This window comes from Oryzias melastigma, linkage group LG20 (genome assembly GCF_002922805.2).
Source record: "Oryzias melastigma strain HK-1 linkage group LG20, ASM292280v2, whole genome shotgun sequence".
NCBI lineage: Eukaryota > Metazoa > Chordata > Actinopteri > Beloniformes > Adrianichthyidae > Oryzias > Oryzias melastigma.
In genome coordinates this window covers 7,379,573-7,451,661 of record NC_050531.1, presented here as the reverse complement: position 1 = coordinate 7,451,661, position 72,089 = coordinate 7,379,573, and the positions used below count along the sequence as shown (strand labels likewise).

The window sequence follows — 72,089 nt, the reverse complement described above, 5'->3', positions numbered from 1 at the left end:
CAGGCCCTTGGTCAGAGGGGGCAGGGTCGGGAGATGAACCCTGCGATTCTGTAATCTAGACGTGTCCAGACCAATTGTCTTCTTTCACGGACCAAAATGGACCCTTCCGGTGATGCTGATTACATTAAGGAGAACAACCTCCTTTCACAGGGGCACCCACACAAAAGAGGTGCTTCCGTGCCCCTCGCCATCTGGTCCAAAAATAATAGGAAAGGTCCCAGGGAAGAAGAAGAAGAAAAAGAAAGGCTCAGCCAGCGCACAGCCTTAAAAGAAAGGGACGCTGTGTGAATAAATGTCTGGACAGATAAGCAAACATACAGTAAACCCTCACATTTGCGCAGAGATTGGAATCTACATCTGCAAACAAAGCAGTGTCCTCATGAGGAGGGCCACACATACATAAAACATCATTATTGCAACTCATCAATGCTCCCAGACTCTTCATCAGCTCAAAACAATCACCCACTAAAAGATCTGTGATAGAAATTGGATTAAAAACATACATTTTTCAAACAATGGTCAATAGAAACTCAGCTAAATAATTCAAGCCAGAGTACATTAGGCACAACTGTGACTAAAAAGCCAATATGTGGACTAGACTGAAGGATTTTCAACACATTATGCTGATTGAAATATAATTGATTCGCAACCTCAGAACCTGCATGGCACTGTATGGCAGCCATATTTTGCAGATCACGCATGTTTAAGACTAGGGATGAAGGTGCCTTATCTTTACGAATTTATTGTATCAAATGTTCAACAAAACAGGTACTTTAGTGCTCAAAAAGATTTGGTTTTGGCAAAAGCAGTAACAAAAACTGTATTCTTATGTGTAGTTTTGAGGTGTAACTGGATTCCATCTCCGCACACAGACAAACCTGACCATCATTATGCAGAACAATACACAGAAAGTCTTTTTTTGCTCAGATTTTAATGTCTGACTTAAAGTGGTCCAAAAGTACCTTCAAAGCTACCTTTTAATTATAGAAAATGACAAACTGAAGACTCCTCTTTTGAAGATGATGTTCAATTAAACCTTTTTTTTAAAGTGTAATTTTGTGATGTTCTCATTTGAGTGACCTCAGCGAGGTCTGCACGCTCAAAGCCTCACCTACCTTACTCTCCCTCTCGAAAAACATCCTGGGACCCGGGTTAATGCTGATGATGTGATCTGCTATGCACGGCCTGTTCTCCACTCACTTTCGGTGCGCAAGAAAAAATTTGGCAAATAAACAGCCTCATTAGTGGCAAAGGTGACGGTGCCCTTGATCTTAAGTGGTTCTGTCAGGATAAATGGAGTTGGATTGAGCAGCCTCTAAGGCTTTTTTAGTAGACAAAAAATTATGAAACCAACTAGAATTTGGGTTTTAACTGATATTAAAGGTTAAGGTTTTAGATTGACCATGTTTTTTTTTTATTCAAGAAAATATTTTTAGGTTTCTTGTTTCATATAGTCAAAATCAAAAAATATTTTTCTTTTTCTCATTTTTTGGCCTTACAGTACCATACAGTAGCTCTACACTCAGGAAGAATTGTATTAACCCAACACAGAACTCGCTGCTGCTTTATAAATAAACTGAATTCTGTGTCCTACTTTACCATCTTTTCATTTTTATCTCCAACAAACAACACATTTAAACAAAATACTAAAAAGTCACACTTATAACACACTAAATATTCCACATCTAGCCCATAATTGTCAGATTGTACACAAGTGGGTTCATAAAAATGAGTGTAATGAGTGAATTTCTGCTGCTAGGACTCATGACAGCTCCCATACACCTTGAGTGCAGTGGAAATTAGCGCGCGTGTCTTGAAAGACCTACTTCAACACATGACAACAAGCGCCTCTTTTCCTTGCTGTGATGTGGGAACATCCTGCAAGCACCTCAAATGTGATAAGTTCATCTGTGTCACTTCTACAGGAAGTCATTCAAATCTAAGAAAGTCTGATCTGAAGCAGGTCAGCTTTTGAGACTTAAAGTGCTAAGTAAAAAATAACACAAAATATATATTTTTTAAAAATATGCATTCTATTGACAGTCGGTAATCAAAAAGTCGATCTTTTATTGCATTTTTTTTGGTATAATCTTGCACCTTTTGTGGTTTCTTTGAGTTTATTCCATCAAACTTGCATCACAGACTCAAGGATTTTTTTTTGCACCTTATTTAACTAGAGTACTCTTTGGCCTTGTCATTATTGATAAAAAGAACCAAAAATGCAGCAAAGAAGAAGAGAATTAAAGATTGCAGGCTTGTGGTTTTGTTTTGGGGCAAAGTTGCTCCAAGATGTCAGATAGTGGTATAAACAAACAGCTGAAAATAAAACATAATAATTAAATATGTGCTATTTGGACAGTTTTGGTGAGTACTACAAGTACTTTTTTGTGCAATACTGGCACGTTGGAACTCTGTTTTCTATAAACTCAAATGGCTCCAGTGTTCTCATATTCATGAACTGCTTTGCATGTTTTTTTTCCTGCTAGAAAATACTGGCAGAGTAAAAATATTCACATGCAGCCACAGCTAGATGTGAAACAAACCACTCATACCGTACATGCACGAGCTCAATTTTGCTTTCTATTTGCCACAAAAATATCTAGTTTTTCTTTTTTTAAAGAAAAGAAGCAGGAAAACCAAATGCTGTTCCACCTGCCGATCAAAACAAAAAACACTCGACGAGCACCTTCAGGTTAATCACACATGTAGAAACCTTCTACAGCATAAAGGAACAAAGATAGTTTTCCAAAACTTTTTCTCCAGTGCTTTCTCCTTTTTTTTTTTTTTAACTTTCCTGCAGTTTCGGCAAAGATGGGAACAACAAAGAAAGCTCCCCTGCGTTTCCCGTCACTGAATCTTCCCTCAACCAAAATCCTAAAACCTCCTCAGCTGATTATCTAGTTTAAGGTAAAGTAATTTAAACAACAGCATTAAATTCATCACAGATTTCTGTTGGGAGTTGCTCAGGACTGGCAGACACCAGCTCCATTCACAGTAGAGGGATATGTGAAGCAAGTGTGACATATAAAGAGGGCAGGTGGTGCCAGTCAAGTGGAGCACACGAGAGCCGTCCCAATCTGGAGTGTCTGAACTCCATAATAAGTTTTTTTTTTCATCTATCTCCAAATTATGTTATCAGCCCTTACAGAGTACTCATTATTCACTGCAACAAACAAACTGGAAATAGCACTCAATCCTATGGAGACATGAGGCATGCATTCCACTGAGGGACGTGGATCGCTGTGTGAAACCAACAAGAACCGACATGACACCTGGCACTTTACAGCTAAAGTGGCTTTTTTGCACACTGTTGAGCACAGTAGCTAGGAAGGTTTTTAATTGTGCAGGTTTAGGCATACTGGGATATTAGGCAAAATCCCATAAGGTTATTCATAAAAGCCTTTCTTTCTGATAACAGATTTATACACTTAAAAAGAAATGGGATTTACAGCACATTATTCACTTAAAAGTACCTAAAACTTGACAGAAAAAACTAACCAAGATGTCACCATTTTTGCTTTACAGACTTCCACAATATAAATTAAAGGGGGTATATTTATGTTTGTGCAACCCACTAAATAACTGCTCTTTTTGTGTTGTCAGTTGTGCTTTGTTGCTAGGATGGTTGTGGTGAAAAGTATTTACAACAATCTGTTCAGAAACTTCAGGCATTTAGGTCCAAAGGCATTCGCTGTGATGTGAAAGGTGTGGAAATAATCAAAAACTCTTTAAAGTGAGCTGATGAAAGACTGGTCTTGACTTGAAAATGTGTCCTTTTTTTCCCTTAAATAAGCTGAGTATATTGCTTATTTACTCATTAAACCTGCGGTGAAACAAAAAGTGCTGTTGGACCTGAGTAATGTTCGTATTTATGTGAAAAGTGTGACTTAAAATGGGTCGTTCTCAAAAACGTTTACATCTAAAGAACGTCTACACATGTTAAAAAGATCAGGGGGATTTCTAAATAAAGATACTGCTTCTAGTTACTATGAGGCACATTTCTTAATAAGTAGAGCTACAATGATTTTGTACTAAGGATGTAGGGGAAATTGATTTGGCAATATATCGCGATATTTCACTGGCAATACTTGTATCGCTTTAAAATGTTGACTAATTAATTAATTATATATGAGCAAACGTAGTTCCGCGTCTGACTTTTGTTTTCCACCTAAAACCTTGAACTCCAGTTGGCAGCACAGAAATTTACCAAAAGAAAAGGTCCATGAACTTGTGGGTAAAGAAATGTTGAATTATCATTAAATAAAATACATTTTACAATTTTATTAACTTGAGAGGTTTATTAATATTCAGGGTTTTTTTTATAAGTCATACTCTTAGAAAAAAATTGAAAAATTGTCTTGGTACAGTCTTGTATTATCTTGTTGCAATGGTAATGAATATTGTAATGTGCAAGCTTGCTTGGTTTTAATTTTATTTATGTATTTTCTTTTTTTAAGTATATTTATACTAGGGGTGTAGGTAAAAAATCAATTTGGCGATTTATTGCAATATTTCATTGCTGATACTTGTATTGATTTAAAGTGTTGACAAAATTACATTTAATTAATTATTTATGAGCAAACGTAGTTCCGCGTCTGACTTTTGTTTTCCACCTTAACACTCCACCTCTAGTTGGCAGCACAGAGATTTACCAAAAGAAAACCTCTGTGAATTTTTGGGTAAAAGCAACTTGTAAATGAGATAAAGTTGCAGGGTGTATCATTACATTATCATTATATAAAATAAATTTTAACAATTTTTTAACATGTACAGTGTATTAATATTCAGAGTTTTTTTCTAAGTCATACTCTTTAAAAAAAAATAATGAAAAATTGTTCTGGAACAGTTTTGGGATATATCACGATAAGTATCTTATTGTGAGATGCATATCGCGATATATATCACCAGACTTTTGCCAATACCCAAACCTACTTTATACTCAACTATGTTTATCATGTAAAGATGTTCACACAACAGAGCTGTTGATAACCTATATTATAATTGTTTGAATTTTTTTTTTTACTACATTAATTATTGTGCAACATGCATCTACGCTATTATAAGCTGGCTTGATTTTATTTTATTTATATATTTTCTTTGTATTAAATATATGACTATTTTTGACAGATAAGAGATGTGTTCTTATAAAAAAAAACTGCTCATCTTCTCTGTGGTACAGAAAAAGATTTCTTTCAAACACTTTAATCAAACAAAGCAAATAGTCCCCCCTAAAACGTATATTTTTTTAATATAAATAAATCAATAGTTGGCGTATAAAAAAAAACTCAATTAAAAAAAGAAATTCATACATTTTGACCAGTGTAGAGATCTTTTGTGCCTTGAAATCGGTGCGTTTGGATGAGCACAGAAACATCTTGTTTCCTGTCAAGCATCAGAGAACTGAAGCCAAAGTTGATGCTGACAAACGACTACAACTAATTGATTAATAGAAAAGATAATCAATTGATTAGTCGAAAATAATTATCAGTTGTTGCCCTAATGTATCGGCTATCTCAAGCAAAGCTTGTAAATGTTCCCTGTTAAAGTTAGTTGATGCCTGACAGGCTTCACACCATGACGAGTAACATTTTACGGATTGTAATCTATGAGTCAAAAGTTAAGTGTGGAGAAGCTCCAAGGAGCTGGTATTAACAGCTGGACTGTGGAAGTCACACCTTGTCTAGACTTACATAAAAGTGAGAAACTGGGACTTTAAACATTTTTACTGGGCAATTAGCTCATATTTAAAGGTAGTAATCTGGTGATGAAGATCAGGGGACCCAAAGGAAAACAATCTGAAAATGAGCTGACACCATTCACATCACAGTCGGATACCAGAGGTTAGTCCTGGTTTGAGCCTCAAAGGGCAAACGCTGAACACTGAGCACTTCTGTCTGACTGTTTAGAAACACAGGCAGAGTTTAAGCACACAAACATGAAAAATATCAATTTCACATTTGGTTTAACGCTTTCACACTTTGTGTCACTGACACCCAGAGAGAAGGGCTGTGGAAGACAAAACACAGCTCCTGGATAAGGATCATGTTAATGCCTATCAATTAGGATCAAAAAGGGATTAACCGGCATGGTTGCAGCAGTGGGATGGGAGTCCATGCATAGTCACTGAATACTGAGGGTCGCACCCCCGACTTCATTAGGCCTGACCTTTCCACGCCATTGTGTGACAGGAGAGACCCTGCAGTCTGTGGATGCAGCCTTAACCACCTTAGCAGGCTTCCAAAGAGTCAAATATAAGGCATCCCGAAAACCTGTTAGAGATCAGTGAAATATGAAATATTCACTTTTCAAAGTCCAGGGAGACTTATTAGGTTAGTGCAACTTGGTGCAGGTGGGTATTTACTCATCAAGCCCTATGCTCCCTGCAAAGGAAATCATTTTCTTTTTTCACCTTAGAGAGAAGTGAGATTTACTAATTAGTCATGGTGCAGCCTCCGCTCACTATGATGTACTGCGGGGTTGACGAGCTCCAACCCTGCCTTGCTATCTTAATTCACAAAAAGGTCAAATGGCAAAAGGAAAGCAGGTATTCAAGGTGTGTTAGAATAAGCCCCAATTAGGGAAAAATGCAAGCACACCCTCGAGTCTCACATATCCCACTTTGAAGTGAAGTTTCTGCAAAGCCCCTGCACTGGGGACATTTTATGCAGCAACATGTTTCTGAAATACTTATTTTATTAAAAGGAAAATACGACGACTTAAGAGTCAAACTTTGAAGACGAAAATACAACGGGGATTTGAAATTTTGGTCAAACTGGTGGTTTAAATGTGGAAATTTAAAGTGGACCGGTGGACTTTTATTAGCATTTATAACTAGAGTTAAGTTTAAATATAAAGTTTGAGCAAAAGTTACAATGTGCTTCCAGCATCTCAATGCAAATCAATATTTAACACTAACCAGAGCTATTATTTAGGACAGCATTGCATAAAAGTCTGTTTAAATCCCGGGAGAAGCTGTTACTTTTAATTGAACCGTTTTTATTTTTTAATAATTAAAAAATAAATCATATATGAAACTTTTGTAACATCTACCGGCAATGAGATAAGGAATTATTAGTGTTAGATAGTTGGACCTTAGATAAATTAGAGAAGCTAAATGGATTCATTTTGAACCAAAATGACACACAGTTTATTCATTTGTTAGGAGCTTTTATTGTATATTGTTAAGTTGTCATTTTGTCACTTTTAAGTGGATAACACAAATTAATATGCATCAATTCTGTGTAAATTTTAATTTAAAAAGTTTTTTTTAAAGACTGTTTTAGTAAACAACGAAAAAAAATGTTTTGCTAAAAAAAATCTGTCGTTATTTAGCGTTTTACTGACTTCCAAAGTGCAGAGAAGTGGTAGAAACCTGGGGAGTTAAGTCAATAAGCAGAAGTTCTTTTCAGCCACAGAAGTTTCTTTCCAGAAGGTAAGTACTTGTTTAAGCTGGTGTTCAGATTAAGCAAGCATGGAGCCTTGTGCTTCCGTCAGACAGTGCTCACTCTGACCCACAGCCTCCTTTTGTGGCGCTCATGAGGGTGTAATAGATGAGCACACTCCATGTAAAATTTAGTGCAGGATTTGCAGTCAAATGAAAACAGGAAGTACAGCTGAAGCCGTCACTGCTACGCTGCTGACTGGGAACGGACATGCAGCATGTGCACAAGTGAGGACTGGCTGGATCTCAAACTGCTGTAACAAAAGCAGGCAAGTCGACAACTTCCACACTCCAGTCAGAAAAAAGGTCTCACCTTTCATAAAACTAAAAAATAGCAACAGACATTTACATTACAGTTACAGTGGATTCTCAGTCAGGGGTCCCCACTTTAACAAGGATGTAAAATCGATGTGATATTGTAGTTTCAGTCTAAAATTTAAAAACTGCTTCTGCAAGGAGGTGTGACAAAAAAAATAAATAGACACTTTACAAGAGGTTTTATATTTTCTTTAAAAACAAAATATAGTAAGAAATGTAAAATCAAAGGGATGAAAAATGCAATTATTTTGTATAATATACGCATCGAATAATTTTAAAAAATTGACGAAAACGGATCAAAATATTGAAAATTGTCTACTAAAAAAGAAAGACATTATTGCAGATGTTAAGCAAATAAATTAATCCAACTCAATAGTAGATATAAAATTGTCACTACTTTGAGCTTACTTGCTTGCTCTATGAAATCAACAGGTCAAAAGAGTAAAATAATATAATAAAAGTTAGAAATAGTACATAGTTACGATAATTTAGTGTCACCATAATTTTTAATGACACCGACACTCATGTGAAAAGAAAGAAAAAATGTTTTTTCTATTTTTCTGTTGCAACTCAAAGGCTCTGAACTATCCTACGAAATTTAAAAAATAAAAAAATCTGTTTCTTCGATGATTTTAGATTAAAGTAGAAAAACATTAGATGAGCAACAAGTCATTTCAGCCATTCGAAATTCATTAACGATGAAATTTAAATTTTTTTATCACTGCAACAAATTGTGAATTTACACACAGATACCGTTTTATTTTAACTGTGTATTTTATTCCGCGATTATAATCTTAATACTTAATTGATGCATATTATTTGCAGTTTACAACGAAAATATGCAAAAGCTAAATTTAATAATTTTGCGTTTTAAAAACTGGCGTAAAAATGTAATGAATTTATTTGTTTTAGCAATTCCAAAATAAAACGACAATCAATTTAATTGAAAGCAATAATTAAAAGCAAGAAAACATTATTATAGGTTTTTTAATAATAAAATAAAGTTGCGATTTAATAAATGAAAACTTAAAAATATATATATTTAGAAAAAAACATTCCGGTGTTTATTTTATATTTATTTTATTAAAATCTAGGAATATCCTTTCATTGTGATTTACTATACGAAGGTTCTCAGAATATAAATATTCAATTGGAAAAAATATGAAAATGTAATTAAAAATAAATATGCATTTTTTAAAAACATATTATAAGTTTATTTATTGCAATTTCTTTTTATTTATTTATTTTTTTCTTATGACTGAGAATACGGATACTAACTTAATTCATATATTACTTTTTTTTTACGCTGGATCTAAATAATTTTATACAAAAATTAAAAATTAAATACAAAGAAAATATATTTATCAAAATTACATTATTTTTAATACTATTGAAATAAATATTAGAATAAATTCGACACGACCAAAATAGAATAAAATGTTTTCTTAAAAGCAACGAAGTTGGATTCTAAAACCCTCGAAACTATTCTGTTTTTTTTAACTCTGATCTGCAGTATTCTTCATTTCCTTGCAGGAATTATGCCGTGATCACATTCTCCTCCCCAAAAGCTACAGTGCAGCTCGTCTCTTTCACATAAACCTAAAATGGACGCTAGTGGCTCCGAATTCTTGATGGTTAAGACCAACAGTTGTAGATCACAGCTGCAAAGTTGTTCTCGGAGAGGACAAACAAATGGTTTCATGCTCTTTCACCAAGCCCTAAGACCGGTAAAAAAAAAAAAAAAAAAAAACAGCAGCCTGGGCTTTGACTTTCAATATGCCTCACCAATGTCAAAGGAAAGTGTGTCATTACACAGCAAAGACTGTGAGATAAACAACCCACCATTTACTGCGGAAAATGACAGGTGCTGCTTTTGTACGGAGCGAAGCTTTGAAACTTTCTCAGGTTTTACTCGGTACATGCACAGAAACAGACCCAGAAATGCATTAAAGCCCAGGAAGCGCTAGAGCCTGGATGAAAGCTTGTTTTCACCAGTCATCATCATCAAGTCAGACCTCGTGACTAAACTGTGGGCGGAGACTATGAACCAACAGAAAAACATGATGGAGACGGAGAGCGTCTCTTGCATCAGCATATTCCACCAAAGCCTTCAGTGAAAGTTCCACATCCAGGATTAAATAAAACAATCGTATAAGGAGTATTGATTAAAAAATGATACAAGTAAATACCAGCAGTGAATCTGATTGGCTGAATGTCAGCATCACATAATGCAAGACTGGCACTGCAGGCCACAGTTCAAGCTTTCCAAATACTACTGTTTGCAGAGAAGGGATATCTCCCCCAGGCAACTGCATTCATAACTACAGAACTGTGAGGCATTCCTGCTTTTCTCTTTCCTTTTTTTTAATTAAACCTTCTCAAGTGTACTGTAATGAATAAGTAAACACAGACCTTACCAATTTGGTGGGAAAACTTATGGACTGAAGGCATGAAGGGATGACAAACTATACGAAACTATAAATCCCCTGTAACAGCAATAGACAAAACCATTAGAAAAAAGTACTTTTCAACTTAAAGGCCAAGAAACTTTTGTTGCGAAAAAGGTAGATACACTTTTTATGCAATAAAATAAAAATTTAAAAACAAAATATTAGTTTAACTCTAGCTTACAATTCTAATAAAAGTCTTTTGCTAAAATATAAATGTTCAATTTTCGTTAGAAATAAGTAATTTAATTAAGCACGTTTTATACATTTGTGTCGCTCAAATTTAAACTATTTTTAAAGTGCTGCCATTATTCGTCAATTTAGCGCTGTAAATACAACATTAATTAACGATTATAAAATTCTTCCTTACCTTCCTAATTGCAATTCGTCATTTTTGTTGCACACAGGATGAGACTTAGGACAGGTCTGCAAAATATTGCATGTTTTTGGTGTGGCGACACACCCCAGTAAAAACACAACAATCACTCAAACACCATTAGGCAATGAGAGGAGATAAGATTAAAGAAGGTGTCTGACAGTAGGCAAGTATGCACAAAGACGGGGGAAATGAAGAGATCTTTTCAGGCTTCAGAAAACAGATAAACATCACAGACTTGGTGAGTGAAAGTAACTTTTGTTGTCAGAATGAAGCCTGGAGCAATTTTAAAGCCGTAGTTCGTATTTTCTATTATCTCACTTAAGCTAGATTGAGAAACATCAAGTCAGTCCTAAATCTGCTACATGAATAATACGAAAATTACAAAAAATATAATCTAAGTGGTTGTAAAGTGTTCTTTATTTAAAAAATGTAAGTTTAGAAAATATGTTGAGCAGGTGGACGAACAAATGGGTTGCACATTCTTCACAGGAGAACCAAACTTGGCGGAAAGCGGAGAGATCTTACACTCAAACAACTCGCAAACCACTGAACCAGAAACATTTCACTGCCTTCTGAAAAAGTAGTGAACTCAAAAAAAAGGGAAACCACAAAAAAAACCTGACTTAAATTTTTTTTAAATGCTTTTTTCCCAGAAAAATCAAACTACTTAACTAAAAAAAATGTAATTTTTGCAAAAAACATTAACTTTCTGCTTTCTAAAATAAACATTTTAGGTGCGTTAAAAGTTCAAAAATTATTTATTTACCATTTAAGGGATTTCCACAGAGCATTGATGAGAATATTTATTAAATATATTTAACAAACATCCTTGATCATCAGGAAATGAAAACATGAAGCACACAAAAATGTTTAGAAACTAATAATCTTCTTAAACATTAATATGTTAATGTTACACATGTTATATAAAGTCACATTTTATATATATACAATATATATTTGATGCCTTGCAGTACCAAATGTGGGAAGAACAATCTCAAGAAATAGAAATGGAAGAGCCAATTCAAATGACCTGCAAAGAGTCACATAAAAATCTAATCTCGTCTATAACAGGGTAGAACTGACCGAGTGAATTTTACTGATGAGTAAAAAAAATCTTCCAACTAACAGCTAGGATAGATTTAGGTTAAAAAAATACCGTATCTCTAGCACTACTATCGACTTTCCTATGATTTGACACTTCATTGTGTTGCAAGTTAGTCATACTACCATTCTACCCAAGTGCTTGATCTTGCGTATAGAAAGCTGTATCGCGTTAGCAGCCATCTTGGCACAAAAGAGCATACATAGGCAGCAATGGAAGGAAGGAGGAAGCCTCACCAGGTCATATGACTGCACTGTCTGCAGACAACTGCAGTGACAGAGCAAAGGAGTCTAGACTTAGTCTGCTGCTGCAGCAGATCAGGTACACTGATGCTATCCGAAGCATTTTAGTTGTGTGATCGTAAGACAAATCACTATGTCTAGATATAGTTATTTCATTTTCTACGCCTAAAATGTGGAATTATTTTTTAATTTTTGCATTGAATGACGAAAGCAATAACTATATATATGTATATATATATATAAACAGAAAGTGTATTCAGTATATTGCTAAAGCCATAAAACCTCTTTGTGCCATCAGTTGAACTCAATGGATAAATATTTCCCAGCATTCAATTGGTACGAGGAGAAAAAAAAGAAGAAAACATGGACATTTTTTAGATATATATGCTATAAATTATAAATTGGTCATTTTTAATTTTAATATCCGAGTTTTGAATATATTAGCATAACTTTGTAATACTGAAAAATGTTTTTAAAAAATATTAACAATAACCATGAGTTGTACTGAATCGATTTACTTCTTTAAAATTTTGCTAAGCTAACACTGAAGAAAACATTAGAAGTCTCGCGTCAACAGAGGTACGTCACCTGCGTAGAAGTGGGGTGACTGAGGTCAAGTCACCAAAACAAAACTCTCTAGCATCACAAAGCTTACAAAAACGCAAACTATAGAATATTTTTGCTATTATTAGCAAACATTTAAGCATATATCCCGCTTGAATGGTCTTATTTGGATCGCTAAATACAAATATATGAAGAAAAAAATGTCTAATATATTTTAAATTTTCCAAATAAACACACATAAAATACAGGAGAAATGATGCGACTTCGTGTTAAACACTCCCCTCTCCGGCTGTTGGTTTCACCTACCTGAGCATAAAGACATGTCTGCTGCCAGACTGCAGAAGAAAAACTTTCAGAGCCTTTATCTAAAATAAATAAATAAGATAAATATTCGGCTAAGCGGGGTGACTCGTCGGCGAAAATTTGATAAGAAAAGGACAGCAAAATAAAATAAATTACACTTCCCACCTAACGGCGTCTGCGTCAATTCACGGAAATCGCAAAACTCCATTTTCCAAAATTATCGATTTCAGACAGACTCCAGACAGTCTCCCAACGGTTACGTGCCTCTTTCCGTCGCGCGTGCACGCTGAATGGCGCGGGAAGCGTCAGTAATGGATCGGGAGCGACAGCGCCAGTGGCCAATCAGGAACCGGAATGGGTTCCAGCATCGAATCAGAGCTGCCGGAGCGGTTTTGATCCCGCCTCCCATCCTCCTCCTCACCCGTCTGCTAACAGAGAGAGCCGTGGATAAAACAGGTCTGAGTTAAGCAGTTCATTGAACTGAGATGTGGGTCACTGATTCCTGCTTATTCTGTCTCAGAAAATAGCAGAGGCGGCTGGGATCATAAGGGACGATATTACATGTAATTGACCCAGTTCTTTATGCTTGTTTTAGCGTAGTTCAAAGACGCTTCAATCTACATTGTGTTTTTAGTGGTTTGAACATGTTAATGTGGCATTTTTTCAAGATGCAGGATATTTCTATGAAGAAAATCAAGTTCAAATTTCATTCCTGAGTATGTCTTTACTCATATTGTTGTGAATCAGGAGTAGAGTTCCCTACTTTGCTCTATTCCGATGCATCCACTTGCAGACTCATTGATCCATCTACATCTTTGTTAAGCATCTGGCTCTAAACTGTTTGGCTGCATAGCTGCAGTATCGCTCATCATCTTAGTTGTGGGAGGTTGGTGTGTGACCGGGACAGCATGTAAACAAAAGAATGTTGGGAAATGAGGGTAGGCGTACTACTCACCAACAGTCACATCCTTAAAGTCAAAGCTAAATTTCTGATGAACTCCTGCCACTCTGCAGAAACTATGTCCTGATAAATTTTATTTTTTACTGAAAACTACAGAATTATAATTAAAAGACTACAAGGGATGGATGGTCACACACATTCACACACTGGTGGTGGCTCCGCTGCCGAACACTGGTGCCAACCTCCCACCAGAGGCAATTGTCTTGCCCAAGGACACTTCGACACATGGGCGGGCAAGGCAGAGTCGAACCCGCTCATTTCTGATCAGGAGTCAACCGCCCTACCACTGCACCACGGCCGCCCCACAAGTCAAAAGTCCATCTCACCAGCATACATTTGCACATTCTCAAGTTAAACATGTCAAACATCAGTTTAATAGATGGTAATAGAAGATAAAAAAAAAAGTTTTATTACATTACAGAGAAAACCAACAGAAATGTTTTTCTTCGTTGTTACTTGCTTATTAGCATTTTCAAAATCACATTTTCAGGATTTTTCTTCTTTTTCTTTTGTAATACATAAATAATATATGAAACCAAAGCAAAACCATGACCCAAAAGTTGTGGTTTGAACCGAATCATGGAGAAAATGAATTGTTGCATCGCTAGATTTGAACTTTTATCTTCTAATTTCTAACTTTTACATTCAGTGTTTAGTCAAGCACTTTCTGCTTTAATTGGTTTCCACTTAAAATGTCTTTTTTTCAGCTCCTGTGTGTAATTATTTCAGTTATTTAGCATTAAGTAAGCTGAAAATGAAAGTACAATAAATTATATCAGCTTTTTAAAATAATTCATTTAATGCAATCAGCAGAATGTGTCACAATTTTCCACTATAATGTAGTTTTTTTAATTATAATTTACAATTTCTCTTTTTTTGGCCCCCAAACCCATATAATACTTTTAGCTATTACAAACATATTTAGATTGTCTGCTCTTTTTTAAAAATTCCTCCTCAAACTTTTGGTTTGTTAACCTCTAATATATTTGAATTAACTTTATTAAGTACTGAAGCTTATCAAACAGTGATGTACTTAAAAATCCCACTCCAACTATATATATATATATTTTCAATTATAAAATTATTCCTAATTTATTTTAATTATGGTTATGCAGTTTTAGAAAATGAGGACGTTAATGGATGTATTTGTCTGCAAGCGGATGTATCAGAATGGAGAGGAGCAGGGAGACTTTGGCCCGCCTATGTCAGTTTCTGTGTCATAAACCCAAGCCTTTTCAAACATCTGGTTTCCATCTGCTCCTGACCCAATGCAATTTGAATAAAGAAATACTCAGAAATTGAGTTTTAATCTTAAATTCTTTATACATTGTGATAAAATACCACGAAGATATGTTAAAAACATGATTTTCATTATAGTGGGTATTTAACCACCCTCAGCAGCTTAACAATGAAACCCAAGTTTAAGACCAGTTTTCACTAATAACATTCATATTTGCAGTGGTAATGCCATTTTTCTAGTTTTTATTTTTAATCATGGATAAAACTTGGGGATCAAACAGCTATTTCACTGTTAATTGGCTCTAATAATTAACTTTAGAATATAATTTAACTTTTTATAAACTTCATAGCTTTAGTATCTATGTCTCAATGCAGCTGCTCATCCTTGCAAAATGACATCAAAAACTTTTTTTTGCTATTGCACATAAAAAAACTCCCATTTCATCATTTCATTTTCTGTAAAATCCACAGTGGACATGCAGACCACTTTGTTGTTAGAATCTACTGTCCTTTGGATGGGAAATAACAAGTCTGGTCTGCTCCAGTTTTGCACCCTTTAATTTGCATTGTTATGGAAAACCACTGGATTTGGATAGAGCTCAGAAACACTGAGGTTGCCATAATAGAGTGTGACAGCTCCCCTTTTCAAATCTATTGGGAAGTGACATCAAAATTCCTGGGAAAGTGAGTCCAAGCAGGGTGGAAACATTTGAACTGCTTTGAAAACAGATGTTTTAGAGATTTTTTTTTTTTATATATAAATTAGATGAATTGTCAAAGTAATAATTTGTGATACAAAAGGCTTTGATAATGGATTTTATTTATGAAAATTGGATTGATACTCTTTAGTTCAGCACTGAAAAATGTACAAAGGTAAAAACAGGCTAAATTTGAAAGTGATGGAGAAAATATTATTGAGCTCTTTTTGTCCCTAAAGTCTATTAGAATTCAGACGATTTCCTTTTCCAACAAAGTCTCTTTACGCATTTCCAAATTAAAAATCTCATGGCTGATCCCTTCCCCTCGCCCTGCCTTTCTGATATTGACCTTGTGGTGCTACAAAATAGCCTCTTCCTCACAGTGGGACCCCATAATGAGCCAGCACAATGAGGCTTCAGTTCAAGTTCACTGCTCACCTCTCTTTGGTGTCTCTTTGGGTCTTTGTTGACGTTTGTCAGCCCAGGAGGAATTTGGGGTTGGTGGGGGGTGAGTTCTGCTGTACCCTAACAACCCTGACAGTGAACGCAGACTTTGACTCCAGGATTTCATCTCTAAAATGTCTGCTTGATGACTTTAAGATGAAAAGTGACCAAAAGTCTTGAATGAGACAAAATGTAAATTTTTGATTTCTTAATCTTTTACTTTCACTTACTAAGCTTATAACATCCACAAGGGCATTTTTTTTTAATATATTAGCACAAAAAAGACATAAATTAATAATAAAAAAGGTTTTTATTTAAAGTTTTGTTATACATGTTCACATAACCATTTTTTTCCGTTTAATTTCCTAAAATTCCACCTATAAAAGCTCAATTTCTGCATTCTCTGTGCTATCTTCTGTCCAAAAATCACAAAACATTAACACTCAAAAGTCAGATTCACATCTTAAAATAAATTCAAACGGCCTCACTTAAGTGAAAATTGTTCCTGATTTATAATTTTGGACAAGTTTTCCATTTTGCATACTACAAGACAACCCATGCAAGTTTTGCATACTAATCGTTTTCCTGTTTCAGTTGTCACTTCCTTTTTCAGTTTTTCTTCAAGGAAATTTCTTTTCCACCTACCTTTATAACACTATGGTTGAGGTTATGCTTTGAAAATCTTTTCCTGAAGCTCACAAGACGAGATCTCTAATAGGTCAAATATATGAACACGTGGACTCCTAAAATTAATGTTTCAATGAAAAAAATCTACTATTTAGCTCATGTTGAGCTTTTAAATTTGTATTTTCTTTTCCAGTCAGAGTAGTTTTGTTCTTAAACTGTAGCTTATCATTTGACCCCATAGCTGTGATATTCTTTTGACAGATTATTTGGTTTTTGTTTTCTACAAAAACATAGAAAGATTGCTTTTTTTTCCTTTTCCCAGAGCAGAAAGCTTAATCCATTGATTTTCTGATTGTGCAGTCACTTCTGATCTGCCTATTGTGCTGCAGATGCAGCTGCAGCTTCACAAAGCATTCTAGTGTAGCACGTTTTGCCTTTTCGTAAACCTCTGAATGATTTGACTCTGACAAAGATCTTGTTTGCTGAAATAATCTGACCTTTCCCTCTTATGTTATGTTTTCCAAATTACAGTTTAGGAAAAAAAATGTTTTATCTATTTTCGAAAGGATGTTTTTTTTTTCCTTGCTTGTCTGCTCCTCTGATTGCCTGCTCAGCTGCGTGGGTTAATTACATGGAAATGCATTGGTCCTTGTCCTTGAAATTTGTGATAACAACATAACGACAAAAGTATTTAACCTCAAATTTTAAACAAACTCTTTGTATTTTTCAAGTGTGCAAAAATTGCCAAGTTTAAATAGTCACATAAATAAAATCCTGTTAGTTTTAAAGCCTAAAATAGTTAAAAATCAAAGTTTTAATGGTTGCCAGTTGTCTTAAATCCTTGAATTAAGTCTAATCTCTCCCTCTTTCTTTGTTGTTGAGTTGAAGAATGTGCTGTTGTATACAATCCTCCCCAGCTTTTTTATTACCTGGCTTGGAATTGGCCATAAGCCCCTCTCTGTCTATACCAGACAAAGCATATCATCAACCTAAGGGTTAAAGCTTATATTATTTATGTAGCAGGTCTCTCTGGACTTTATGAGAGAATGCACACATGTGCTTGATGCTTTAGTCTAAGTCTTGGTTTTATCAAAGCTCTTTAGGTGGCAGAACTCTGGCTGTGGAGGGGCACTGTGCCATTTTGGGTGAACTTTTATTCAAGGCGCGGGTACCTGCTCCACCTTTTTTCCACAGTTCTCCTGCCTTTCCCATTGCACAGCTTATTGATCTTTTAGTTTGCCAACTCGCTAGCTTTACCACAGGTCAGCTAATGCTTAGGAAGTCTGTTTGGAGTCTTGCAGCAGCCGCCTGACTGCACAGGTAAATCTGTGGGGCTCCCTGTGGAAAAGCAGTGAGCTGAAATGCAGTGAGATGCACACAGGTGCTAACCGGCAACGTTGGAGGAGTGAGAGAATGGTGGTTACTTTATTGACATACTTTGATGTATCTATATATATATATATACAGACACAAACATATGGGAGATTGTGTATCCCTAAAATTAACCCTTAAACAAGAGTCTTTTTTCTACTTTAAAATTGCCAAATTAATGAACTGATTTTGTGGTAGTTCCTGACATCCATTTTTTTGTACAATTGCAGCTTTTTTCCAAAAATATTTTAGAATATTTTATACAATTATTCCAAAATAAATCTAAAACTATCCAAAAAAACTTTTTTCAGAACGGTAAATTTAGTCTTTTTTTACTGCAAAAATCAAAAAAAATTAGATCAAATGTTTTTTCTGTTTTATAACAAAAGATCAAACTTTTAGAGACTCAATGAAATCTTAAAGCAAAGCAGAAAAAGGCATAACAATGTGAAAAATGTTTTTTTTTTTAAAACCTGAACCATATATAAAGTTTCAAGGATTTTTTTTAAAAGGGGTAACACAATTATGTGTCATAAATCTGGTTGTTTGCTTTAAATTAATAAAATTACTAAATAACTAAAGACATATGTTTTAATTAAAACAAGGCTGTTTGGGGGTTGGTTTCATTCCAGCGTCATTGTAAACAGCTGATGTGATTGGCAAACACTGGTGAGTCCTGATGTTTAAATACATTTAAATTGATTATTCAATAATATATATTAAATTTAGTATATTTCAAACTTTAAAAAAATTAACCAGTTTTCCTATATCAAATAAAGAATAAGAAAAGTATTTCAAAAGGTAAAGATTGGCAACAACTTCCAATTGGTAAACAAAGGATCTATTTTTTTAGCTTAACAAATTCAATTATTATATACGATTCTTAAATTATAGCTTTTGTAGAGACTACATTGAACAGATAGGCTAATATGCCGTGTAACCCAGAATTGGCTGGATGTTAGTCTGCCTCGCCTTTGCGGTGCAGTAAAGCGGTCGAAGGACCTGCTTGTGTTTCTCCACCCACAATGTTTCACCCCCGGCGGACGGACTCCACCACTGCCATGTTTGAGACCTGGTCGTGGATGGAAAGTCGTTCCGCACTTGCTAGCATTTGGGGGTTTTAACCGAAACGATGGACTGAATTTTAGATGAGGATTTCTGATTTTTCTAATCAAACGTTAGGCGGGACGGAGATTGCACCATGTCAGCTAACGCACAAGGTAGGTAGCGGGTTTTCTCGCCCAATGCTTGGAGCTAATTTAAGCTAGTGCTAGCAAACAGCGAACGGGCTCCTGCCACGGTAGGCCTCAATTTTACATTAGCTGAAACACCTAAATCCATTCAACACCTTTTTGGTTGCTTATGTTAATATATTTATGAGTATAACTAAGTAAACATATCATTATACGAGCACATGAACATTTTATTACATCGTTGGATCCACTCAATCGCAGATACCGTAAAAGGCGGTTAGCATGTATGCTAACAGCAAAAGAAAATGTTGCTTGGCAAACTGCAAAATGTCCAATGGTGTGGAAATAAGCGCGCATTGCTAATGTAACTGCAATTAAAATGTGGTTTTATTTAGCATCGAAGCTATTTAAATTCAGTTTTAAGTCTGAAAATATAGTAGTGTCGTGGTTTTGTTTAAATTACGGCCGCGAAAACACTGGTAATAATAGCATAGATACTGTAACATTGGCGTAGTTGGTTATAAGTAAACGTATTTGGGGGGGCGCAATCATTGTTCACGAGGCAGTCGGGTTTTTTTGTCATACTGTTCAATTTCTGGATGATAATCAATCGATGGCCTCGTCGCCATTGCGCAATGAGTTCAGATCGAATGGATTTGTTAAGCCAACCCTATGAATGCAGCATTTTATGCTTTGTGATCAGCGTTCATGTGTCGATTTGGTTGTTAAAGGATGATTTGTACAAACGTGTGCTGAAAAATAATAACCTTATCCCCAAATTGTATTACTTGGTCAACGTAAAATGTAGTTATTGATCTAGTCTGAACAAAATCTGGTTTATAGATTTAAATGAGAGTTCCAATGAAGATTTATTTTACAAGTTCAGAGTTTGTTTAAGATTCAGTTTCATAGTATTACAGATAAATTGTATGTACTTAGGAAAGCTACACCCATTAAATCTTAAGTTGGATAAACTTTCAAACTGGGCTGGTAAGCAGGAAGATGAAGGAATTACTCAATGTTCATGTTCTGAGTGGTGGATTTTGGTCTCTTGCTTCAAGAGAGACACCATAGTAACCAAATCAGTACCTTTCAGATCTTGAAGATTTGCATGGGACTGTTTATTAATGTTTTATTGATGTGGGCGTCTGGTTGAAAGATGCACACTTGAGAGTAGATTGCTGAATAGGACAGGGTGATCGTGACCTGAGGAGAACAAAAACCACAAATGCTTTTGCAAGTTATTTTATGTTCAGATACCACAATACTTTTTACACTTAATTTTTAAAGAGCATGTGGTGTCTGAATCTGATATTTAAGGGCTTGTTTTCATTTCCCAAAGATTTAACACAAATTTTCTCATTTTATGAATTCATTATACATTTTTGGTGTTTTTTTGGTGTTTTTTTTTTAACAATTTTGTTTTGTTTCACTACTTACAGCAAATCTCAACTCTTCTCTGACATTTCACAGTAATGTTGCAGGCTAATTTACAAGTCTCAAGGCTTTGGCTGCTGTTGCGTTGAGCAGCCATGGCGTTCTCACAAACTGAACTCCTACCAGTGTTAAAAATTTCATTAACATTTTGTCTACACTATGTTATGCTTGTGCATTGTAGTTTGGATGCCTTTGCTTCAGTACTGTCAAATTTTCAATAGAAATACATGGACATGCGTTCAGCTTATATAACCTATTAGCTAGGTGAGTGGCTGGATGGCTCTGTTGGCTGGGTGTAGAAGTGGTGTGCAGGAAACCTGCGTTTGCATTGTGGGTCCTTAGGCAGGACCCTTCACACTACTGGCCAACTATGTAGCCACAAGGTGGCCTAACCCCAGGTTCACACTACAACCGTTACGGCTCCCGTGCGGCCACCAGAGTCTTTATGTTGCTTGAAAAGTGTGAGAGGCACTCGTGCTGCATCCAATCAAGTCCGACCTCTGCAGTATGGCCTCTGTGGCCCTCTGTTTTGTTGGATTCAAATTTTTGCCAAATCACTTTTTGTGAAGTTGGGACTATCAACGACCTAAACCTAAATCGACCTAAATCATGCTAGTAAATGCAAAGTGCATTCGGTACATTTTTCAAAATAAAATCTTTTTTTCTTTTTTTGCCGTACTCTGTTTTCACCTTGTTGTAAACATTACGTCAACCCTGGTCTACCCTATTTGTCACTAGGGATGTCCCAATCCGATCACGTGATCGGAAATCAGGCCTGATCACGTGGTTGATGACTCTATAGAAAAAGGACATATTCCCCCGATCAGAATCGGATATTTCATTTGTTCTTTGTATTATAATCAACGATTTATATTTCAGGCTTATTATTCTGGATAAATACTCCACTAGAAGTCTGCATGTCATGAACAGATCACCAAATGTAATTGCCATAAAACGCAGCAGAAAACGGCAGGAGTTTAAACGGGTCGCTAACAAAAATAATTCAATCAAGCTAATAAGATGATCGCAGATTCAAACTTCTGGGATCAATAACTATTTTAAAAAGGCTTTAAACTGACAGCAAGTGTCTTTATTGGTTTTTTTAACGTAAACATAGGCATTTTAACAGAAAAATGACAGTTTCTGTTTCTTTTTAATGTGAAGTCTTTGTGCTTCCGACAGACGGCTACACAGGAGCTGCTAACTGCTAAATGCTAGCTCCGTGATTTAACTCCTTAGGACCCGAGCTGTCCTTTAATATGCTTGTTCGATTTATCTGAGAGAGAAATAGAAGTTAAGAAAATTCCTACTGTGGTAATAAAACCGAAAATGTGATGTCTTAAGAACTTAAAAAATAATAATAAAATAGTCTTAAAAAAAGAGAAACTAATAAATGGTTCTTTTTTTCCCCCTTCTAAATGGTTCTAATGATATCAGCTAGTCATGAACACTCATCAAATTCATGCTAAAACAGAGTCATCATTCATTTTTGAGAATTTTAAATGAAGACAGAAATCACATTTGGTTAAAATGTTCAATAGCTCTAAAGATATTAAAGCTAAAGTTACTTAACTTTCTCACATGACTAATTATCACTTGTATAACAAGAAAATAGTTGCTCTACTACTACACTCTGGTACTTCACAGAAGTTTTCTATTTAAATTTTTAATGATAAAACAATGTTAATGAAATATGTATAAGGGACAACACAAATCTGTTTATTCTGTTTGTTCAGGTTTTAAATGTGTTTACAAAAGTATTGGATCGGGACTCGGTATCGGCAAATACACAAAATTAAATGACTCGGAATTGGATCGGGCCCCAAAAAACCTGATTTGGACATCTCCATTTGTTTCACAATGCTTCCGAGAGGGTGGGTTATTGTGCCTACTATATAAGTGGCGAGTTATCTCATGAATATCTGTGAGTTTGGAGTTTCACAAGGTCTGCAGCAGAGCCTGTGGCTGCAGCTATCCCAGACATTTGCTCACTATAAATATAGGGGCGTAGCACTTGGATGTAAAACAACGATGTTTTCATGAAGAAAAAAACTTTTTTTTTTGCTCTCTGTCCGTAGCATATTTGATTAAGCCCAGAAATGCATTTCCAGAAAAAACTATAACTCAAATCCATCAAGCTACGTTGTAAAAGAAGAACCATAATTCATTAACTTGATTTGACAGATGTCCGATCAAACTTTACCCAGAGTATCCATATCCAAGTCCATCAAATGCAATGACTGAATTATTGTCAAGTCTTAACATAATAAAGATCTTATCAGTATAATTTAAAAGTACAAAGTGACTTTTATTAATTTTCTTAAACTCTTGTATTTTAAGTAAATAAAATATATTTTGCACAGTATAGTCTTGAATGTTTTACTGTTCTTTACTGTGTTAGCGTGCTTTTATGCTCAATTGTACATCATTGTATCTATATCTCATAATGATGTTTTCTAACAAATAGTAACGATACTTCAGTTGGCAACAAACTCATCTGATGCTGTGAGATTCCGTATTTTGTAAAGTACGGATATAGGAGTGGTTGTCACTGCCAATTACTGAAGTGATTTGATTTCCTATTCAACATGCTTTAAATAAATATTGATTTGTTTGTCAAATTTCCATTCTAAAGCCGATTTAGTTTGGCTATGAAAAGATGCATTTATAAAACTAGTAATTTAAACTAAACAAAGGTGGAATTTTATTTGATAAATTTATAAGTTCTCTCATGACACAAAACCAATAGAAACAGTTTTTAAAGTGAAGTTCCATTTGAAATATCACTATAATATTTTATTATATACTACGCAGATGATGGATATGGGACTTTTCACACCAAGCATGGCTGTGCTCTCCTGACACATCAAAAACAAGGAAGAACAACATGGTTATCACCAGTTGGGGAGCTCTGTTATAAACTGGCTACAAAAATATGAATTTGTGTCTTTATTTTTTAAGGTTAAAATGGCCACAGCTTTCTGCTGGTAAAATTAAAGTTGGTGTTTTTATTTATCCGTTAAATGAAGTGTCTAGAAAAATTCAAATTTTTAAGGTTCGAAGGAAGTTCTTAGATGGATCATGTCCAAACCTGTAAAGAACATCGGTCTGTTTCTTTCATAATTTTGTTGATTAATTGGGCTTTAGTTTGTAAGTAGTTCTTCTTTTAAACTTGTCTCATTGGACTGGCTTACATTGCCTCATAGTATTGTTAGACATTCTTTAACCCTTGTGTTATCTTATGGGGTCCAGATGACCCAAGCCTTACATTCTCCATCCTAAGACGAATTTAGATGAAGGTGGAGAGGATTTCATGTCTGCCCCAGACATCAGTGAGGATCAAAAATCATTTGGGTGGGGGGGTTGTTCAGCGCACTGTCTTGTGGGGTCCAGATGACCTCACTCCCAACATCAACCGATAGAGCAAGGGTTAATAGAAAGGCAAAGATGTTTTGTTAGGTTTTTATGTAGGATGACTTTATAGTTTAACAATCACAGGTGAATAAAGGCTTGTTACTAATCTCCCATTTAATATTAGGCAAAAACATTGTCAAACTTTATTTCTTGCTAATTTTATGCAGCAACTTTGTAAACAGACTCCTAAAAAAGCAAACTTAGACAGAATTGAAACAAGCTGTTTGTGGAACAAAACTCAAGTCATGTTAAATCGGACAAAAACAAAGGGAAGATGTAAGCAAAAAAGTACAACCAGATAAAATATACTTGTATTTATGAGGACTGCCTCAGTGAACATTGCAGCTAAATGCATATTTACATGTTGGTTTGTATTAACTGTCTCACCTTCAAAGCGTTTGTGTCAGACTTGAGGGGAATTTAGTATTGCTCTTTGCCTTTGGCTATTTACTCACACAGGCTCCCTTTCCTGGAGCAAGAGTGATAATTTATGTATAGAGGCAACGTTGGGGAAACCTGTTAAAACTCAGTGAATATGTTCAGATGGGCCATGAGATAAGCCATTGATCTTTGTAACTTGGTGGTCCTAAAAAGTGTGCACCAAAGCAAGAACATGATGCCATCTAGAAGTGTTAAGTAAGGAAATGGCAATATTTAAGAACAGGAAACGGGTTTTTATAATTAAACTGCATTATAAACAGATACATTATGAGTTATATTAGGGTATTGTTTTTTTTTTTTTTCTTTTCCCTGTGTCCTACAAGTTTGTAAACTACACATACTCTTCTTTTTGTTGTCTTGAGTACTAATTATTGATTGTAAGATTTTGGATGATTGAAGAGTTCAAAGTTTACATTTATAATAAATCAAAAACAGTACTTGTTATTTTTTATACTGTCAAATGCAAGTAAAACAATTTAATTTTTTTTCTGTTAACAGATTTTGACTTTGAATACGACAAACCTGGTGCAGAGCGTTCGCGCAGAAGAAGAGGCGAAGATGATACTATAGAAAGGTAAAACTTTGTGGTCCCTCTTCTGTTGCATATTGGCTCCAAAGTTCAGGAAATAAGCTTTTTCATTTTAAAATGGTTCAAACTTTGTATGTTTTGTGTTGCATTTGCAATATAATTTTCTACAGTGTGTAGAATTCATTTCTCCAGGATTAAAGTATTTGTTGTAAATTAACATTTTATCAGTTACAACCAAATAGGCAAAGTGGAAATGCGTTGCCAAGAAATGAGTATAAAAGCCAGCCTATAAAAGCCAGCTTTTTTGCTGGTTTAGTGTTATTCTTTCTTCCTAAGCTCATCTGTTCTGTTGCACCTTTGTACCGTCTTTGAACTTGGTCATTGCAAATGTCTAATTATTATTATTATTTTTTTGTTTTGCTTCTTCACAATAGCGATTTGGAAGAAGAACTGTTGGAAGAGGATTGGTTATCTAGTAAAAAGGTAAATTTGTTCAAATGCACTCTATATTGCATTGTAGTGAATGTTTGTGTACGTGTCTGACACAAAATGTACCCAATTAGTTTTTTTTTTTTTTCACGTGAGTTTTCTTAGTAGAATAACATTCAAAACATTAAGTACTAGAGCTAAAACAGCATTTAGAGAATGGTCACATTGACTGCATTTAAAAGCAGATGGCTCCTCCACAGGGGGAATAGTTGATGTGGACAAAAAGGAAGTGCAGTGGACAAAAAAACACTGTGCTGACTTGGCCAGATTGCCTTCACCACATGAAGTTGAAGCATCCCTTGGGGCTGGAGATGGCCTTCTGCCCCAATGCGTTTTCTACATACCCCAACACAAGCTTACACGTGACTTAGAAATTACCCTAATTTTAAAACTATTTTTTTTTGTCTTAGAATCCCTCAGAAATCTCAGATGAAGAGCTGAATGATGACCTTCTTCAAAGTGATGATGAGGATGCAAACATAGAGTAAGTTGCATTAGAACTTTCCTTGTTTTGCTTTTTAGTTCCGTCTTTCTTTAAATACTTACAATGAGTTTTAATGGTGATTTTTCCAAATGTTTTGTTTTAGTGAAAGGGACGTCAGTGCCACATACGACATAGGTGCATCATATGATGAACACGGCAACCTTCAAGATGTAAACTACACAGATGATGTTATGAACCTGGGTGTAGAAGGCTGTGAAGAAGGGGATGAGGAGGGGTACCAGCAGGAGGAAGGAGAGGCATATGCTGAAGAATACAGCCAGGAAGAAAACCCGGAGATCTCTGAGGACCAGACTGATTACACGAGAGACCTATGTGACGATGACAATGGGTTCCAAGATGAAGTGCTGGACATCCAAATCAATGAGCCTATAGATGGTGAATTTCAAGTGAGTTCTCACTTTTGCTTACTCTTATATAAAGACCCCTGTACACACATTCTTACACACACACGAATTCTCCAATCCCTTTCCTGTCCATCTCTATTGTGTGGTTGAGATAATGTCACTTCTTTCGTCCGGCTGAAGAGGCACTCAGGATAGAAAATCTATTCAGTGGAAGGAGATGTTGGTCGGCATTTTTGGGCAGGGGGGTGATTAGATTCATTATCACATCCTGCCAGCAAATTTCTCCATCTTGCTGACAAAGTTTTGTTGACAGCTTGTTTGGCGTGGGGTAATTCTCTGTTGTCGCCTCCAAATCCCTGTGCCATTGTGACCTTGGGTCTTGTATCTTTCGGGGTGTAAAAAGCTGCTTTGTGTTGGAGATGTGCTGCCAATCGGGAGAGGTTAATGTGTGGGGCTTTTTTTCTCTGGCTTCAGACTGGATCTGATAAAGTCTCATGCAGGTGAAAAGATTATTGACCTTCCTAAGGACACTCCATACAGTTTTCTAATGATTGATGGGAGTTTCTTTTTTATTCTTTTCCCTTTCCTCTTAGCCTGGGCTAAGAGGATCAAAGATAAGGCCGGATCCATGTGCAAATGTCTGTTACGCTCCATTTGCCATCATGTGATTGTGTTTGGCACCTGACAGATATATTGGCCTACCTCTTTTCTCCTAACAGAGATAAGATGTTGACCTTCTTAGCCAAAGTGGCTGCCTATTTTGGATCTTAAAGATGTCTGCTAGTGTGAATGTCTATTTGAATTCTGTGCAAAAGCTGTTTACCGGGTCACTTAACTGTTTGGCCGTGACATTGTCCTTACGATTGTATTCAACGGGCTCTATGTGGAGCAGTTTATCTGATTAAGTTTTTCTTTTCTAGGAAGGTGCTTGTTTTTCTGGCTTTCTAAGTGTTTTTATTTTTGTATTTTAGTAATGTAAGTTGCCTTTTTTTTACTTAGTTTCGCTTGGAATGCAACTTAAACTCAAGTCCGATTTAAATGTGTTTATTTTTTTAAGAGTTAAATAGTATCAACCGCTAAGTTGTAGATGTGTGTATCAATATTTGCTATGGATAGCAACACAGAAAAAGAAGTGTCACTCAATCTTACGCTGGGCTTGGTGGAATTGATCTAAAAGGGACAAAAAGGATGAAAAATTCAACAGATTTAGTCATTTGAAGTGATATAAAGAGTTTAGTTAACTTGTTAGCGTGTTCTTTATTCTACAGTTATCAGAATAATTGTTCATATATTGTACTAATATACTAGATTCCTCCTATGTTTCATGGAGCAAAATAAGCATTAATGTTCAACAGTTATGAAACCTGCATATATTCACTCTATTATTATTATACATGATTTGCCTTTCAAGATTAAATGTTCCTGTATTTTGTTAAATCAATTTCTCCCAATAGTGCAACTTGTATTTGTAATTTTTTATCTTCATTTTGCATTTTTTTGAATTGCTACGACAAATAAGTCCTAAAAATTCTATAGTTTTTTGAGTGGGCTAAGTATATTTAATGCCTTTAGCTGAAAACCTGATTGAATTTTTATTGTTTTTCTTAAACAAACCTAATTGGAATAAATCTTATTGGTAAATATCTTAACCGTTTCGAGAAAATAAACAAAGTTGTTGTGGAATAAAAAGGATTTGTCACCTCAGAGCATTCCAGCATCTTTTCCGACATGGAGTCATGAACTTACAGTGCGACCAATAACTGAGTGATTTGTGAGGAGTCAGTCAATGATATTTTCACCATCACTGAAGCAGGGAGGAGTGTTTTTATCCCTGCCTGCATTTCTGTATATCATGTCAAACATTTACATCTCATTGAATTTCAAATGCCGTCAGGAATAGTAATGAAGCCTTGCTCCCACTGTTATGGAAATTTTTGGCTTAGATTGGGGTGGGGGGGTGTTCCCATGAGCTCCCCCCCAAACTCTTACCATATAATTTTGGTATGTTTACTTGGTATGGAGTTATTATATTTCTACATTTGCCAGAAGTTCTGTCTAAAACAGATTTTATTAATTCAACAAACTCAAGCTCGACTCAGTTTTTCATCTGTCTTATTTATTTATTTAAAACGTCATTTCATATTAATGCATTGCTAAAATGGGGAGTATAGTTTTCACGAATTACTGAAATTAGGTGATGTATTGGTGATTAATTATAATTGGTCTGTCATTTTTTTTTTAGGACGACGAATACCAAACTTCCTATGAGGAGCAGCCTCTTCATATGGATGGCACGGCTCAGGAAGGCGATGCTGAGAACGTTGGTGAAGAACTGCAAGAACAAGATGTCACTGACATGGACAGAAGTGGAGTCTATGACACAGAGGAGGTATGCCAATCCTTTAGTACATTTCTATTCATGAACCCCCTCCCTCAGATTTGGTTGTATGCAAAAGTCATGGATGTTTGGAAGGTCGGTCTGATCCTAAAATCAATTATCTACGTGTCGTCTGTCTCATTTTTCTTGACTGTAATGGGACCAAGTGCATAAGGAGAGCTGCAGACATTTGTAAACTTGTGTATGACCACTTTACACCACAAAAGGTTGTTTAATAAGTAGACGCAGAAACCAAACGACCTCATTCCAACTATTTCAAATTATTTTTATCTCCTGAGAAAAAAAAACAAAAAAACAGCAGTCGTGAGGCGAGAGAACTGAAGGAAATCTTCTATTTTTTTTGTAAATTGTTTTTATTGACAGACTTTTAGTTAAGAAACACATTGAAGTGCTACGACAAACTCATGATATGAATGTTTACAGAGGGAAAATGAAGCTATGCTCCAAGACGAATCAAAGGAGGAATCAAACGAGGAAGAGGAAGAAGATGAAGAGTCTGGACGACTGCGGTTCAAATCTGAGAGGAAGGACGGTGCTATCGAGCGGTTGGCAGATGCAAGCAATAAAAGACGGAACATTCCTGATAAACTAGGTACAAATAATTCATAACTTTAGTCTGTTGCTGGGGAAGAAATTAAACATTTTCACTTTATGGTTTTTCTTCCTTTAAGTAAAAAAGAAATAACGTTATTTTCCAGATTTTTTCTTAATTCGTCTTATTTCAAATATCATTAGAGCTATCAGAGAAAGCCAAGAAAGACTTGATGGCGTTCGAAGAGCAAGAGCGTCAGAAGAGACAAAACCGGTACGGAGGCCGAGGTGGAGGACGAGGAGGAGGAGGAGGAGGAAGAGGAGGAGGAGGCAGAGGCCGAGGAGGCTTCTCTGGTTTTGGATCGCCAGATTTTAGAGGAGGAAAAAGAGGAAGAATGCATGAGCAAATGCCTCCCCTGATGGGAAACATGAACATACAGGTAAACTTCTGTAGCATCTTGATGTTATTTCAATACTAACATTTTAAATAATAAAAATGTGTCTCTTTTAATAGTAAAAGGCTATTTGTAAAAAATAAGTAAAAATGTATTGACAGCTTCAATTATTCATAACCTTTTAACAAATTGAAAGTTCTTATCAAAGCCACTTGATGTGTAACTCCAACAGAAGGTTTGTGTTAATTAGTGATAGTAAGCAGTAAAATTCAAAACAAACGGTGGAAATGAAATTCATTGGCACATCGATGACGTGTTGACAAACATTGTGTTGACTGCGGTTAATGAGGGTTTTTTGCTGCATCCTGTTGTTGTCGAGTTACATTTGGTTACTTGCATGTTTGTTTGACCAATTATGAAGACCAATTTGCGCCATCATCCTACTATATGATGACTGTGCCAACATTTAGTGGTGCCATGATTGAGGATTTCCTCTGAAAGTGATTAGGTTTGTTTTGTTATTAAGAATTGGTAACTTAGGAGGAAATCTAAACAGAACTGAATTCCAGCTGAAGTCTTGCTGGTGAATTTAATTGGTTGGTCTTCATGTGAAGTCCCAATCTTAACTTGTGTTTTGACAAGTGGTTTTTCATCTTTGTTATTTTTCCAATTAACAGCCGTCTTCCCGAATGGCTCCCCCCCATCAGCACCAACTTCCGTCCCATCAGCACCACCCGTCACGTCCGAGAGGGCCGCACCCCTTCCAGGATCACGGGCGTCCCCTTCCCCAGCAGTCTCTTCAGCCCCTCATGCCCCCCCACATGGCGCACCGCTCCCCGCCACTGCGGCCACAAATGGAGACGTCCCCGAGAATGATGAGCTCGCCGCCTCCCAACTTCCCCCAGCATCACCAGCAGCAGCAGCCTCCGCATCCTAAAAACATCCACATCAACCCTCACTTCAGAGGACCATCGCAGTCGTCTGTGCAAGGTTCCTGTCCATTTGAACTTAACCTTTTAAAATGTATTTCTCTGATATGTGTTGTTACTTCTATGAGTTTATAAGAAGGTAGCAAGATATTTTGCTCTCTTATCACATCAAAATTGTAGAACAGTATTGATTTACAGATGTTTGCAGCCCAATTGAGGCCACTGTGACATTCATCCATCCACACACTCTTGTTTTTGATGTTTGAAGTACTCCAGAGAAACGACAAACAAAATTGGTTGCCTGTCAAAGCAATTCACAAATGAATTCTCGTTTACAAAATTTGTCTCGTTGAGTTTTTTCTTTAAAAAACAGCAAGTACTGCATATGGTATGTCAGCTTGTATTTTCCGCAGGGCATCTGTGTTTTAATTTCCACTCATCTGAGCGAAAATCGCTTTTTACTAGTTGTAGCAGCTGTCAAATCGTTTCATTTACTTTAATTACACAGACGGCCAACTACATCAAATCATGTTTTTTTTTAAATTCTGCCAGACATTGTGAAGCAGAAAATGCGTTATTTGTTTTAGAAGATCTTTTCTATTTTCTTAAGGTCCCAGCTGATCCAATCTGAGCCGGAGTTTGACATAAACCCCTAAGAACCGTCAGCTTGAAGATATAATTTCCTTCTTAAAAGGATGCCCTCTCTCTGCTTGCTGCCTCTTATTTTAACGTTGCTCCCTTCCCCCTCAACCTCTCAATTTCTGCCCCTCTTCTTCTCATTGCAGTGCCCTTGATGCCTCCTGCTCAGAGCCAGCCCAGACCTGCTGTGGGTCCTCAGAGGTTCCCTGTGAGTTGCAGCTGCTCCTCAACCTTCTTTTCGCTTCACCTCACCTCTCAGTTAACATTCCTTTTAGTGAAGGAAATATCATTACCTCAATTAAGACTGTGCCCTACCCAAATGCCGTTAAAGCAAATCGGTAAACACTGATAGGAGTCTAGCTGCACAGCTGGAAATGCATGATGAGAGCTCCCGGCAGTAGACTTTTGCAAGCTAGGGCTGCTTTGACAGGTTTTAAGTAGCTGCTTTTTTTGGATTGATTTGTTCACACTACCTGCTTGTCATGTGGTGGAATTGTGAATGTTTGTGCTCTAATATATTTTCAAAACTCTACTTAAACCAATAAAATGTGCTGGTTTGTTTGGATGAGGGTTAACACCTTTTCCTTTTTGTGTAAATAATTCCCTGAAGTCTGAATTTCCTGTCAGACAATGGGATTTGAAGTTGCACACTTTCTCTAAGAACAGGTCTTTTATTTGACTCACAAAGAAGCCATCCTGGAGATGACAGAAATACTGTTCAAGTAATTACTGTATTGAGGGAACTGACATGTTAGGAAGTCAGCCAAAGTGCCTAGAGTCAATCCGTTTTTCTATTCAGTGGTGCTTGGGCATCAGGTGGTGCTGATGCTGCCTGACATCTTTCTGGAAAGTGCATATTATATGGGTTTATGCAAATGAGCTATCAGCGAGTGGCCCAATCCTATTTCAATCAGATGAGCTGAGATGTTCACATTAATCAAAAGCTCTGCTTTGTATTTATCACGCTTGAAATGTTTGTTTTCCAATCAAGCATGATCACAAAAGTCTACAAGCAAGGTGGATACTAAGGGCACAATAGTAAGGGACTCTATTCAGTCATTTGTGGTGTGATAAATATGCAGATAAGTTAGCTGATGAACAGCACAGCATTGGATTCCCTGAAGTCGGGCTCATTTAGACTGGTGTTGCCAAAGAAACCATTTGAAATGCAGGTGACACACCACGCCGCACTTTTCCATTTACCAGTGGGCACCTGATTACTCATGATTATCATACATTATCATCACATCAAATTTAATTGTTGAAAGGCCAGGCAAATAGGGGGGGTCATAGCCTCCAGTACTATTGCATTAATTCTTTTTTGCTGTGAGACGGGTTTTAAAATATTAATCTCAACGCCAGTTAGTCATTATTGGAAATGTTTATTCTGTCCTGAATTTTTTTATTTCAGAAATTAGCAGCTCATTTTCTGTCAGCTCATTCTTAATTACATTATTGATTTAGAGAATATTCAGCACATTAGGAAAACTGAAAGGGGATTTTGTACGAGCTGGTTGTAGTAAATGACTGGTTTTAGTTTGTTTGAAATATTACTTGCGGATTAAGTGAATCAGAAACATCTAAGTTTTTAAATATATGTAATTCAGTAAATACTCAGCCTAATATAAATTATTAAAAAATTCAATCATTGTTTTGACAGATTTGAGAAAAAGTAGATTCTCTGCATTGTGGAGGATTTTTTTTCAAAAATCTTTTTCTTTTCTGCTTATGTGGGGTGATTTAACTGGGATTTTTTGGACAGAAACTCCACATGACACAAGCAGACTGACCATAACTGATCAAAAATTAAGCTGTGAATGTTTTCAGGAGATATTATGTAAAGTTTTAAATAGTACAATGGAATTTTACCTAAATCTATGTGCATAATATGGACCAAAATTGATGGTAAATCAGTCTAAGCACCATGAGTTCAGACCATAAATTGGATTTTCAATAATAAATGTACCTAATGGAAACATGACGATTTTCAAAAATGCCGTATTGCAATTGGAAGAGTTGGTTTTTAAGGTGTATTGAAATTGATATATTTAGTAAAACTGCTATGGAAACACTTTTTCAAATTATATGATTTACGTGACCAACAACTGCATAATCCCACAGTGTCACAGCTCATCAAAAGTTGAGCATGTCATGCAGAATTGTTGGATCCGCAGCTCCTCTGGAAAATCACCAACTACGATTTCCCAAAATTGAAAACCGCTCCCACTTAGCTTGCTTCTCCATGGCCTGAATAAGATAGATGATGATGCACGCCAGTGCTGTGACAGAAATGTGAATGTATCTGCTGTAAAGCAAAGTATTGTTCACATTCGTCGCAGTTTTTTTGAATGAGTTATCACGTGAGTTGGTTTGTGTTTATTCAAAAGTATGTTTTTGTCGACATTTTTAGAATTTTTTTTTAGAAAGTTTTTTGTCATTTTAGCATTTTACTATGATATTACCCCCAGTGTAAAGTACGAGAAACACTTTTTATAAATAAAGTTTGATTGATTGAACATATGAACCGGATAACCATAGCATAAAAAACACGATAAAAAGTGAACTGAACTCTTTTTAGCACTTCAGATTACTAAATCCATTAAATTCTTCACTGTCTGTCACTTTGAAAAACTCATCAGAGGCCTGTGCTGCTTCTTCTGTATTGCTATTAGTAGCAAATACTGATAGTGGGAAAAAAAATAATGAATGTGAGCTAGTTTATTTATTTAAAAAAAAACACATATGGGGAGACGAGGCCTTTATCCATCGCTGCTACCTCAACACATCTGGGGCTGCGCTGACCTTTCTTCATTTAAAGAAAAAAAACTTCTTAAAATCTATCTTTTTGAAACTGCTTTTAATCTTGATTTATTTTTTTTTATTCTTTTTATCTCCATTTTAAATTGACGGTTTCTTGTCACTGTTTCTCCTTAATTTAATTTGTTTGTTTTGTAAGCATCTTTGAGTACCTTTTAAAAGTGCTATGAAAAAATTCTATTATTATTCCATACAAGTCACATCCCTCACCAAACTCTGCAAAAAATGCATTTTGTACTCCAAAAACGATGGTTTGGCAAAAAGTTAGAAAATGATCGATGAGCAAACGGCAAGCAAAGCAGCTGTTGTAAGAGTGTCAGTTTGTGGAGAGACTGTTGTGTAGCGTGAGATCAAATCTAAAAAAGTTGGAAAGTGATCTGGGTTTCTCCATCTAACCGGAGTCTTCCTTACGTAACGCTTCAGAACTTTAGCTCCAGTGTTGACATTTTTGAATGACCTTAACTCTTCAACCACTATGGCAAATAACGTATTTTCAATGGATTCCAGTAGTTGAGTTGCACGGACTACTGCTGTACCTCAGTCAACTTTGAATTGTTTGTTCTGGAACTGGGATGTAACTTCATATGTCAGCGAAAACTGTGCATATGACAATAAATCAATCTTGAATCTTAGGTGTTTATGCATGAATGTAAACCAGCTGAATCTGACGCAGAAAAAAATCAGCTTTACGCAATATATGTAATAGCTAACTTCATGTTGCCAGTTTTTTTGCGTCAGAATCCGTTGAAATTACATCAACCCTTTAACACTGGAGATGTTGCCAGCGACATCTAAATAACACTCGTTCTTTAACATACCAGACGTATTTGACTGTTCACACTGTGAAAGAACTAATTCTGACGCTGAGAACACCTGCTACGTAACGCACAATGGCATGAAGTCGCTGAAAGTGCTGCTTTTCTTCAGAATCCAACGGAATTACATTAAAGAGTTACAGCAGTCGAAAAAATTGTAAACACTGGAATTAAAGTGTTAAAGGACTAATTTGTGCAAACAGTCCTAAAGTTACGGTAGTTCAAAGACTGTTATTCGCTGTCGCCGCCGACAACTCCAATATAAAAGGATTAAAGAGTATTACTTAACATCAATAGTCTTTTGGCATTCATTTTCTCTCTTTTAACATTTTTCTGTCATGAATGTTGCAAAAGTGCCCTCATTTTTATAGACTGATGCAGATATGAATTTAGATGCCATAACTTATGGCTATTTTCCATTATATATCAGTTCCTATTGAGCGGCTGACCCACCATTTTATCCTGGATTAGAAGTGAGAGGATGAGCCGTGTTATTTGAGAGGTATTATATGGTCACCAGAGTCCTCATTGTGCAAACCTGGTTGTCTGACCTTTCAGAATGGGATGATTGCGCCCCCAGTGTGATTCGCTGTCTTTGTAAAGCACCTTCCATTAACTTTATGTTAAGCAAGTTTTTTGGAACTCTGGCCTTTTAGCCTTTCCAACACCTTTTCTTACTAAATACCTCCACCCAGAAGTGGAATAAAGATGGATTAAGCCTTGATAGCATCTTAAGTAATTTACAAAAGGCTTGAAGGAGGCAAGCAGTCCATTTGTGTAAGTGCCACATGTTGAATAGCAGGTTAATTTTTCAACAGAGATGGATGTTTAAAAGAATAAAGACGATGGTTATGAGGGGGATTTGAATTCCAAAGAGGGATTAAATGGTTTTTATCTAGTTTTCTTGGGTAAATGGGAAGTAGCATGCATGCTATGAGTGAAAAGCTGTTGAACACGTGAAGTAGTTTAAACAAAGATGAGGGCACTTATCCCCTGCTGAAATACCCTTTCCTTGTTAGACCGGCTTCTAGAAGGTTTTATCACAGATCCCAAAGTAGCTTTAATCCAGGTTTGCTTATAGATTCACGCTGAAGGGTTTCTTTGATATTGGAATGCATATTGATGTTTAAACTCATGATTCTGTATCTGTTTAATGACTCCGGCACTTCAATCACGGCTCACTGCACTGCCCAGCACATTCCTCTTTTTGTGTGTGTGGTTTTCCCAGAATGCCCTATAATTCTGTACTTTTATGCTTTCTCAGGGACCAGGAGACTTTCAGCAGCACTTGCCAGGTAATTTTGGTCAGCCCCAGCGGCCCCCTCATCACATGGAGCCCTTGAGAAACCAGCCACATCAAGGCCCCCAGGACAGAGAGCCCATGTTTATGGGAGGTGAGTCTCGCACCCAGCCTTGACGGGGGTTACAAAGCTCTCTTAGAATATTTAACCCCTATTCATCACCTCCAGCGCTGTACCTAGAGGGTATGCTGCTAGCTCTCTGTTGCTGCTCTATTAGCAGAACTCATGTTAAATGCATGTGTGTATATATATACATCAGAATGAACCTTGGAAACAGCATTAAACATACATATTAATGCATTTTCACATTTTAAATGCAGCATTATTAACCTACGTGGTTGTTTACCCTTTCACCTTGATACATTTGTGTGTTGTAATCGTCGTGTCATAACACTGTACACCTGGAGAGGCTGTTACTGAAACAATAAACAAACACACTGATATCTCTGTTATCTACTCTCCTTGCGTGAACACAGAGCGTGTGGACTCAGCACGGTTTCCAGGGCAACACATGTTTGATCACCAGGGTCCCGGCCCTCTCCTGAACAGCGGCAACAGCCTCCACCACCAGCAGCTGCCAGGCCAGGGCCATATGGGCTTTGGCCCGCCAAGACCATCCTTCAACCAGCCGGGCCAAAACCCGCTAGGACTCTTTCAGAGAGAACCCTCTCGACCCAACCTCCCTCCCCACCAAGGTCACCAGGGAATGCTGAACTTCAATCAGCAGGGCGCCCCCCCGAACCAGCCTCGCTCTTTCGCAGGCCCTCGTCACGCATTTGGCCAGCAGGGAAACATTTTTCCCCATCCACAAGTTCAGTTTGGGATGCAGGTACGAATAAGAGTAAGTGATTTTGCCTTTCTTGGCTTTTATGCGGTTGTTCCTCTTCTGTATGAATACAATCTTGGTTAGTTTATTAAATGAGGACATTTGAGGACTACTTGTATTTGAGTTGACTACATTATCTGCTGCTGCATCATATGGAGTAACATAGACAAGAGCTCCCTCTAGTGATGTCATTCCTATTCAATTTCTGCTTTGTGGATTGTCTGATTATGGGTGATTAGTGCTCACTTTGTCTTGTCCAAAGCTCCAAATGAGGTTTGTTCATAATTATCTTCCTGGTGTCACCGTAATAAATCTCTGGACTACATTTTGTACTTTTCCTCTGATATTTCAGGGTTTAATTCCTGGCCCTCCTGTCTCCTCGCTTCCACATCACGACCCTCTGTCATCCCATCCCATGCACCCGCAGCACCACAGGCAAGAGCTACCGCCTCATCAGCAGCCACAGGTACATCTCGGAGAACCCCTACCCATGATGCATCATGGCCAGAATCCTTTCCATCAGCAGCATGCCCACGGCAGCCCCAGACAGATGCCTGGCCGCCCCCCGAACGCCCAAGCACGCGGCATGCCTAACAGGCATAGAATGGTGATAAAATTAACATATTAATCCACTAGCTGAAAATATTTTGCTTTTTGTACAAATTGTGTCTGACTTTACTCTTCAGAATGCACCTGCATCCAAACAAATGCAGCAGCGCAACAGCAACCTGCGAGAGCTCCCCGTAGCGACAAACACCACAAACATGAGTGGCTCCCGCCCCGCACAAGTCCCCGCCTCCTCCGCTACTAACATCAAGACCGTTGCTAGGACAACGCAGAGGAGTTATCCCGGGCAGACGCCTCAGCCCATGTCTGGCGTCAGCAGAGGAAGAGGCCAGGCTGTTACAAGGACTGAACAGCAGCCTGCAGGAGCAGGCAAGCCGGATGTTCCCATGGAAGTCCAAAGCACACCTTTAAGCACAGCACAGCAGGTCAGCAATTCAGGCTTTTTCCTCCTTAAAATGGGAAGAACAGAAAATATTAAATCACCAGTTTTTTCCAAATGATGGCAAATTGCTATTAAAAGATGAGGAAACCTTTATTTTCTTATAGGCTACTAAAGTGGATGCTAAAGTTGCCCGTCAGATTTTTAATTGCACGGACTAAATTAATAAAATTAGATGATACTCTTAGGACTTTTAATATATCTGTCTTCCTTCTTTTCTTTTTTGTGTTTTTTTTTTTTTTTTTGGGTGAGGAAATAAATAGTAATTTATTCACTTTCTATTCATTGCTGCAGGATCCCAATGAGGACGAGGAGACTCGGCAATATCGTCTTAAGATCGAGGAGCAGAAGCGTCTAAGAGAGGAGATTTTAAGAAGGAAGGAAATGAGAAGACAGATGCAGGCTGGTGTCAGAAAGAAGGAACTATTGGAAAGGCTTAACTCAAAGACAAACACTCAGAGCCAAGGCAATGCTCCGACACAAACTCAGCCAAACCAGCAAACGCAAAACCCTGCACAACAGCAGCAGCAACCGCCGCCGCCGCAGCTACAGACGGAACAAAAACGACCGCTGCTGTCCCAGCAGCAGAGACCTCAACAAATGCAACAGGCCTCAAACCAAACACCGAAAACTCTCAATCAAGACAACAGCGTCCCTCCCAGCAGTGCCGCTCAGACTCCAACCTCCCGACTGAACGTGAAAGAGCGCCTGCAGCTGGGGACGACGAATACTGGTCCTGAACAGCAGTGGAAGCAGCACCAGCAGAATCAGCAACAGCCACCAAATCCGCCACGAAAGAACAGCATCCTGCAGGGTGTTAACAGACCCAACGCTGAGCCGCCGGCTGTGCAAGCGCCACAAAACATCCCTGTGACTCTATCGCTGAACCAAGGCCCGGCCCAGACCCAAGGACCCAAACCCGGAGCTAAAAGGACTGTGATGCAGCGAGCCAGAGCCACTAGTACAGAAGGCCAGCAAGTGCCACAAAAAGTTAGAGTCGTCAAACTTTCAGGACCGGTGAGCGCACATTTCCTTTTTTATCCGACACCTTCCTCTGTGTTCGGCTCTGACATTTATTTGATCATCTTTTAGCAGATTTTATCCACAAGGGAAGCTACACAGCTTTGAAAAGAAATGCCAGTGATTGCCCAAACTGTCTACTTTGTAATCTAGATGATGTCTAACCTATGGGAATGACACACTGATGTCTGTCATTTTGACGAAATTGATTTGTTAAGAGTCCCCCCCCGTGAAGTTTCTGGAAGTGGTATTTAAGCCACTATGTCTAGACATAATTTTTACCTTTGAAACAGAAAAGCTGGAGATAAGTTTGACATTTATCTGTGGAGTTGGCAAACGCCTCATCGTTGCTCTTAAAGGTTGATATTTGATATCCTCTTTTCAAGACAGACGAGAATTGTTTTTAAAGACACACTCCAATGATCTTTTGATCTATTTTAAAAGTATTCCCAGTGGTGTTTAAATTATGATTATGTCGTATTAGTCCAAAAAAAAAAAGTATTCTAGGACATAGTTTCTGTTATGTGGCTGCATTTCATTTGAAATTAGCCTCTAAGGTTGTGGGTGGAACTGGTAACACTCTCACTAGCTTACAGCCCTTCACAACTCCAACCTTATTTTACCGGTGCAACAAAAATGGCGAGCAATATTGAAGCTATCCAGCCATGTAGTTCTGAGCCTGATGCCAGCTTACACTAGGAAAACTAACATGTGTGCCGATGTAGTCGTCTACAAGTGGATTGATCAGATTTGAACTGAGCACCTTGTAGCCAGCCTAGTGTATTTTCTACGAAACAACTACGGGTGTTAAAATACATTTTAATAATTCAATGCCATAATTTGTGGTTGCTGATCAGATTCATAATCAATATTGGTTCAGTTTGAACGATCTGATTCAATTACCAAAAATTGATCCAGGACATCTTTAGCAAAAAGTTCATCTAGTGTGACTCAGAGATAAATACCTGGTACTGAACAGTGCAGGCGAAGTTTTCCAGATTCTTAGTATTTCTTGTAAAATAATCAAGTGTAAGTTAAATAAGTGTACGGGAAAAAAGGGATACATTTTGTTCCTAATAGATCCCTGGCAATAGAAAGCTTATATTTACCGTCACATCTAAAGATCAATAAATTGTCTGAATGTTTTCAGATATATTTTCCAAGTTTTAAAGTGATACTTTTGCCTATGTGTTTAAAAGGTCAAGTTTAAAGTGATTGCATAGTTAAAGAAAAGTTGTGTATTTCTTATAAAGCAACAAAAAGCGAATCTAAACTTAGACACTTAAATATCGGCTATCAGCCACAGTGGTTGGGGAAATATCGGCTCATCCCTAATCGATTTATTTAATTTTGAAATGATTTGTTTTAATGGTATAGCTCAATTCGATTAATAATTTGCCTCAAATAGATCAATCTAGTTGGATAAATCAATTCATCAATTAATCGTTAAACCCCTAGTAACAGCAATAATCTTTTTTATACGTTTTTTTGTCTGTTCCAGATTCACAATAATTCACAATAACCTCAATAAATATTTACTCAGGAATGCACTCAGGAATCTTAGTATTTTTCCTCCATTATACACTAGTGCTGGCACAAACGATTATTTTAATAGTTGACTAATCACCGATTATTTTTTTCCAATTAGTCGACTAATCTGGTCATGCACAAAGTGGATGTAAAACACGCATCTTAACCATCATTAGCTTTAAACTAACCAAAAACTACCTGCAATAATGCTAATGCGAATGCTGTAAACTGAATTTGGTCACTGAAGATGCTATTGCTGATACCTGAAATTGCTGAAATTGATAGATTAAAAACGCTAAAGCTAATAGATGAAAACTTAGCCAGCTAAAATAAGAGTTAAATGTCAAATTAGCCTAAAAAAAACTGAAAAAAAGCCTAGATTAGCCAAAACAGCTAGCATGTAGCTGAAATGCTAGCTAAACTCCAAACTTGGCTAAAAAAGCCTAAGTTAGCCAACACAGCTACCCTGTTGCTGAAATATTAGCTAAACTCCAAAATAGCCTAAAAAAATTCCTAAATTAACCAAAATAGCTAGCATGTAGCTAAAATACTAGATAAACTCCAAACTACCCTGGAAAAAACACTTAATAAATGCCAAAATAGTCCTAAAAGCTGGAATAATACCATTATAACTTTCAACTTTACTACACTATGACTCCATATAATATAAAGTAACGACTAATCAACTATTAAATTAGTCGTCGACTATTTTAATAGTCGATTAGTTGTCGATTAGTCGACTAATCGTGGCAGCCCTATTATACACACACTTTCATTGGAGTGGGTATTAAATACGAGAGGCACGAAACGTTTTTACCTTAATTGGTAATTAATCCCTCCTTAAAAAAAACACAGACATGCATGTCAACGATTATAGCTTCTTATTGGGATGTGATTAAACAAATTGCACCCAAATCTTAGCCCTCTTGCAGATGAATGTAACAGTGTGTCAGTGTTAATTGAAACCTGTTAAAAGCTATCAGATCTTGCGAGAAAAAGGGTTGAAACAAAGAGCCACGGTTCATAGTTGGGCTGAAAATGAGCGTCTTTGTGTCTTGTTCCGCTGTCATCACTGAAAGCTTTGACAATGTTATCTGCTCTTCTCCTTCCGCTCCTCTTTGTCGTCCTTCACTTGTTTTTCTCCATCAATCTATCGCTCAGGTGTGAGGCAACAAAGGTGCCAATCCGACCCCCTTATAATTAATCTTTTTTGGTTGAAGGTGGCTTTTTGGGGGGGAGGATGACATAATACCTGTGTAAGAAAGTTGCCACTTTTGAGGATTTGGATTTGTATAGCTAAGTCTTCTAGATAAGGGGCAAATTATATTTTCATCTGGGATAATACAAAGAAGTGTGAAACACAAAAGGTGGGATGGGTTGTGTGTGTGTGGGGGGGATGGGTTACACACACGGAGGGGCTGTCGTTCTAGTGTAATGCAGCTTAGCATCGAGTCCAATCAAGATCTGTGATTTCTATAGAAGGGATTAATCCATTTACTCTCAGCTGGGGACAGGTCAGAGATAGCGCCTCTTTTCTTCCCACGTATTGATCTGTCACGGCGTTCTGCAGAGTCGAGGAAGAGACGACCTTCAGTTCCTCCCTGCATGTCAACAGAGTTGAGCTGTGACTTTATTTGATAATGAGACCATTACCTTGTCAGGTTGATCTTTATTCCGCACAGATAGGAATCCTCTGCCACTGCTTACCGATTTTTCAGTTTATTTCGTAAAGACTGCCTTGTACCTATGAAATCTTTGTCGGCGAGGGTTAAATTCCAGAGTTTTGTTTGAAACGTTGACTGTATTTGAGAACTGGACTGAGTGTGACATCCCCCATAGAAAACTGCTTACTTCCAGCTCCAACCAAATGAAGTCAATTCAGTCGCCATTTTTAGCGCTACCATGATGGAGACACATGACATCAGTTAGCCGTGTTTGGTCCGAGTCGGTTTTAGTCAACATTTCTAATTGGGCTGGATATTGTCAGTAATTTTGACTCTTTCAATCCTCTCTATTCAATTCCATTTTGAGTTTACACATTTAGGCACATTTGTTTAGAAATACATTAATAATCTACTATATGTTTTTAAGATTTTCAGATTAATCTGAGTTCACATACTGTAAAATTTACTAGTGAAATTATGAGATTAATACCATACAGTGTTTTTACATGGATTCTCAGAGATGCTCCAACAATTGTTTTGCTTCTCCTGGAGGGCGTTTCATTTTGGCCACTAGGTGGTGATCACGCTATAGCGTTACACCTTATTCCAGAAGAAGAAGAAAGTATGAGCAAAAAAACTGTGCTTTAGAACAAAAATGGTTACTTAAAAATATTTCCTCAAAAGAGTTTTGAAAATTTGTGCCTGTCGGTATATAGAGATATTAATTTAGTCAACAGTGTCTTGATCATTAGCATTAGCCATCCTATGGGAAATCCCATTATATTATAGCATCAAGATAGCAGACTTTAGCTTTATGCGCTAGCTTGATCTCTACTTTTATGAATCGATTAGTGATCTATTAAGCTTAGATCGGTTCAGACCGATTCATTAAATTTGTCAACCCAACCCTAATTTCTAAAGCAGCCTCTCACAAATTGAGAAAGAGCTGGTTGGAAATCCACCACCCCTACCACATGAAAGGGGTATCTGTCAAACATTTACTAAGTTCAAAGCGCACGCACTTTCTTTGAGACATCTGATTGGCCAGTTTACGGGCATCCCTTGTTTATCATGGGGATTACGTTCTAAAAATAACCCAATAAAGGTAAAATTTGAAAAGTAGGAATATAGATGTTTAAAGGCTGTAAAACTCCTCACTACAAAATTAATACATGTTTCTCAGACAGACTGTAACATTTTAATACATTTGTCTTCAAACTCCCAATTTCAAACCTTTTGTAGAAAAATAAGTCCAGTATTATAAAATGAAAACATAGATCTGATCTTGATTGAAGATTTATGTAAATCTGGCAAACTGAGCGCATTCTGTATAACAGAGAATGATTGAGGTCAACAGCCAATCAGGACGCAGCGTTATGCTGTTTTTAAAAAAACACACAAAATTGGGCTAAAAAATCAGCGTAACACTGTATGCCTTAAATAACTTGTACTACAGAAAAAAATGAAGATAAATTTAGGATTAGCAAGAACACGTTAAGAAAAGGCTATTCTAGCAACATATTTACTGTGGAATAGCTTCTCAGTAGTAGTCTATGGGACACCAGAGAGGAGAGGTCACTCAGTTCAGTTTTTATATACAGTCCGTGGTGTGAAATAAGAATGTACGCTCCTGTATTCCCATTTAGAGTGGAAAGGGGCTTGAGGCTAACAGCGGCCCGGTGCAGCAGCAGGGTGACTGGGAAGGACCTCCACTCAACCAGGGTGTCCAAAGGAAGGTTACCATAGCGGCGCAACAGGGATCAGGCGGAGCCCCGCAGGCTAGCCGTGTGGGCATAAGCAACCAACAGCAAAGCAGGGTATGTCACCAATGAGACATCCGTTGGTGCTTTTGATCCGCCGATTCTATCACCTGCAATGTTTGAATGTAATTTTATGGCAACACTTCTGTAGCAGAAGCCACAACGCCAAAAGAAAAGTAGATATACCAGCTGAGTTAAGCAGGGCGCTATTCCAGTTCAGGATTGACAAGCTGAATGCAGTGCAACGCAGAGGGCTCCACAAGGTCTCCTGGCCTCTGCACGCCTGTCACTGCCAGACTCCTGTCACAGATAGCACATTCACTGATGCCGACAGTGTAAGGCAGCCGTCACCGCGCCTCTCTTTTATGCTCCCGTCCCTGCACACGCACACACACCATATTTCCTCTGCCTCCTCTCTTTTGTGTCTTCTTCCCCTTTCTCTGCAGTCAGGGAAACATACCTCTCATTCTAATGAAGATGCATCATGTGACACACATCATGTTCTGACATTGATGCTTTATGTAGAAATATGATGAGTCAATCTGGTGAAAGGCTGAGAGGCAGTGCAGGAAAAACATTTTAACTGCACGGAATGCTCTCCACTTGGCTGAAGGACCAGCACTGTTATGCCTTTAAAAGATATTTACCAATTTAATCATTCTTGTATCTGTTGCTCATGTAGGTCGTTGTATCTGGTCGAGGTCGGGGGAGAGGAAGTGGAAACGTGGGTCGAGGCCGTCCGGTGTCTGCCAGGCAGACCCCAAAAGAAACGGAGAATACCCAGCGTACGGTGTCCATCGAGGGTCTCTCGACATCCACAAGTGAATATCAGCTGAAGAACCTCCTCGGATCCATCGGCCCCATTGAGGTTAGCACCGAATTCAAATGAACCACAGCTTCACAGATGTATGAAGTTCTTATTTAGCCAAATTTTCTCTCCAAAAAAAAGCAAATGTGGAGCCGGTCAAATATTTGATCCCGCAGCGCCCCCTGCTGAGCTAATTTGGCAGTGTCATTTCAAGTGAATAAATGATGACACTCCACCCCCACTCCCTCTTGTGGAACAGTCCAGGTTATAATATAATTTATTTATTTTTGCAGATGTTCAAGTTGATTCCTCAGCAAAGAAAAGCAGTTGCCAGGTTTGCAAATCCTCAGCATGCACTGAACTTCCAAATGAGCTTCCACAGGTAACCAGCTTTTTGAGAGCATGTTACAGTACACCTTCTTATTTACGACAATATATTGTATCTGCTATGCGGTAGGGCTGGGCATCGCTATTGAATCTCAATTTGATTATGTGCCAATAAGTCAAAATCAATTGAGTTTGGTTCTAAAAACGGTTTTTAGATACAATTGCCAGGAAAAGTATATGAACCCTTCATGATTCCTTGGATTTCTGCATGAATTTGTCATAAAATATATTCTGATGTTCATTTAAGTCACATCAACAGTTTTCTTAAACAATTACAACACAAAAAGTTAAGTTTTCATGTTTTATTGAACAAAATGTTTAAATATTTGAAGTGCAGGGTGGAGGTTGGATTCCAGGATGGTTGATTTCTAGCTTCAATTAGCTAAAGGAGAAATAATTTGCCTTTTCTATACAATAAATGTACGTTTTTCGTGTTGTATTTGTTTAAGAAGACCGTCTGTTGTGACTTATATGATATTTTATGACAAATTCATGAAAAAATCCAAGTAAATTCAAAGGGTTCACATACTTTTTCTTGGAACTTTTTAAATTTTCCATAAGTAATAAATTGATTTAAGTAAAAATTATCAGTAGAGATACATCTTTCACCCAGTCCTACTGTTCAGCATCTTGAGGATCAGAATTCCCTTCCACCGTTGTTCAGACGTGATTATGATCAACCACGCAGGCACATGATTGACCTGTCCCACATTGACGTGTCACTCATCGATGGATGAGGAGCACAACCGAGTGGGCCGTCTCCTACAAGAAGCTCCCCCTCTCCTAACGTCTGGCGCCGAATGACTTTGTCACTTCTATGGAACACCTCTCCATCATTGATCAACCCCTCTTTCCCTCCCTTCTTGGACTAGTGAACATAAGAAAATGACTGATAAGCATGTACATATATAATCTTTGCCTGCGAAGGGACTGTAGTTGTAAATGCACCAACTAGAGACACTGAACAGTGACGCCTGCTTTGATGGAGTTTGTCTTTTTCGTTTTACCTGGACACTTAAGTATCATGTAATAATGACATAATGGTTGCTCCCCTCTGCTGTAAGGTCATGAACGTAGAAGGACACGACGACATCTTTCAGAACATTTTTCTAGTTTGAGATTTACGTTGGATTCCTAAAGTAGGGAGAGAATTTGGCCTTTTCTGTTGCAGTGTTTCTCCTGTCCTGTAGATGGCAGCGTTTCCTCACAGCTGGTGGAAGAAAGCTGCTTTTAGGAGCGATCAGTTAACACTACCTAGTGGCGATTCTGCATATGATGGTTCAACCCTTCAGATAAAGGATGCTTCAGGTGTTTTTGTCTGAACATGCACTGATTTGGTGTTTAAGGATCGAAGATTTAGAACAAATATTTTTTGCTTTTTCTTCTGGATGTTAAGTCTTTTAACTGTGAAGTAAGATCGTTTTTTTTTTTTTTATTAAGTTGTACTTTAGAGTAAGTGAGGAGCTTTACATTTGATGTATGTAGTGTGTAATTATAGATTTTTTTATACGTGTATATAATTTTTTGGGAAAAAAACATTTTTGGTGCAAAAATTAGTTAAAAACATACTTGTTCTTAAAAATGGATGCACATTTTATGATAAAACCAGTTAGTTTGAATGAATGTCTCACAACATTTGCTTATCTGGGTAGTAAATATATAAAAAAATGTACCAGTCTCACAGATAAAGCATGTCTTTACCTTCAAATGGGAACAATTCTACAATATTGAACATTTACGCCACCTCATTCACACTTAAAAATTAGCATAAAAGCATTATTTAAGTTTATTCAATTAGGTTTACATTTACCAAACATTTCCAGTTAATTTCTTAATGAATAATGGCCATTTTTTTTCAATTAAAGCGTTACTAAAATGACTTTTGTATTGAAAAAAGTGGAGGGGGCAACCATTATTTACACAAATCTGTCATGTACATGAGTAGATATTTTTTCCCTCTGTTACTGTTGTATCAAGCTATTTTATATTTCAATACATGCTGTTGTGTCCAGATGGACAGTTTTGTCTCTATTTTAGAGTAAAATCTACCAAAAAAAAAAAAATGAAAGAAATCTGGACCACTTTCTGTTCACAAAACCTTTGGAAAAATTATAGGTTAAAAAAAAAAAAGTGACCAAAAAAAATAAAAACACGGCCAATATACTGTGAATATGCAGGTATGTGAAGCCGGTTAACTTTAGTCCAAAGACGTGTGCTTGTGTGTCCGTGTGTCCACTGCCTTCACGCCGGTGCACCTTCATTTTGTTTCTGCTGATGAAGTTCTTGTACTTGATGGAATCTGTTGGGATCTTCACCTCACACACAAAAAAACCCTTCCCTATCACAAAAATCCACTCAGGTTTTCAACTGTTTTTAAAAAAATGTGTGGGGGAAAAGAAGCTGCTGCCTTACATTTGATATGGAATGCCACTGAATTTATTTAAGGTCACAAATATTTGACGTTTTGATTTATCTGTGATGATATTCTTCCTCATTCCACGAGGAAGACGAACTGTAAGGGCACAAATGAAGTGGGGATGGGTTGATATCACTTTTTCCGGCCGATACGATAACCGATATTTCAATATTATTGAAATTTAGATTTCCTTTTTGTTTGTTTTTTTAATTTTTTATTATTAGAACTTTTCTTTTACTATACAATCACATTATACGCTTTCACATACAGAAAGGGACTTCATAGGAACAAGTAGTGCTGGTCGATATGACGATACTAAGTTTACATCGTGCCATTTCTCTGCTATCGTTTTTATTTATTTTATTGCAGAACTTTTGTGAAAAAATAAGTGTTTTCCCACTAAGAAACATGAAACTGTTGTGCACTTTAAATAATGTCTCATTTGTAACTATTCCGTTTTGTTACTTGAAAAATAGAAAAGTAAATGACATTTTTGTCAATTTATATACGTTTCATTATTGTGATATAGAACAATCTATATCATAATATACATTTTTTTCCCATATCGCCCAGCACTAGGAATAAGTAACACTTCAAAACTTTGGAAATATATCTGTGTACTTTCAGACTATTTACTGACTATTAGACATAACTGTAAAAACAAGCTTCCCAGTTCCAAAGATCTATGAGGAATAACATCCATGTCCAGAATGAAGTGTATCTGAAACTACAATATCGGACCAATAAACTCAAAGATCAGCCGATATTGGCAACAATATATATCACCCATCCCTAAAATGAAGCATAAATTGATTGAAATATAGGGTTTTTTTTACTAATTAGGACAAAAATGAAAAAAAAAAATCCTGAATTTTGTCATTTTTGTTCAAGGTTTGATGCTGCTGCTCTCATTATGTGATTCATAAATTTAGTGGCATTTCGTTTAAGGTTCATACTACTCGAATGAATTCCAGTTTCTGAAACATCACATATCTCAGTTTTCCCTGTTTCCAAATGAAAAAGTTTCATTCTTTGTGCATGGGTTAAGTTTTCCTGTTTGTACGTTGCAGTTTTGTCGGAAGTGACTTCTTTATGTTTTTCCTCTTTTGTTTTGAGTTGTGGAGATTTTTCTTCTTTTTTTTTTTTTTTTAGTTTTATTTATATTCGACTGACATTTTTGTACTGTGTTTGTTGTGAGCACAGTTGGGGTTATTTATGGTAAATCCTATGGATTTGAATCTTGAGTACGGGCTTTGCCGGTGATGATGATGATGCTGTTGTGTGTCATAAAACCAGAACAGATTCACCTTGAATCTCTTTGTACTTTCAGTGAAAGATTGATCAACATGTGCTGTGAATTCTCAAGCATTTATTTATATTTATCTTTTAAAATGATATTTAAGCTAATGGATCTTGAGGTTAAATGAGAATATTTGAGGTAATTTATGCAGATGATCTGTTTGTTTATTTTATGTCACTTTATCAAAGATGCTTCAATCAATTCTAATGTTTCTTATTCCATCAGGACCGTTTGCTGGAACATTAATGATGATTTTTCTGTTTTTACAGGACAAATCCACCTTAAGAAAGCACTGACTTTATTAGGATTTATTTAAACCTTTTTTCAACGACTTTATGTGGTTTAGCATGTTTTTATCAACAAGATTTATCGCCTTAAAGATGAAATAATGCACATTTCAACATTTTATTCAATTTTAAAGATATATGAAGTTTTATAGCACAAATTTGGACTGATTAGCATTAGCTAAGACAGTTAGCAATTTTATGACATGAATAAAATACAAAGCATTTGCTATTTTTGGATGTTTTTACCACATTAACAGTAATATTTTCTCATCTGATGAGAAAACTTATTTTTATTTGAGTTGCTAAAAGCATGCTGAACCAGCGTGTGGAGTTTTCAGGAGTGTTGCAGCAGCATGGACTTTTCTTTTAACCTTTTTTTTTCCCCCAGCAGAGGTGTTCACCTGATCGGTTGATGAGCTGCCGCCTCCACCTTTTAACCCTTTTTTATTTCAGCGCCGCCTCCAGCCAAACTTTTTCCTCCCTGAGCAGCTGCTGCTGCTCCCCTCTCCCGCCTCAGTGCTGTTCCAATAATCCGTTTCATCACCTGTTCTTTTTCATTTTTTTATTTTTCGATGCTGTTGAATCCACTTCTGTATCCAGCAGGGTGGCCTGCCTGGATTACCGTTCTTTGTTAGCCCAGTGGATGGAGGTTTCCATCTGTGTGACGACAGCCGGGGGGTCATTGAGCAGACGCTCTAAACCAAAAGCCGCTTTTACGGCTTTCTCTGCACCAAAGGTCATCCCAGCTTCTTGACATTGTTGGTCGAATTTTTCAAAAAAAACAAAAGACTCTTCTTGATGTCGAACTGTACGGGAAACCAAACGACTGAAACTCGCTGCCTTTTGAGAAAAGCTGTTGATGAATCGTCTTGTTTTCACCGCCGATGTATCGTTGATGTTTTTCCTCTGTTGGATTTTTCTGAAATCGTTGTCAAATGTCTACCGATACTGTAAACCACTGTTGTTTCACGATTGAAGCTGTGAAATCTTGTGCGACTTTTCTCAAGAAACTGCTGGAAAATAAACATAATGAACATCATAAACTGTGTTTTTGACTTTTTCCCACTTGAAAATTAAAGTTTCAAACTAGAATAAATGATATTGATAATCCTTATTAGTGTTTAAATTTTAAAATTCTCTCCATAGATGGGGTACTATAAATAAATTGACTTTAATTTTCCACATAAATGCATCATTTTTCTAAGTTTGTTGTTTTCCGTTAAAGATTTCAACCTGCACTTGGTCCTAAAATGTGATTAAAGTGAAAGTTTAACCCCAAAATGTTCAGTTTTGTTTTTTTTTCTATCAAAATTAAGCTCGACTTCATCCAGATTCTGTTTTACTTCTTTCTCTAAAGAGGTGGATCATCAAAACACTCCACACATTCTGAGTTGCACAAAGTATGAGAAGCGCTTTTTATACTTTTTTATAAAGTTTGACTTGATTTGGAACAATTTGTGACACTTAAGACAAAAAATGTGCCCACCACGTAGAAGTTTTGAATAAGGATTTTCTCCACATATTTAGTAACTTTTTGAAATGTTGAAAACGGTTTTGCAATAAAGAAAAAGCTTAAATGAAACAGTTTAAGGTTGAATCGATAGATTTTTATCCTCTTAGTTCTTTCTAATCAGTATGATCTCAAAAAGATTTTAATCACTGCAAAATCCAGATTTTGGTTTTTGCTCTCTGAGGTGAGTGTTTGGCTGCTGCAGAGAAGCAAAGGCTTCCTGGAAAGAACAAGTTCTGCCATCTGAAGACCCGCGGTGGAGCCTTGAGTTTTGTTTTCCAGAAAGCCAGACTGTTCGTGTTTGCAAATGTCAACATTTGTAAAAGCTGTTGTTGAGCTGCAGCAGACTGAGGGCCTCCAGAGGGATTAGAGACGGCTCTGTTTACCTGCTCTGAGGAATGCTGCCCTGCGCGGACGCTTTTGTATCTGACGGGGACCCAAGGTCACCGCTCTGGGAGAGATGGGCCCGCTTTGTCCTTCCCTGGAGTTTCCACCTCACAATATCAACAGCAAAGCACAATGTGGGAGCCGAAGATGGAATTCCTGCTCGTGTTGCAACAGTGCTCAGAAACGCAGGTTCAGTGGCCCCTGTTCCCTTCAGTGAGTCTGAGTGAAGGATGACATGGCATCATTTCTGGGCTCCAGCTTTACATTCTTCCTCACATATATGTGTGGATGCACTTTGGGACCTTTTATGCTTTTCAGATGAAAAGAAAAATCAAGTTTTAAAAACTTTGGAAGGCACGGTCTCAAAACTTCACTTGAATTACTTTAAAATGCAATAAATCACAGCAGTTAAACCTTATTTAGAAATATTAGGATAGGAATTATGGGGTACACGGAAACACTGGATCAATTAAAGTTCTCTAATTTGCTACATTTAAAATCAGTTTTCATCAAATTAAAATTTTGAGCTGTTGGTTTACTCATCTTAGAAAATCACTTTGATAAAAACTAATATTTGTAAATGTAAAATTACTGAGCTTTTGTTTATTGGTGAAATATTTCACTTTATGCAGTGTGGATTCTGATTAAGAAAGCATTATAGAGTAGTTTTACTGCACATATTCATAGATTCTTTTAAAATGTGTATTATTTGATCCCTCTGGGTATTAAATCCATCCAGGTTGTATATATTTGCATTATGAAAACCAGATTTGCAGTAATTTTTTAACCTCAAAGTGTACATTTTTGGTTATTTTGTACACAATTTAATTTATCTCATTATTTTTAAATTAGTACTCTACTTTTATTAAAAGTGCAATAATTTATTTGAAATTAAAGCACCAACATTTGTTATTGTTTTCTTAGTGATAACAAAAATTCTCAACTTAAAAAGTAAAGTTGATGATTTCATTTTTGTTTTACTTAAAATTAACTATTTTTAAAGTACTGCTGCTTTAAGTTGAGTTAATATTTTAACTATTTGTCTTTTTAAATTTTTTTTGATTATAAACTACTTAGAATTTAAAAATAAATTTACTTCTTTTGATTTGTAGTACCAGAGTTTCACCACAAAGTGTCGCCCTTGTATCGCTTTTGAGCCTCTCTGACTCCTGCAGGCAAATCAATTGAACAAAGACGCGCAATGGATGAAATAAAGCCCAAAGCTTCCCCGTTCAAACTCCGCAGGAGCGTTATGAGGCTCTATGAAAACACCGGAGGATTATAGTGATTTGTGGAGATTCTTGGAGCTGTGATACAGACTTTATTTGACCAGCAGCAGCAGCAGACTCAGAGCCAACAAACACTCTGCTGTTTCATTTGTCTGCAACTTGGAAGTTATTTGCAGATGGGCAGACCTCGTTAAATTTGACATGAGCTCTCAACATTTCGCAAGCATGCCAGAAGCACTTCAAAGCCTCATTTTCTGCAAATTTCTTGGTGCATATAGGCCGAAATTATCAGAAAAAAATGTTTTTTTAGTGAAATTACATATTATGAAAAGAAGCTGAACCAGAAAGGAAATAAATCCCATTTAATTGGTGACAAAAATCCCTCAATATGTGATGCTCCTGCAGTGGATTTAGACAGACACATGTAACAAGTTTAAAGATTTTCTTTATCTCATTTTTGTAATAAACATATAAATAATAAACTCTAGACATTTTTGACACATCGCCCTGTTATGAAAGTTAACTGGTATTGTCTGGCTAAATAGACTATACAAACTGTGCATCTGCCGCAGGTCATTTCTATAGAAAACTATCTCCCTATTACAAAATATGAAAAGAAAAATATCATTTTAGTACTTTAACAGGAGTTTCTTATGCATTTATTCAACGGAACTTCTTTTTTTTTATTACCACTTCTTAAACTGTTACTGACTTGTCAGAATCTGCATTTTGATTTTTTTTCCTTAGAAGAAAACAAGAAAAAAATAGAAACGCACACAGAAAAAAGAGATAATGCAGACATGAGGCAGAATATCTGTCCCGCTCCAACATCAGTTTACAAAATAATACACTTCTTGATACATGGTTTTCTTTTCTCTTCTTTCCTCCAACACTTTCTATTTAAATTAAAATATATTCTCATATCTTACACTATTTCAGATAACGAAATGTGATTCGGTAGCGATCCGTCAAAATCTAATTTACATTCCTGTGTATAAAAATATAATTTATGAAACCCCGCAAAGTTTTTTTTCCTCCCACAAAATATAACAGTCAGTTGCACAATTCATAAGAACAAACTGTCAGTTAGCTCCATTCTCTGTTCTCTTTGCGGTACTTTTTTTTTTATATTTTTTTTATTTTTTTTTTTATCTTATTTTACTTTTTTATTTCCTTTTTGCATTGGAGATATACAAAAATAGATTATGCACAATTTGCTGCTCGCATCGTCTCACAATCCATTTATGTGACACTGGCAGAGTTCACACGAGAATAAATTATTCAAAGAGAAACTTTGTAAGGCTCCATTCATTCTTTGAAAGAGGACACACCATGGAAAAGTCACTGAAATAAATATCCCAACTCCGCTGGGGCCTTTTGTGTCGTTCGTTCGTTTTATTTTGTTTTGTTTTAATATTATTATTAATATTTTAAAGTTGAATCTACTGAATAGTTCGAGAGTTCCTACATTTTGAGTGTCATTCCGGGGTTTCAGCTCGGGGATACCGACATCCCGAGCGGATGGATCGAGTGGCTGTCCAAGAGCCAAGTCCCCAGTTGATAAAGGAGTTTGGAGTACCAGTGCACCCCATCGTTCTGCGCGCTGGCGCGCGGCTGGGAGCCGAAGAGCAACGTGGACGCCCAGTGGGCGAGCCGGACCGGTGCCAGGGCCCAGTGCGCCAGGCGGTGATCCTCGATCACTGCGTAACAGGACGCGAGGACCTGATCCACCACCACGGTCCCCTGCGCCGTCACCGGCGCGAAGGAGCCCTCGTGCCTCTGCGTGTAAATCCTTTTCACGGTCACGGGCGTCAGCTGACCTCGCCCGAACACGAACACCTTCTGTCCCGGCCGGACTTGGCTGGCGAAAACCGCCGACATCCGCGGCTGTGTGGAGTTCTGGGCGATGAAGAGGAGGTGCGCGGCGGTGAGGGTCACTTTCTGGCCAGACTCCGTCTCGATGACGTAGAAGATCCTGCTGGTGGACGCGTCCCGGTCTATGAACATGATGAAGTCGGTGTAAACCGGGTTTCCCTCGTAATCCGCGGCCAGAACTCTATCCCCGGGTTGGAGATCTCTGACGGGCCTCTTGGTGCCATCCTCCAGGGTGATCGTGGAGGATCCTGGGAAGCAGCCGCCTGACTTTGCTGCCACTGAGTTTTCTGTTAAAATAAAAACAAAACTTTTTAAAACACATCCAAGGAGAATAATGTAAAAATCACAACTCCTCTGTGCGTAAAATTACGCACAAATATTCATGAATTTGGAGCTTTTTTTCTTCCTTTTTTTTAAGGAGGGCCTTTTTGCATAATGATTCTTTTTGATGCCAGATGCGTATTGGCTTGGCTCACGCTGTCTGCAAGGAGAAAAAAAAGAACCTGAAAGCCTTTTCCTTAATTTAAAAAACCCAATAAAGGGAAGGCATTGTTATTCTAAATCAGCCTGTGGATCCAGCGACTCTCGGCAAAGAACACTTACGCCTTTCCCAGCGACTCTCCCCATATTTACTCAGGTGCAGAAACCTCCATGTGACAATTCACACAAATAGGCGACTCACAGCTACTATTTACACAGTGGAGCCACTTTTCCAAGCCTCTCGAGTTGTAGATTTGAATTTAAATGAGGGCCTGGACTCTTAAATGCTGTCTGTTGAGCAACATCAATGCCCCCTCCCCTGTCTACCACCTCTCCCTGCTTTGTTGTCAGTCTTGATGACAATAATTTTGGCCTTGGTGGAGCTCTTCACATACCAGCCTCTGGGATCACACTGTCCTGCACAAGAGGCAGAAGGAGGGGGTTCTATAGTCAGAATTTGGGGGGAGGCTTTTAATCTTCTTTTAAGATTCCCGAGCATGAAATAAGGTGACAACTGAAAACCAGATTTAGCTTCGCCAATTCAACATTGTTCGGGCAAATCCGTTTGCATGACCCCCGATGACATGATCTCCAAACATGTGTGAGGAATGACAAATGAGGGATTTATCAATAAAGTCTGAGCAGGAAAACGTGGAAAGACATTTGAAGAAGTCTGGAGTCAAAACAAAAGCGTAAACACAGAAGAATAAAATAATTTTAAATGAAAATTTGCTTTAATCCAGATTAATTTCACAATTTGCGTCATTTACTGTGGTTCTCCACCACAGAGAACGCTTTTCCAGGTCACATGGACCTGCTTGAATACTGGTTGGGTCGTGGTTGCCACCAGGAGACAGTGTGGGGCGATGTAAGATCAAGGAATAAGCTGCATGGGAAATGTTCAGGCTGCTTTTGTGCGCAAACATCACCAGATTTTGCTTATTTTTGAAATTGGGGCCTCAAAAGGTTGAATATCCTTTAATCTTGCTGACTTTTTTACTTGAAAATACAGAAATATTCATCTATTGCAGGATGCACCTGCTGGTTCCATACCTGCTTTCACTGAGCAGTGGATGTGCGCTTTGGACTCATAGTAGACCCAGTCGAACCCAGCTTCCACCGCCAGCCTGGACAGGGTGCCGTACTTGCTCTTGTCCCTGTCTGACGTGGTGATGTCCACGGCCCTGCCCTCGTAGTGCAGGGACTCCTCGAAGTGGTGTCCGTCCTCATCCCAGCCCTCCGTGACCCGCAGCTTCACTCCGGGCCACTGGTTCATCACCGAGATCGCCAGCGAATTCAGCTTGTCTTTACATCTCTGCGGATACGGAGAAACGCGTCAAGTGATGCTGGTTGCCAAGACAACAACAACAAAAAAGTATCTAAACGTGAGCACATGTGCGCACACTTGTGTGGAATGACTCCAAGCCCCCTCAACTCAACTTTGGAGCCCCATAAGGTGAAGCTGCTCTAATCCTGAGCTTGCATTTCTCAGAACGAGCAGTAGCGTCAGAGGGCACATCTCGGGTAAGAAAGCTGCTCATGAAATATGGATCAGGCACCGCATTCGCTTCACTGGCCTATAACATGTGGGGCTTCGGGCTCGGGAAGAGCAGCGTCCCTCTCCATCAAAACGTGTTGCCCCAAAAACATCATTAATATAGATTATTGTTTGTAGTCAAAGTGCTGTGCCGGTGTGTTTTCTTTAAATGAATTATTGATCTGCAGCTGATATGAAGATGATCTTGAGGAGATCCAAATGCCACGAACTGGGCTCCTCTGCGCTCCCCAAAAAAGATGCTTGGCCTTCTCCAGGACAACTATTCTCGACGCCCAACCAATATGGCAAATAAAACACCACAAAGAGGCTTTCAGTCCCCCCCCAAAAGGGAAGGAAAGTCCTGAAACGTGACTTGCTTGCTTAAGTTGAGGTTTTAGATGTCAGACCTGTGAGGGCGCACAGAGGAGCGTCTCTGTGCGACGTCTCCAAACTCTTCATTCAGAAAATTCTACTGTTTTATTCTACATTACGCATCTAAAACACAATTTTACGCACTTTAAATAAAGAGGTGCAAAGCTTTATCCGTTTATTAATTCATCAGGTCGTGTGCCACGAATCAAATTCTGCTCAGCCACCGTGAAGCCCAGCGGGGCGCGCTGGACCGGCCGGGCGCTTTGTGCTCCTCGTAAAGTTGTTCAGCAGCACTTAATCTTCTCGCAAATGATTGGGTTCAAGGAAACACTTATCAGCTACCTGTCAGTGCAAACAAGCTGCCATCTCATCTCTTCGGATAAACAAGAAAGAAAATCACTTTTATGAGCCATTTAATCTCCTTTAAAGCGTGAAAACAGAAAAGATTATTTGTTAATTAAAAACAACCTAAAACCTCTAGTGGACAAGTTTAAAAAGGAAAGATTTGATGGGAGTTTTAGTGACAAAGAAGCTAATTTCTGTTAGAGAGACAGTGACAACAATCAGAAAAAAGTCTGCAAACTTATGTAAAACAAACGCAATCTGTTGGCAACTTTCCTGCGCGCGGGCTGCTCCTCCTTCAAAAACACAGTCCTGGCCAGACTTCAGTGAGTTGACTCATTAATTTATTTACTGCACACATCTAACCGAGCTCCTGCAGGCACGTGCCTTGCTTCATGTACGACACCTGTTCTCTGAAACGCCAGATAAGGGGAGAAGCCGCTCTTTTTTCGTGCGTAAAATCCCGTGCGTAAAAACCAACTGGATCCGCGCGTAAAGCCGCAAAAACAAAGGAAAAAAAACGTTGCGACAGCTTTAATCCCCATGTGATTATGCTTATGTCATTCACTGCTGCGCTCACTCTGTTTGGATTTGAATTCTGCTGTGACATGATGTACGATGATGCTGGAATAACCCCGTTTGACTTGCGCTGACCCCCGACTGACCAAAAGTTCAAAGTTTACACGCGCTAACAGATGTTTAGTGAGGCGCCTGCCACAAAACATTCAGCAATAAACAGATCTAAACGTGCATTTGAGCCATTTATCCACGTGGACGCGTCCTGCCAGCAGTGCAGCAGGTGGAACGGTTTTCCAAAGAGTCTTCAAATCGAAGCAGGTGCTGTTCCTCCAATGGAAACATTCAAGATCACCTCCCGGGCCAGTGATTTCATCCCCATGAGTGAGACCCTCGAAGCGTCTGACACAGAGGATGAGGGGAGCGCGGGGTGGGGGCACGCGGAGAACGGACGCACAGTGAATATTTTATCAGGCTCATGCGCATGCATGGTTCAGGGGCTTCATCGCAACCTGCGACGCCACCATCACCACCGGCATTTCATTCTTACTGAGTCAATATCATCCAAGCGGCGTGAATAATTCACCAGGATGTGAGTGCTAAAAAGTCACACTGGAAGCGACGCGGCATCCTGCAGCCCGCTGCATCTTTTCTCTGCGCCGGTTTGATAACCAGCGCGCCGCATCAGGATGGAGCAAGAAAAAAAAGACATCCTGATCCAATCCTGAAGTCTGTGCACAAATCCAGCGCAACCAAACACAAATATGTGCAAGAATATTGCCAGAATGAGCTGCGCCATGTGTTTAAAGCGGCGCGGAAACCCGACAGGAGAAAAGGCGCATAAATGAGCCGCAGCATCCCAACAAGCCCCTGGATGTATAAGTCAGTATGAACACGCGCGTGTAAAGCAACAAATCAGGCTTCATAGAGATACAAATATAGATGTGAGGAGAGGGGCGCATTAATATTTGATGTCCACTGTCACAACCATGCAGGCCGAGTGTCCTGACTGTTCGCCTGCACATCACTTCTCTGGATCTCGACGCTCGCTTCCAGCCTGCAGCGTTTCCAAACTCCCATGCCGGTGCACAAAGTGCATCTGCTTTTCACGGTGAAGTTAAAAGGCTCAGTGTGAAGAGTTCAGCGGCGGGAACAACACACTTCACTTAAAGGTGCGCAATCCAGACCGACAAGGAGGCTGTTGCAGTGCGCCGGGATGGTGCGTTATAAGGAGAAGAGGGGAGGAAATGATTCTGTCTCCTTACCTGAGTCATGAGCCTGTCGGCTCCGGTGTTCTCCTCATCCTTGAATATGATGTCTGTGTTATAATTGGGAGTCAGCTCTTTAAATCGCTCGGAGTTTCTGGTGATTTTGCCTTCGTATCTGCCGCTTGCCCCGAGGGTCTTCTCCGCCACGTTGGGGATGAACTGCTTGTACGCAAGAGGTGTCAGCTTCTTCGGGTGTCTTCTCCTGCCGTAGCCCCTTCCCGGTCCGCAGCCCATCCCAGAAGACACTAAGGACAAGCAGATGAGGCCGACCAAAACAAATTTGGCCCAGAGCAGCATTTTTTCTTTCCACCCCTGCTGTCCTTTAAAGATCTCAACCGCTGCTGCTGGTCTCAAGCCGTGCGCCTGTCAGGGCTCGCGCTCCGTCCTTGTCTCGCCTGGTCTCTACCGCGGCAGGTGCGGAAATGAACGCCTCAGACAAACGCTAATAACGGGGCACATCGAAACAGGAGGGGGGAGAAAAAAAGTAGTGAGGGAATTATAAGCCACGGGATCGCTCTAGTCGAGCTGCAGCGTGTGTGAGCCGACCGCCTTTAATGCTTTGTATTATAGCACCGATCTATATAGCAGGGGAGGGACTAGACAAGCCCTCCTGATGTTGTCCCGCACACACACGCGCACACACACACACATTCAAAAAAAAAAAAATCTTAAAAGATTTTTCCCACCTGGGGGTTAGCCTCCGCTGCGGGGAGGAGGGGCTCCTCCATGGGAAAACATCAATTATAAACCGTCTTTTTTTTCGTTCTTTCTCTTTCACCCTCCCGTTTTCCAGCTTTCACGACACATAGAAATGAAGCACAGACAAGTTGCACAATGCTGAGCTCAAATCTGAAGCAGGCGCTCTCTTTGGATGAAGTGATTTCACCGCGTGCGCTGGCGCGCGCCGGCATGTGCGCATTTATGGAGGACTGCGCACAGGCAACACACCTGGCTTTGCAGTGAATAACACACAACAAATACATCAATAAATGCATTTTAAAGTTAAAAAAGGAGAAAAAATTGACATTTGTTCCAACTGACTTCCTGAAAAGGACTTTAAAGCAAAGAGATAATTAACTCATAATATGATTTTTTTTTTCTATCAGGTGATCTACATTCTAAGAAAAGTGAGCAAAGTGATTTTTATACAGTTTGTGGTAAATAAATAACAATACTTCACAAAAGAAAGCTGTGAAAGGTTTTCCACATTTGTTTAACCCTTGTGCTATCCTAGGCATTAAAAGTGGGGTCATATGGACCCCATAGGATTGTGCAGAAAGTTATTCTGCATTTCTGTGGTGTTGAAAAAAAAATATTTTTTTAAAAATTAACATTTATTTGTGTTTTGCGAGTGGGATTGTCCACACTGCAATCATTCGAACACCACATGAACATCACTTCTCTAGGTTTAAAGTTTTCCCTAAAAGCTTTGGTGCAATTGGCACTAAAGTTAGTTTTGTTTTAGATTAGTTTGAATCAAAATAAAAACATGTTTTTGTCCATATTTAATTTAATTGTTTTCTCTTATGAGGTGGATTATCAAAATATTCCACAAATCTGGTCCTGGTCCGGCCCTTCCGTCAAATTTTAGAGCCCTTTTTGGCCCACAAGTCAAAAACTTTGCCCACCCCAGTCTATAACAACCAGTTAATGTGAGACTACCTGCTGCACCATTGCCAAATGTTGACCAAATTGGGTCCATGCATTCGAATAAACTGCTTCCAGCATCACTTTCTTGGTTGTTTTTGATCCACCTCAGAAATATTTCTGCAACTACATTTTGCAGAGGCGTAATTTAGAGCCCTGAGGGACGCCGTAAGGGACTATTTGCCTCAAGAGATAGTTCAGGTGTTGCAGCTCTGAGATCAAACCCCTCAAAGCCACCAAACTGAAAGGAGGAGGCGGTGAGAGTCCTCATCTGAGTGGTCCAAGTGTTGTGATAAACAAAAGCAACAACAAGGAAAATAATAGAGACGGAAGTGTGTTGCTTCTAAGTGACAAAATGTGATGTGGAATGACATGAATAATACAGAAAATGCAATGAATAATGCAGCTCTGAGAGCTCGTAGTGCTGATGGGTTTGAACTTGAGTTTCCCCCACAGAGGAACCGACTCTCAGTCAGACCAGAGGATTCACTGAAATGTCCTTGCAGGTTTTGGGTTTGACCCGAGAATCATGTCAGACGATGAAGTTACATGCAAAAAAAAAGGAATAATTTGTTGGTTTTGTATTACAAAAAACAACAATTTAATCATTTTTCTAAATTTGAGCATCCACTTGAAGTTTTCACATCTCGACGAAGTCGAAATAAGTTTTAAAGAACTGAGCGAATTTCACAATTCATTTGAAGAAGCCAGCTGTTGCATGTGATGGCTAATCCAACACAAGGCGTGAAAACGGGCAGTCATTCATCAGCTTCCTCCTGTCCCATCCAACAAAGCAGCCCCTAAAACCCCACATTCCTGCATTTCCTGACACATCTCCCCATATTAGTCAGAGATTCGAAAAAAAAAAAAGAATATTTCCTCCCAAATAAACCGAATCCACACCCATGTTTGATTTCATGTACCACAGTCTAGTACAAGCGAGATGCAACTGGAAGTATTTGATAGAGTTTAACCATCTTAAGTCCTCCCAATTAATGCTTTAAAGCCTCCTCCTGTCTGAATGTTTTGTAACATTGTTAGACGGATTAAGACGACCGAATATCACGCACAAACATATAAGCAGGCTCCTTTGCTGCAAACTGTTTCCATTCTTTGGGCAGCTCTGACTTTTTTTTTAGTGCAGGTGGGGTCCACCTTCAATCCTTTATGTTCTGAACACTTTTCAGTGCCATCTATCCCATGAAGGTGTACACGTCTTTGTCACAGCAATGAAGTTCTGAATGCGCTTCCTTCAAATGATTTATCTAAGCCTCAAGCATTATGTGCAAGTAAAGACTCAAAATCTGGCTCAACAGATTCTGATGCTCGAAGGCTAATCTGTCATGTACAATGGAAATTTCACAATACAGTATCTGGAATCACAGCCCTCAGCATGCCCTGGAGTCTTTAAAGGCATTTTATTTGCACTCTCCAGCCGCTCCCAATACTTAAACATTAAACGCCAAGGCTAGACAGGCAAAACCACTTTGAACTGCAGGGCAGGGTGAACTCCGTGGGAGGGGAAGGAGCTGGGAGAGTGGAGAGCGGAGTGTGAGGGGATGGGGTTTGTGCGAGTCAGCGATGGCCGCCTTGCAGTGAGACACCAGCGTTAGGCAATGGTGACGGACAAACGGGGGAGGAGCTCGCGGGGTTTCTGACATGACATGCGTTCGACATGTCTGATGAGGTTACACAATTATATGAATATGTCGGCATATCAGAGCAAAGCAGATCAACTTTTTTTTATTGTAACACTTAAAGAAACTTCTGTCACTGATTGTATATCGCATTGAAATTGGATTTTTCCCTTTTGCAAAATTACAAGTTAGCTAAATAAATTAACACCTTAAAGCCTGACTTATTTTTCCAATTCAACTCACTTCAATTTGCTGGTACGTTAATATGGATAGATGGCGTGAAGGGGTTAAACTCAAAGGAAAATTAATCATTGACCATTAAAATCACCAAAGTTTACAAAAATAAAAGTAAAAATGAGGAAGTAATATTGAGATTTTGGCCTAAAATAAAAATAATTAAAGACTCACTGCTACAAAAAAATGTTTTGAGGGTTTTTTCTCATGATGGAGGACATATATGAAGAAAAAATGAACCAGGAGCAGACCTAAAAAAAACCTTTGGAAGAACTTTTTAGCACTGCTCCAGTGGTGGGCCACAAGCTCCCTGCCCTGTCTACTCCAAACCATCCACTTGCAGATAAATATTTCCACGTAGGTTCTTGTGATCCTTGTCTGAGCTAGCATCTGGCTGAAAACTATATGGCTGGATAGCTCCAATATTGCTAGCTGTTTTTGTTGCATCGTAAATGTTAGCTTGGAGCTGTGAGGGGCTGTAAGCTAGTGGGAAAGAGTGTAAACAAAGGGATGATGGGAAGTCAGGGTTGAATTACTCTCGAATTACCCTCTGCTCTCGAAAATGACAGTTTTTTGTTAAATTTTGGATAAAACAGCATAATCATAATTAAAAAAATCACTGGGAATACTTTAAAATAAATCAAAAAGATGATTGGAGTGCATCTTTAAGATGACTGAGTCTGATAAAGAGTCACCCGGGCTACCACGGCAAGCGTTACGACTTCGATGCGACCGTCTTTATGTAACTTGAAAAGTGTGTGAGGAACCTCCATTGCATACATCACGTCTGACCTCTGCAATCTGGCCTCTCCGGCGCTCCAAATCCGTTGCATTGGGTTCAAATTTTCTCCAGACACCAGTGCTGAGTTGCAGGACTTTTTTTGAAGTTGGGGACACTGACAACCTACGTGAGTTTGGAGTTTTGTGGAGTTCGGCAGCAGAGCCTGTGACTGCAGCCATCCTGTAGCTAATGGGACACATCTGACTTAGCTTGACCGCTCCATTGTCGCATTGGAGCCGTGATGCTTGCCGTGGGAGCCCAAGGTAACAACTGTGATTATTAGACTCTTAAAGATAAATTGGAAAACTCTGTTTGCACGCTAATTTCCCATTTGTTCTCAGGGTATTAGCAGGTTCCAACTTGGACATCCCATCATCCATGACTGGGAAAACAGCCACACACGCTCTCATTGACTCTACTGGACAAGGTGAGGTTACCAGAATTTTGCACTGTTTGGAAAAAAGGTAGACAAACAGAAAAGCATGCAAACCTAACTAATATTCCATATGTGATTTATTAATCTATCAGGTCATTACTGCAAGACTATTGAAGTCTTTCCTGGTCCACATGTTAAACTTTACAAATCAATCTTTCAATGAATTGAAAAAAAACATGTAAATTAAACCATAGAACAGAAAATAAGCCAAGACATCAAATCTTGATTTATATTTCTAGGAAATGCAATCAGATGTTCCTCTGAAGCATTTTTTTTCCAAATGAAAACTTGGGAGAAAGTTATCAGAATCCCTGAAAGTTCAATTCTATGCTGATGATGTGTCTTTTTATTAGACAGTGACTTGACAAGAACATACAAAAAGATTTTAGGAACATCATTCACTGCAGCAGTTAAACCTTTTTCTTGAGCATCCTGGCTGATATTGCTGAACAGGAGCTAAGATACGTTACATTTCTCGTTCCACAGGACGGTGATGTACAAGCTTACATAAAAGAGGTTCAGTCAAAACACACCAAAGGCTGAGAGACATAAAATTGTGAAACAGTGCTCGATTGATTGAAGCTGATTCATAGTGATCTGACTACTTCTTAGAGATAAGCACTTTGCTTCAACATGAACTCTCCGGCATTTGTTTTTATTAAACCGAAGATACTGATTCTATCTCTCTAATGATCTCCAACGATCACTTGAGGCTATAAAAGCCGTGGTAATGACTCCCTGACTGAAGTATGAAGTAGGAACACAACAAACAGCGAGGGCGCTTCAATCACGCCCCCGTTAGCAGGCTACTGCACTCCCCGTACAACCGCAGCAACCACCTGAGTCACCTCAGATATCCTACCTTTCTGCTCCTCCCAAGCAACTTTTTCTCCTTTGTCCTGGAAAATATCTGCCGAGCATTGCTGCTGCTGATAGGTTATTTGCATACTCACTTTTAGAACTATTTTTATCTTTCCCTTCAGATTTGTCCATCTGCTCTAGATATCTCAATTTAGCCAGAAGAGGAAGTGATGGGATAGAAGGGGTGTGAAACTAAAGGAGATGACAATCACCTGTGTCCTTCCTGATTTGCACATCCATTCAAAGTTTACTAATCCAGGAAATTGTGGCTGCTGATCAAAGTTGTTGCTTAGAAGGAACAAGGAAGTTGTGACCAGCCTGCAGAGGCTCATATCTTAGCGCTGAGTGAGGCTTTGGATAGACAAGACTTTACCATCAAGATAACCTGTGATGATTCAGAGCTGAGTAAAGTTTTAGTGATCAACATATTTGATTCATTTTGACTACAAGGCAATGAAAGATTCTGAAGATATTTCCAGATACAAAATATTTTTAATATTTAAATAAAACAAAATTCTATTCTATTTCTGACTTTTATGGAAGCTTAAAGTCCCACTCTGATCATCTTTTGATCTATTTTAAAAGAAGTGGGTTTTTTTTAGTAATAATTTTGCAGTCTTTTGGCCAAAAAAAGATGATTTCTGCAGAGCATCACTAGCTCATTAGACATTTGCCACTGACTTGTGGGCGGGAAGTAAGCCTGTACTCATTTCCCATCGTCCCTTTGTTTACATGCTCTCCCACTAGCTTACAACCCCTCACAACTCCATGCTAACATTACCAGTGCAACAAAGAGGTGAATAAATGTGGGGCTAGTTTTAAAGGGTCTTACTTAAGTCTTTCAGAATAAACTATATTCATATATATGATCATATATTACCTTTGGGACACTAAAGAACAAATTATTTATGAAATATTAACTATTTTTTGTGAACTCTTTTCATACCCGGAAGTAAGACCACTGCCTTTCCTTCCATTTGGGTGCCGCCCATTTCGTGATGTCATCCTAGAGTCGGCCTCGGCAGCATGTCTGTGTTTCACCAACAAAAACAACCATTTTTTTTAAAAATGTGAATGTACATACTGTATATGTTTTGTCTTAAATAACCCAGACATTTTTCCCAAATGTTTGACACAGACAGAATGGTGATGGCTTATAGGTTCATTTTGCGGTGAATTTCAGTCAAAAAAGGCAGATAACAACAGATGATGAGAACATTGTCCCATGTTTTGAGTAGCACTGGCTGTGAACGTTTCTGTTCTCTTTGAAGCATCATCAATCTCAGTATCATAAATCCTTTTCGTTTTCATGCGGATCATTGTCTAGAAGACATGTGGGCCTTTCTGTTTTTGCTATGTTCAAACCAGTTCTTTGAATTCGTCGCTCAAGGTTTTTCCCCCAGTATCACCCATCTGCTTGTGGCATTCTCGGATACATTTAGGGACCACCGCAACATGCAGATTCCTCACCAGAATGTTCTTTGGCGTATGCCACCGCAGGAAGCTTAAACGCTAAATCGAATGAGCGTTTCATGACCATTGCTACACTGGATCACAACATAAATAGCATCAACGGCCGGCATCTGTGTGACTGTGCAGGGGCTGTTCTCACTTTATGACATCAGCATGTGAGGCCCCGCTTGTTTTTGTGAGTATGGAAAGGGATGATGCTCAAAGCGAAGATTTTTAGAAGAATGCTCAGATATGCGTGAACTGATCAAAATACCGTTTTGGGGATGTTTATAGTGAAGAATGAACAGTACAATACACATAAAGTTAAAAAAGTTGATTTTGCATGTCTTGCTGGGGCAAACAAAGATGTACATGGATGTATTTGCAGGGAGTCCATTATACGTCACACCTACAAGCTTGTATTTTTATGTCTGCTCCTGATTCACCACAATAAGAATATAGAAATAGTTAGAAACATTGTTTTAAACCGAATTAAACGTTCTCCATCATGACAAAAATGCTGCAAGAACAGGTTAAAAACATTTTTTTTCACTGGAGTGGGCCTTTAACTAGACCAGGGGTCTGCAACCTGCGGCTCCAGAGCCACATGTGGGTCTTTTATCTCTCTATGGTGGCTCTCTGGCTGAAGAAAATAAAATAGTAATTTTAAAAAATTTGGAGATGAACTATTATTTTAGCAACATGCTAAAATTGTTGGCTAATTTGTTATTTAGTGTGTTTTTAGGCTAATTTAGAGTTTAGCTTCTATTTAAGCAGCAGGCTACTAATTTTTAATAATTTAGTGTACTGAGGAATTCTATGCTAATTTGGGGTTTAGCTAATAATTTAGCAAAATGCTGATGTTTTCGGATAATTTGTTATCTACTGAAGTTTTCTGGGGTAACTTAGAATTTAGCTTTTATTTTAGAGACAGGCTAACTTTTTTGACTAATTTAGTTTACTAATGAATTTTGGCTATTTAGGAGTACAGCTAGTAACTGAGGAACAAGCTAGCTTTTTGGGTCTAATTTGGTTTTTATGCTATTTTGGAGTTTAGCTAATATTTTAACAATATGTTAACATTTTTCACTTATTGTTAACTACTGGAGTTTTTAGGATAATTAAGAGTTTAGCTTTTATTTTAGCAACATGCTAACATTTTGGCTAATTTAATTTACGGAGGAATTTTATGCTAATTTAGCTAGTAATTAAGCAATGAGCTAGCATTATTTGCTAATTTTGCCTCAACTTAAGGTAAAAACATTTTTAAAAAATTCCCATTTTGAGAAATGTTAGTTTCTTTTTAGATGTTTGCTTTTGTTTATTCCAAAAATAAGATATAATTCATATTTATAAAAAAGAAATAAATAAATACGGTCATGAATTTAAATCCAAATTTCTTAAAGGCTAAAGTAAGACTATGCAGCTCCTTCTAGGTTTTGACCAGTAAAAAACGAGCCCAAATGGCTCTTTTATTGTTAAAGGTTGCGACCTTTGAACTAGACAGACATTTTGAGTGGTTTATCATAACTGTTCTGGATGCCCAGTTTTCCGCGTACTTCTCCCTATACGTGATAGACGTGTTTGAATGAGTATGAAAAAAGGCTCCAGCATGTAAAACTGTGGCAATGGGAATGCAAGAAGTTAATGAGCTGAGCGACCAAAGGAGTGGCCTGTCTGTGTCAACAGAGGGTGGAAAAAGGTCTGATTGGGGGGGCTGAAAGTCTGAGAGAGTCCAGGTGAGGAATGGGAGCCGGTGCTGATGGGAAATGTCAAGTGCTGCGACAAAAAAACAGTCTGATTATCGCAACGCTGCACCTCTGGGGTTGACCCCCGCCGCTCAAACCCTGTCACCCTGAACAGCGGAGTCTCTCTCAGGACACCTTTGGTCATTTGGCCCAACAGGCAGGAATTCTCTAAGAACGGTATCACCAACGGAGCAAATCCCTTTATGGCAGCTTCAGAAAAACGCTGGGCTCTCATAACTATTTTTATGATTTGTTTAGGCAACGTGGTTGTGTGGACTCAGGGAGTCGGGGTTAATTGTCTTTCGTGGCAGAGGCTTCTGTTCTTTAGCTCAAAAGAAACAGGTTGCCAAATGATGTGGGGTGGAAACTACCTTGATTTATGACAAGTGATGAACAAAATCAAGCTCACTGAAAGACAAGTTTATGATTGAGTAAAAATAAAATCTTTCATGGCAGCAAAAAGAGGCTAAATATGAGTGTAAAGCTCTAATTTATGAAAAAAATGAATAAATGTTGAATAAGCTTTAATAAAAACCACATGTATGATTTAAAACATGACATTTATAAAAAAAAAATACATTTTAAGCATCTCTTTACAGACCTTTACATCCTATTTAATAGTTTCAGCCTTGACTTTGGAACAGCGATTGGAGCAAATAAACCACATAAGGGACTAATTTCTAATTTTGCTTTACCCAAAAATTGCTAAGTACATTTTTTAAGTCAATTTTAAAGCAAGTTCGTAAGGAGGACAAATTAATCAAATTTAATTGAAAGCTCAGAGAAAATAAAAGCAGGAAAACTGAGTTCTATAAAATCTACAAAAAACTTTGAAATACAGTAGCAGCAGCTAGAACTCAGCTTACAAACCTTCTTTAAGTCTCATCAGTGTACCATCCCCATAACCACAAAAACAGGTCATCTAAAAGAAACCTGGGCCTAAACTTGATCCCTGTGGAACACCGAATTTGATAAGGACTTTCAAAGCTAACAATGATGCCCACAGTTTTGATTGATTTCTTTAACTTGCAGACACCTCTGATCCTCAGAACTGATGTTAAACTGTCTAATTAACAAGGTGCACAAAACACTGTATTTTAGAATAATCTGTGTTTTTTAAAATCATTTTAGCCGTAGTTCAGGTTTATTTTATTTTCATTTTTTAATAAAACTGCATCAAGATATCGTGAAAATATCTGTACATACAGATCCTTTACAAAAAATTAGAATATCATGGAAAAGTGTATTAATAGGTTCAAAAATGTCATTTAAAAAAAAAATAAAACTTTCATAGAAAATAGATTCAGGGCCACACTGTTTCATTGATTTTAAGTATTTATTTGTTAATTAACCTTTTACTATTATATTGTCTTGTGATTTACTTTACTGTCTTGTGATTTGCTTTCAAAGGATGTGACAATGCTTGTGTGGAAGTTTTATTTCTTGATTTCTCTGTGTAGGGACTACAGATGTAAAATAGCATGGTTGCTATAATCTGGTTCGTTACATCTATGACTCTGAATAAATGTTCATTAATGTAGATGATCTGTAATAAATAAATAATATTTTTTAAAATAAAGTTGGGTTCCACCTCATAAAAAGCATGAAAACAAAATTTCAAAGAATTAAAATGCGTTGGAGAAATCTGCCCAACCTTTGCAGGGCTCAATTCACCTGTTCAGATCCCCCAGATGTCATTAGATTGGTTCATTTAAGTTTAATTGTCAGATTGGTTCAATATGGAGAAGACTTGACAACTATAGTAAGGTGTCCAATCTGATCAAAGGGAAGCCTAATGGAAAGACCAAATGTGTCAGGAGAAGAGACGATTGTCGGCTTGAGAAGATTATCAAAAGATCCAAGAAGCAGCAGACATCCAGAAAGAGTGGAATGAGATCCTTCTAGAACCACCTCGGGTCAAGATGGTTCTGAGCCTGGACTAGTGTAGGAAACGCTTCAACTGAGTCGAGGAGAAGATGGACTGGACTGTTTTCCATTGGATCAAGGTCCTATTCTCTAATGAAAGTAAAGTATGCCTTTCATTTGGGAATCAGTGTATCGTGAGAATCAAAAGTCAGAATATTGATTCAGAATCTCTTTATTCTGGTCAAATATTTGTCACTCTTTCACTAAATTTGATGACAGATAAATGAATCACTGAACTAGCATTTTGGGTTAAAATACTTTAAAACATGTTTTATGCATCCTCTACCTCATACTGTGGATTTTTTCTACATATTTTCTTTTGGTTTGACATCTGTTCTAACAGAACTGAAGGGAATTCATAGAAAAGGCTTTTGCTTCACTGCTGCACTTTACACAGAGTTCAGTTCCATTTGTCTGTGAGCATCACAAATGCTCTGCACGTATGTTTTCATAGAAAACTGTTGTCACAATGAAAGCTTTTACCCCTCAATGGGTTCTTGTCCAGCAATAATTGCAATAATAGCAAAGCATTATTGAAAAAGCATCCATTTGATGTTTTTACTGGTAAGATTTGTCTGATATTTCAGGTCACCCCTGTGAGATTGCTTTGAATTAAACAGAGAGATATGAAGCCATCAGTCATTTTCTTTTCCTATAGCATCAATATCCCGTTAATCCGTCCGTCCATCCAGCTTCTGAACCCCAATGAAACCCAAAGGAGAAATAATCGGATTGCTTGAGTCTTGAAGCCTGTTTTTGGACTGTGGGAGGAAGCCCTCTCACACGGGGAAAACATTTAACTTCCACACAGAAAGGTCCTAGCTGGTCTCAAAATAGTGTTGTATGAAAATATGATGTGCATTATTTGAATGTTATGGTGCAGTAGTTTGCACTGTCACCTCACTGCGAGATCGCCCCGGTTCTGATCCCAGCTGGGACCTTTCCTTGACACGCATTCTAGCTCCCAACTTGTCATATTTGGATGTATGGTTTGGGCCCCTCCGGATCACTTTTTGACGTTTTGGGGGTCCGTAACTTGTCGTTTTTTGGGATGTTGGCTGTCCCCATTAAATCAGGGGTCCCCAACCTCAGGGCCCCGAACTGGTACCAGTCTGAGGGCTGCTTGGTACTAGGGTAGAAAAAGAGAAAACATGCTGATCAGGGGTCACCAACCCTTGGAGTACTCTAACCTGGTCCTGGTTCCATGACCGTTACCGCATCCCGGGGGTTGGGGAATTGAGATTTAATGGGAACAACCAGCATGTCCAAAAATGACAAGTTGGGGACACCCAAAACATCAAAAAGTGATGCGGAGGGGGCCCTAACCCCACGTCCATTAATGACGAGTTGGAAGTGAGAATGTGTATTTCTTTGTGGAGTTTGTGTGAGTTTTCTCTCACAGTCTACAAACATGGTTCCTAAATTTGTTGATAAATCCAAATTCTCCCTATTTGGAGACTGGCAACCTGTGCCTATACCACGTCTTTGCCCAACAGTAGCTGGGATAGGCTCCAGCAACCCCATGACCCTTAAATGGATTTTGTGGTTTCTGAAAATGGATGATTCAGAAGATAAAGTGATAAGGGCTTTTCAGAGAACACAGGTAGATTTTTATTTCATTCCACACTCTGTTGCCGAAGGCTTTGGGCATAAAATAACATAAGAAGAGCCATGTTATGAAAGCAAGCATTCCTCCACTTAAGTAAATCTGCAATTTGCGGTTGAGTAAATAAAAAACTGAATTCAGGGCAATGGAAATGACTGATTATTGTCATTTTGTGTGTTTTTCACAGTATTTGTTGATTCAGAAGCTAAGGCCAGACATCGTTTTTAACACTCCACTAAGTTCATACAGTCTCCAGGCCGCCTCTCCTTCTTGTTGCGTCTGAGCACAGCTCAGTAAGCCGAGGCTAATCCTGTCCTGCCACCGCAAATAAAACCCCCAAGCACTACATACATTTCAAAAGTACAAACAAGGGACTGAAGCATTGCCTTAAGTGAGATGTACAGAGGCAAAGAGGTTGCGGGAGCAGGTCTGAACTCGTCCCAATCAACATATTTCTTTGTTGCTGCAGAACCTTATCGGTAGCTTAGGTGAAATTCTGGATTTTAACTTTAAACTGATGAAGTATTTAGCTGCTCCAGATTTAAAGTGAACTGAAACTCACTTCCTGCCGACAGGTGGGAAACTCCTCTTCCTTTATCTTTACTGCCTGGGAGAATGGCTGCCCCGTCAGGCGCAGAGGGCGGAGTCTGCGCGATGAATGTTCTTTCCACTGTGCCGCTGCAGGTTGGGGAGGTTTATAAAAGGCTTAGATCACAGGTGAGGGGATCACAGAGCAGACAGCGCAGGTGTTTGAGGAGTGAACTGAAGGCTGTTTTAGTGCCTTGTATATTTGAACATACTCTCAAATTGTACATTATCTCTCAGCTTTGTGGAGATGTTGTCTGTGTGCAGATCAAAAGCACAGGAAACAGGTCTGCTCGCACTCAAGTCACTGGACGGATTTTGCATTGAGGCCAAACTTACAGAG

General features: G+C 38.1%; 2 protein-coding genes and 1 long non-coding RNA gene across 16 annotated transcripts in view; 1 reads left to right on the top strand and 2 right to left on the bottom strand.

Annotated features, from left to right (window-relative positions):
- Window positions 1-13,126, bottom strand: part of LOC118600227 — a 30,165-nt gene extending 17,039 nt beyond the window's left edge. Inside the window, exons 1-4 of one of the 10 annotated variants that reach the window (XR_004949833.1) lie at window positions 12,962-13,126; window positions 12,800-12,858; window positions 10,577-10,632; window positions 10,177-10,245 (exon numbers count right to left, since the gene is read on the bottom strand). This is a non-coding gene — a long non-coding RNA (uncharacterized LOC118600227). Of the gene's footprint in view, window positions 1-10,171; window positions 10,246-10,576; window positions 10,633-12,799 lie in introns of all 10 variants that reach the window. The other 9 variants (XR_004949831.1, XR_004949829.1, XR_004949832.1 and 6 more) reach the window with 9 other exon arrangements.
- Window positions 13,127-19,035: 5,909 nt separating this feature from the next.
- Window positions 19,036-50,360, top strand: rbm33a (RNA binding motif protein 33a). Of its 5 annotated transcripts, XM_036217340.1 has the most exons (20): window positions 19,036-19,356; window positions 25,120-25,195; window positions 25,585-25,633; window positions 26,050-26,123; window positions 26,227-26,530; window positions 28,731-28,877; window positions 29,310-29,478; window positions 29,622-29,857; window positions 30,487-30,802; window positions 31,527-31,588; window positions 36,277-36,406; window positions 36,790-37,154; window positions 37,492-37,605; window positions 37,666-37,746; window positions 37,826-38,131; window positions 38,440-39,162; window positions 44,006-44,176; window positions 44,802-44,987; window positions 45,221-45,309; window positions 46,003-50,360. In XM_036217340.1, exons 1-20 carry the CDS (start codon window positions 19,338-19,340, stop codon window positions 46,049-46,051), a joined length of 3,666 nt encoding a protein of 1,221 aa, XP_036073233.1. In that variant the 5' UTR covers window positions 19,036-19,337; the 3' UTR covers window positions 46,052-50,360. The 5 variants fall into 5 exon arrangements, with proteins under 5 accessions (XP_036073233.1, XP_036073232.1, XP_036073231.1 ...); XM_036217339.1 differs by having other exon boundaries at window positions 19,037-19,356; window positions 36,790-37,142; window positions 37,492-37,746; XM_036217338.1 differs by having other exon boundaries at window positions 19,037-19,356; window positions 37,492-37,746.
- A 2,155-nt stretch (window positions 50,361-52,515) lies between these two features.
- shha (sonic hedgehog signaling molecule a) lies at window positions 52,516-59,887 on the bottom strand. The gene is made up of 3 exons (XM_024279618.2): window positions 58,831-59,887; window positions 55,852-56,113; window positions 52,516-54,605 (listed from the first exon to the last, which is right to left on the bottom strand). The coding sequence occupies exons 1-3, from the start codon at window positions 59,128-59,130 to the stop codon at window positions 53,935-53,937; spliced, it is 1,233 nt and encodes a 410-aa protein (XP_024135386.1). The 5' UTR covers window positions 59,131-59,887; the 3' UTR covers window positions 52,516-53,934.
- Between the last annotated feature and the right edge of the window lie 12,202 nt (window positions 59,888-72,089).

Excerpts from the sequence above, each read along its gene's own strand:
- rbm33a (XM_036217338.1), top strand. Across the intron at positions 29,858-30,486 it reads TGGGAAACATGAACATACAG|CAGCCGTCTTCCCGAATGGC; the intron begins GTAAACTTCTGT and ends TTTTCCAATTAA. Across the intron at positions 44,177-44,801 it reads GCAACCAACAGCAAAGCAGG|GTCGTTGTATCTGGTCGAGG; the intron begins GTATGTCACCAA and ends TTGCTCATGTAG.
- shha (XM_024279618.2), bottom strand. The coding sequence starts at position 59,130 with ATGCTGCTCTGGGCCAAATTTGTTTTGGTCGGCCTCATCTGCTTGTCC. Across the intron at positions 56,114-58,830 it reads CCGACAGGCTCATGACTCAG|AGATGTAAAGACAAGCTGAA; the intron begins GTAAGGAGACAG and ends CCGTATCCGCAG. Across the intron at positions 54,606-55,851 it reads CCACTGCTCAGTGAAAGCAG|AAAACTCAGTGGCAGCAAAG; the intron begins GTATGGAACCAG and ends TTATTTTAACAG.